The sequence below is a fragment of the Chrysemys picta genome, chromosome 4 (genome assembly GCF_011386835.1).
Source record: "Chrysemys picta bellii isolate R12L10 chromosome 4, ASM1138683v2, whole genome shotgun sequence".
Taxonomy (NCBI): Eukaryota; Metazoa; Chordata; order Testudines; family Emydidae; genus Chrysemys; species Chrysemys picta.
In genome coordinates, this window is record NC_088794.1 from 14833384 (window position 1) to 14905472 (window position 72089).

Below are 72089 nucleotides of genomic sequence, written 5' to 3' on the forward strand. Positions count from 1 at the left end.
GAGAATTTTGAGTCCTGACCAAGCCGGCTTTCGCCGAGGCCGTGGCACATGCGAGCAAGTACTTGTGCTGACCACATTTGTTGAAAATAGCTTCCAGAGAAACTTGAAAACAGGCACTGTTTTCATTGACCTAACAGCGGCGTACGACATGGCATGACACACTGGCCTGCTCGTGAAGGTATCACTGATCCTGCTACCTTGGGTCACAGGTGTCGTTGAACTTTCCTCTGTGATAGGCAGTTCAGAGTCCATATGGGGGAGAAGACGACTGCTTGGAGATGACAGAGCCATGGGTTACCCCAGGGCTCTGTGCTGTCTCCAACTCTGTTCAACCTTTACATCAATGACCTGCCAACAGCGGAGTCAAAGAAGTGGTAGAGGCCTGTGTTCTTGGTGATGAAAATCCTGGGTTTACTCATTGACCAACATGGTGGCATGAGGTTGCTACACAAGGATTGTGTCTCCGTGCCAACCTGACAGAAGATGGAGTTAGAGGGCAACAATCTGGGATTATGATGCCTTAACACCTCACAAACGTAGCATGGAGGGGTCAAACCCTATATTCCAGTTCACACTTGCTCCCCAGCAGCAGGCTGGAAGGGGGTGGGTTTTGCTTCCCAAACTCTCCATGTTTCATCCAAACAAAGCCTGGTCACTAACCCAACTTTAGGCAGGTGAAGTGAATTTCAGCTCCAACGTAACAATCCATTCTCAGTTCATACAAAGTTTCCCTTTTTATAAGACAACCCAAGGCTCAGTTGTTTATTTATAGGGAACATTGTTTTTAAAAACAGTTTTGTATGGTTGTACCTCTTGTCAGAGAGCAGAAGAGCTATGCTGCTCAAGCCAGGAAGTCTATCAGCAGAGGACTATGGACCTGATTTTTTTCCCTACTTATTGCACAAGAGAACTGAGAAACAGCCCATCCTCACTTTGGAGAAGAGGGATTTTTTCCCCCCAGCATGATTGCAAACCCCTCTTTCCTATCCCCTTCCAAAACAGGAACATTGTCAAAGTGTATAAAGCCCTTTTACCCAATTCCAAATACCAACAATCACTGAAGACCCTTTAAATGGAAAGTTAGCTTCCTAGCCTCACTCCTCTTCAGCCCATTACTGTACTTCGTCAACTGAAACATTTGATTCTCCAGCTATTGTGTAGTTATTAAAATCTAGATGTTCACATTTTCTTTGCAGGTACATCATAGTGATGGATTTGATTAACGCAGACAGGGTGGGATGAGTCATCTTTCCTCACATTCTATACGCAGTAGAATGGGGTCATTCTCCTGTCTGCACTTATGGACCCGGGGCACAAGATCTGAAAAGATGCAACGCTTACAAATTTGTGTTTTACCAACCTCAGCAAATGCATTCTCTGACAGGCATCTGGCTTCCATCCCTCCTCCCTGCACTGGGTTGGGAACCTATTGGATCTCACAGCCTAAGCAGTTTTAGGTTGTATTGCTATTTGGAGGGGACACCGCCAAGGAACAGCGAGCTGATGTGACAAGTGATGTTGGGGATCCCATGTTAATAGCAATGCCATAGGGGCCACCTTGTATGAGACCTAAAACTGAGGTGCTTAAGCATTAAAGTCTATAAGGACAGAAGTGTTTCTTTCAGTGCCACAGTGAAAGTCCAATTCCCAAACAGGACTATCTGAGTAAGCAAGGGCTGCAGGATCATGGTTTTAGAGTAAATGCTAAGGATTTGTAATGTCTGGCACCAGTCTAATCCACACCAAGATCGGTACAAACCCAACCAACTTTTGCCTGTGTGCGCACATTAATATACTGCATAAATGAGCTCTTTTGCAGAGTCTCACTCCATTTTAAACATCCAGATATTACAATTCCCCATTCCATGCCATCCTCCTTACCAGAATGGGAAATACATGAATTGACAGGATCTAGATTATTTATATGGATAAGCTCCCACAGGGCTCCCAGTGATGTACTACAAACACTTCTTGTTATGGCATCCCATCCAGAGCAAAGCCATTCATAGCTGACACAATAATCAGTTGCTCAGGGAACAGTGTTCCTTAAAAAAAAACAACAACCCACTATGTAGACTTCAAGCATGCAAAGGATGGAGTTGTGGTTTGTTCTCGTTCTCTTTGTATCGTTTCTCATTCATGTCTCAAATAAGCAGTGAAATAATAAGCCGTGCATATAAAAACATCATAAAGCCTCATGCTTTTGTTTTCTAGCTCAAGCCATCAATCGTTTCAAGGATAGAATCTCCAGAGTACATGGATACACAGTGGACACACTTTAAAATATTACTCGCTCTAGCAATATTCCCCCATTTTGACTACAGGGAATAATCACTGGAACGCCTCTGAAACCAGAATGGACTTGAGTGCAGATTTCTTCTCAAAGGTGGAGCTGACATATAGAGTGTCATGGCCAAAGGGAGCCACGTGCTGTGTGAGAATATTTCTATAGCCTGAGTAGAGAATAACCTCCTTGTGAAGTTTGTTGAGCTCACACAGCCCAAGCGAGCCAGCAGGAGATTACCCAGGGAATAGATAGGTTGCTACAACATTTTCACGAGAGCCAGGGGTGTTAATCTCAGCTGGCTAAATGGCACATTTGGAGAGTAATCGCATTGGGTGAAATTCTCCCCGGTGCAGAGAGAGCGCGAGAGCGCGCGCATGCATGCACACAAGTCCTGTGCACCACTTATGTTCCACTTCAGTTCTCAAAATAGAGCTGGGACTTGTGCAGGGCACAGGCCTACACACAGCAGTGGGTTTCACTCATTCCGATTAAATCTAGTTCTGACTATTCACCCATCACAAGTCTTTTCTCTCATATACACTAGGGCTCTGAGCCCTACGGAATGTCAGATCAGGTCTTTCACGTGTGTATTCAGTGTGTCAAGTTACTGCTGAATGGAAAGAGAAAAGAAAAGTCTCCTCTCCTGGAAGGCAGCTACACTTGTGTCAGAGAGATGAAAAAGGAGAGAAATGAACATTATTTCTTTGCTTACTGCTCAGCTGGGCTCCCTGCTGTGGGGGAATGGTTTTACATCAAGCTTGGCCTCTACTAGCATTAGACAATACTAAGTCATGGGTTATGACCCTCTGTGCAGGTATATGCTTGGATGAAGAGAGAGACCACTCATACAAAAATGTATATGTTTTATATACATAAACACACATCTCCATCCATACACCTATGCAGGACTCCAACCCAATGCAGAGCTCCCATATTAATGATGAAAATAAGCATCCCCCCCAGTATGGAGACAAATACTTTAGCAACGCAAGTTGGAAGACTGGGAAGCCCAAGTCTGTGACCCTGTAGGGCTACACAATATCAAAGGTGCATTCATAAAGGGAACTGACCAGGCATCATTTAAAGATAATGGTCTGTGCCAAGCTCTAGTTAACTGCCAGGATTTCACCTGGAATTCTAGGTGCCTTTCTGTTCATTTTTAATTTCAGTGCGGATCTTTGGAAATGAAACAATGGCAGGAGGCCGAGAACCCCAGGTAGAGAGAAGGCAGATGCCGTGGGAGAACTGTCTCCCTCAGTAAGCAACTGAGCTTACCTCACTCCTGCAGGGTTGGGGGAATGGGATCCTGCAACTGCAAAGAGCCCAGAGTTTGGACAGTGCTTATAATGTGTTTCTCGACATTATCAGACAAAGTGCTGCCGATTCAAAGCGCATCACTTTTAGGGACTTTTTTTATTATTTATTTTTTTTAAGTTATACATCAATAGACTAGGCCAGTGTTTCTTACCCATGTGATTGTGATCTTGGGTGTTTTGGTTAAAGCCCCAGCTTCCGGACTCTCGTGATTATGTGAAAGTCTCAGCATTCATTAAAAAAAAAAAATTAAGTCTTTAGCCCATATGGCTATACAGAAAAGCTTGAAAATATGAAAAAGGGACTCAAGCGTAATCTAAATATTCAGAAACCTGAAAAAGAATGCATCTAAACTTATGATTTTATAGGGCCTGAATCATGATTTGAGCACTCCGCCTTGGCAATACCTCTAGCCACGAGACCCATTCCAATGGCGACAGGGCAATACCTCTAGCCACGAGACCCATTCCAATGGCGACAGTGAAACTGAACTAGCAAGTTTGGGAGCTGGTACAGTAATTCAGACATTCATATGGTGTGCACCAACACCCACTTTACCATGCACAAACACCTCCCCCTTCGTCTTGACTGTACACTGAGGCACTTGTAGAGTTTTAGTGAGCACTGAGCTTACTTTTTTTGGGCCAAGATGTAAAAGCAAGTTTCTGTATGGACAGGTGCAATCCCCTGGCACCTTCCATAAGAGCAGGCTTGAAATCTCTGATGTCCAGGGCAAGCAATAACACGGGTAATTAATTACATTCTCCTGAACCGAATTCCCCTGCACTTCTAATAGTCGATATTTCTGTGAGAGCTGTTGCGTGCATGGTTTATTGTGCCCTCTTAAACAGCTGCCACACGTTGCCTTAGAGGTGACTTGGAAAAGCATTCTATACATGCAAGATAGTTCTGCTTGTTTTTTGCAGTGCTGACATTCAGATCACACTGCTCCCCAGCTCTCTTCATTACAACAAAATCCCTCTCTCCTAGCAGTATCAATAAGAAGAATCAATGTCCGGGTTTCTCAGTCATTCGGGAGCTCTCTTTCAGCCACTGGTAGCATTTGTGAAGCCTGAAGGAGCTTTGCCTACAAAAACAGAAACATATTAACGCATTAACCCTGAGCAAATGAAAAAGCAGCGGAGTAAGAATGTTCTATTGCTGCTACGTATCAGAACATCTCAGTGAGAACGCCAGACATTAAGCAATGGCAACAGCCCTGCTATTCTCCTTGCATATTACAAACAGTTTGTACAATTGAAGTTAGAGGCAGAGAAGTCTCTGCCTGTCAGCCAGTGCAGGATTCTTCTCCACAGTAGATTTGTCTTTGGCACTTTGTTCAATCCATTTTTTAATGATCCAAGAGACGGGGCTTTCCCGTTTCCCTTGGGAGGCTAATTCCACGGTGGCCTTGCACTCTAGTGCTCATGTAGAATACCCATTACTCTGCTGCTCCTCAGATCTGCACTGCAAAGTCACAAGAGCACCAAAGCTTTCCCATCTGCCTCCAGTGCATTCCTGCCTTGCATTATCACAGAAGATGCCTTGCACCACTGTGTCCCCAGCTCAGACCTCTCCTTCAGCATCACAGGAGACCCTCGATCCACCATCCCCCTCCTATGTGCAGAGGGCTTTCCCATGGTCAGTGTGCCTGGTGCCACTGAATTCCCAGGTAAGCCCTATTTTGAGGGTGGCACACAGGTATTATGTAGACCTTCTGCACGGGGTGACTTCCACTTACTTGTATATCAGCCACGTAGAGGATGTTCATCTATTACTGAAAAGGTGCTGACCTGGAAGGAACAGAGACACCTTGTTTCCAATACTGAAACATGACAAGCTACAAAAGTGCTCCCTTAAGTATAAGCTGGGTAGGAATTATAAACAAGGGGAGCCCAGGCTCCCTTCATATAGCATAGGTGATCTGGGATGGAACTATAAAATAAGAGCAGAAGCTACCTAGAGGGAAGGGTGCACCCTCTCTTCACCCCAGCTTACTGTAGGGTGGAAAGGTGTCCCTTTTGGTTGTTACTAGGTGTTTTTTAAATCTTTTCTGTGTTAGTATAATCAGCTGTGAGGAAAAAGGACTTGAACTGAATTATAGAATAGGTAAAATTAAGCCCCAGACTGACAGGGGGTATCTACCTACCAGCCTAAACAGACCTTTGTTTTTCATTCTTTTTATATTGGAGAGAAGGTGGCTTTCTTAGGCTTCCAAAGAACATCTATGTCCTTATCAAGAGCAAGTGGTAGATGCAGTTATGATGAATTTTTAACATACAGTGATCTAATGATTTTAAAAGTGCTCTCTCCCCATAAGCCAAGTCTGGTGGGTTTTTTTTTTTTAAAAATAGAAAGAAATAAAACGACTTAGCTTTAAAGTACGTACTTAAAGCAGCAGTGAATGCCAAATACTGCCTGTACAACCTATTAGCATAACCTAGCTGTAAGTAAGGCCCCACTTGTAATAGATTTTAAAATTTATTCTTCATGCACTAGAACTATAAAAGGTTCTGTGCACTGCTAAATAAACAGTGCACGCTGTTCCCAGTAGGATAATCCTCCTCCATAAGAAAGGAATTAAACTAAAGAATGGATCTAAAGATATGGTAAGGCCCATTCATATATTGCTACCATTTATTATTATAAGGCAGCAAGGAGAATGATCCTTGCCTATAGACAGGGCCGGCTCCAGGCACCAGCAGACCAAGCACGTGCTTGGGGCTGCCCCTTGTAAGGGGCGGCCAACCTTGGGGTGGCGGGGCGGCGCTCCGGGGTTTTTTTGTTTGTTTTCAGTTCGGCGGGGCGGCACTTGAGGGGGGGGGGGAGAATGGGGTTTGCTTTTGTTTGGGCAGGGCGGCGCTCGGGGGGGGGGGGGTTGTTACGGCGGGGTGGCGCTTCCCCCCCCCCCCCCCCCCCCCCCGCTTGGGGCAGCAAAAAAGTTAGAGCCAGCCCTGCCTATATATCACCAGCCAAAGCAAGCCCCTTGTTTTGAATGTTTGGCTCAATTCTAAACTCAAAAACCAAGAGAAATTAATTTTCTAGTATATTGCCCAGTGGAATTCCTGGACAGAGTGATTCTTTTCCTTATTCACATTCAGAAATTCCACTTCATACTAGAAAACTGCACTCCATGGATTGTGTGTATAAGTGGACAGTGCACTTCTTAGGGGCTTCAAGTCACTTGGCTTTATGGATGGAAAAGCATCTCACATGCAGATCTGATGTTCAGCTTGCATAAGCATCCCAAAATACAAGTGCATCAACCAGAAACAATCTGAACTATCGAGGGCCAGCACGAACATTTTAAAATGCCCAACTAGTTGTATGCATGTACAGTTACTGTGATTGTGCATGCAAATGAACTAAATGCTTGCGCAAATTGTGGGGGATTTTAAGCGCAGCCCTGCACTTGGGAGGATGCAGAGATACAGGATGACATTTTGGTCCCCAGAAGACAGAGTGCATCCTAGATCTTCCAGGTTTGCAATCCCAGCCACCCCTCTATGGGGTGCAACTTGTTTCCTCTGGCTCAGCCAGCCATTTCTATCACTTCGTGCTAATAGTGGCAAGTAGAACCAGGGCTCCACTCTCAGGAGAACAGGACCACAACAGTCCTCTGTGCCCAGACCATGCAAGGGCTGTGATTCTGTCCGGCACTAACAGGGGCTGAACAATATGATGAGAAGGCTCCTTGCCCACCTCAGCCTTCTCTGCCACTGTGCAAATGGTCCAACACGTGGTATTTTCCTGCCTATACCTAGAGTATTGCCAATCACAAGCAGTCAAAAAAGTTATGTCCTCAGGCTCCCAAAATCTAGGAGATTGGATTTAAAATAATGAGATGTGTTTAAATAAAGTTTGGTTTAATTTGTATATCCGTTCAGGCTTTTGAGCCCTTAGGGTAAGGGTTTTCAAGCTTTTCCCCACAGCTATGTGGGCTAGAGACTTGTTTATATTTTTTGAATGAAAGTTGAGATTCTCATGCAGTAACAGGACTCTTGGAGCTGAGGCTGCAAAACCACCACCCAAAACTGCCAGAGCTGCTACATGAAATTGAGTCTCTCAAGCTAAAGATATTTGCAATGAGAATCAGTCTGGAAACCCAGCTGGAAATGTCTCACAATAGTACGATCTCTCAGAAGAGAGAGTCACCATTTTCTGCCTTCCCCCCCCCATTGGTGATACAGGAAGGGGCTTTCTGTTGGTGTTTCTGTATTTTTCTCCCCTTTCATTTACCAGATAAATCCCAGAAGTTCACAACTTCAAACATTAAAAACATAAGTAGATGACTACACTTTTCTCCAATCTCACAAAATGGGCTTGGGCTCAGTTCTAATTTAGAGCCAAGGTTTCAGCAAGTTTTCTTTTTATCCAGGCCACTTTTAAAGACTTCATTCCAGAAATGCCTTTGGAGTCATATTGAATTCATATACATTTATTACAGCTGATCAAAAATTCTTCTTTTGATCCAGTCCCGTATAACAATCTCATAAGCACACTCATTTCATCCAAACCACGTTTCTCTTTAGAGGGAAGGGTGCACAACTGGTTGAAAGGCTGTACTCAAAGATTAGCTATCAACGGTTGGCTGTCAAATTGGGAAGGCATATCTAGTGGGGCACTGCAAGGATTAGTCCTGGGTCTGGTACTATTCGATATTTTCATTAACGACATGGATAATGCAAGGCAGCGTATGCTTATACGTTTTACAGAAGACACCCAGCTTCAAATGCAAACTCTTTGGAGGACAGGATTAGATTTCAAAACAACCTTGACAAATGGGAGAATTGATCTGAAATGGACAAGATGAAATTCAGTACCGGTAAGTGCAAAGTACTACACTTAGGAAGGGAAAAAAAATCAAAGACAACTACACATGGGGAATAACTGGCTAGGTGGTAGTACTGCTGAAAAGGATCTGGGGGTTAGAGCAGATCAAACTGAATGAGTCAATAGGTTTCAAAATGTTTAGTTTCACGGAAGTTCAACATTCATCTGTGTGTTTGCCTGAGCTACTGTGCTACCTTATGGGAGTGGTAGCGCAGGTGCCTCATGTCTCCTCTATGGACCCGGCTCCTCAGATGGACAACGCCTTAGGCCAGCCAGAGGAGAGACTGTGCTGCATCATGGGAGCTGCTGTCCAGCCAGAGAGATATGGAGAAGAAAAGAGGCATTAAGCAGGTGAGCTACATAAGTAGCCCTATTGACATCACATGCTCAAAAGCCTTGCTGCATTAGATCCTAAGCTGGACAACCTGTAGCAACATGCCTAGAACTTGGATTTAGGAGTACCAGCTACAGGAGAGAAGCACTTGGAGAAGGCAGCAGGAAGTCAGTGTGCGCACACAGTTGGACGACCAGCTGCCATTGTAGCATCTCTGTAAACGTAGTTCTCAATAAAGAGCCAGTTTAGTTTTAGAAATATGGAGTCCAGTCCTGTTACTACCCGGCATGTGTTGCATGAAACACAACCCTTACTCTTGGTGGTAGATATTTACTTAAGTGTGTAATCCCAGTGGGACTAGTTGTCTGAGCAAGCACTCAAAAATTCCACAATCCAGCCCTAAAAAATTTAAAACAGCATACAAAAAATGCAAGTATTTTTTGTAGGTGTGGTTACAAGACTTCTAGCTTTTTATATCTACAATGCTATTTCTGAACTACAGGTGAAATGCTGCACAAAATGAAACACCCAGAAGACCTACAATCTTCTAAGTAGGAATGGAAAACCCAGCTTCATGTGAGCTCTCTGAGTTAATGCAGTCCTTTAAATAAGTGACTTACGTATGTGCAAAACAGAGAGCCGTCGATAAAAATCTCTAAACTTCGTCAAATGAAAGAGTAATTATGGTTCATGCTTGTCAGTAGTAAAATACATCAGCTGGGCATACACAAAACAAACATCATGATTTCATTGAAGCTGAATGCTAATGTGCCAAATTGCCAGACTAAACCTAATTGCTCTTTTTTATCTTCATTAAATGATAAGCAACCGCAACAGGAGTGGTTCTGGTGACCTTGGATTTGCATAGGAACTTAAACCACACAGAGACAGCTGCTGCGTTTATTTCTAACAGAGGCCACCTAACTGGGGCCTGTTTTGTTTTGTGTGCGCGCGTGCACGTGCACACACACACACCCTCTGCAAGCTCCACCTCTACTTTTATATCAGATTTTTGCTTGATGGGATAACATGGAGCTCTCAGACTCTAACAAATACTATTTTTGCTTCTATATAAAGGCCTCAGAGTCAACTCTTTGAAAGAGAAAAGCAGCTTTTACTCCTTTTTCTTTCCACATTTATCTTCTGCAGCTTTGGTAATCTTTGTTTTCAGAACAAAAATGCCATACAGCAACTTTCAATTTCCATGGCAACACCCTACACAGATTTCAGTTGATAAAACCCCTGCAAATCCATGTTCCTTTAGGTTAGTTGGTGCAGAAATTACACCCCACTACTCACAAATAACTCTATAATCTTTGTAATGCTTTCTGGGGAAAAGAGTAATGGCCTGCTTTTTAGCCCAGCTATACACGGGCTTCCTTCTTTGTGCCTGCCATTTCATGCACACAAATAATTGCAGACATCTAAATTGGCTAAATTGTGTCAAAGGAGCAGATTTGCAGGTGCGTTTAGGTACTTAGACATCTAAATGACTTCAAATGAATCTACAGATGATAGTGAGCACAAAATTGCACCTGCAGTCATTTGTGCCTTTGAGTTGAAGATAGTAAAAGGAGGCAGCTGTTTAAAAATCTGGTTCATATTTGTAGCCAGCGCTGGGGAAATGATACATAAAAGTAACATTAGTATATTAATTCAGGTCACTTATGATTTCCTCTCCCCCACGTTTGTGTGTTTTTCATGAGTATTGGGGAGGTAATGTGGTCTAATGGATAGGGCACTTGCACTGGGTGTCGGGAGACTTCGGCTCTATTTGGGGCTCTGACCCCGAGCTCTTGTGTGCTTTGGGCAAGCCTCTTCTTCTCTGTGCCCCATTGTCCCTGCCACCCTCGGTCGGCCTGGTCTATTACCGGAAACATTTTCACAATTGATTTAGGAGCACAAAATTCCCAATGGGACTTTTACTCCTTAGGCACTTCTGAAATTCCCAGCCTTGAGGTGTTTGAGATTATTTCTGAATACCAAAAAAAGGGTAAGTGCACTAGACTATACACATTACCGAACTCTTCCCTTCAAATGTATGTTTCCACTTGGTGAAAATAATGGGGTGAATATTCTGAAGCTACCAGTTCAAAGAGAATAAAGGCCTCACTATAAGCCACACTGGAGCTGTGATGAGAGGGTTAAGTCACAGAGCGATATATTCCATCAAGGGGGGGAAGTGAGTAAAGGAGATGACTGACTAGGTAAAACTATTAATATACGAGTTTCTCTTTATTATTCCTTTTAATTACTTCTACTGGTGGTAGTGCCTACTGCAGTTTTTCTCCACCTTTTCAGATTGGTTACCCCTTATTCTAAAAGGAATTTTTGGGGGACACCCTTATATTTGCTATAAAAAGAATAAATTATCTCAATGATAAGCTGGTAGAATTAATTCTATGTGTGGCTTGTTAGCAGCTGAGAAAAAATAGTTGGCCTTGAAGGGTAAGGATGTACTGGGAGAGGGAAAGTGAGATTCTTTGCTTTAGATTATAAACATTTTCACCACCTTATGACCCCTTTGATTGCCTTTCATGACCCCTCCTGGCGTTCTTGTTCCACCAACCTACTGGATAGCAATATTATACTATGGATTTTATGCCTGTTTGTTGAACAAGTTTCCACTCCTACCCCCAATCAAAGAAAGTTCGTATTTTTAACAACACGAGTAAAATTACAACATGATATATAGTGTTAAGATATGTTGAAAAGCTTATGAGATAACTGGGGTAAAACCAGTGTTTTCCAGTGATTAATAAGCAGCGCAATAGTGTGTTGTTAAATCGTTTTTGACATTACTGTGGCCAGTGTGAATTCATCACAGAGGGCTGAGCTGTAACTTGACAGTCTTCCCTGTGAATAGGGCAGAGCACAGTTGCACCAATCTGTGAGTAGAGCAGAGCAGACATGACCTATTGCAATCCTCTCCTGCTCCCCACTTTGCTCGAGAGTGGGGGAGGGGGTGGAAGTGGAAGTATTAGGTACTTCACCCCTTTTCATGAAACAGCTGACTCCCCACTGCATGCCCAGTGCACGAAGGGTCATGGTGGCAGGTCGAGAGTTTCCCTCACCCACCTGCTTGGAGTGAGGAATACTGGGAGAGTAACCCCTGCTTTTCCCACCTGGGGCCAGAGTTGCAATCCAGGAAGTTAGAGGACTTTATGCCACTTATCTCCATTGTGTAGGCAAGTATAGGTGTGACAAACTAGCCCTAGCATGAACTAGAAGTCTCACTCCAGGCTTTTCCTTGGGTTTGCTTCCTATTCTTATCAAAACGGACAAGTCTCTTTTAAAACTTTAGCCAAATTGAGTCAGCATGAGATTAAGGACCTTGCTGAAAGGACCCTTCAGGCAAAGTTCAAATGACCAATTAGTGGCAGCATCCACTTTGAAGATACTTTCCCAGCTTGCTAAGTAAGAGACAGTATTCTTTAAAAACGTAAAACCACACACCACTTATCAGAGGGCAGATATAACTCCATCTCCAAACCATCAACACCTGACAGTGGGAACTCTTTTCTAGGACTAGCTAGCCTTGTAATCCACACATGCTAGTGGTATTTCAAAAGTGTTTGGCAAACTCCCTGAACACACTTATTAGATTCCTACTTCAAAGGTGGACTGACCAGATATTAGGAATGTAACTGATCACAACCAAGATTTTTGCCTCACATTATCCTCTGCAGGTTTGGGCTCCATGCTGGGGAAACTGAGGGATAAGCCAAATAATCCAGCAACATCAAAGTTTCCCCTCAATTTAAAACCTAACAGGCACCAAACATCCAAATCCTTTTGCAACTAAGGGCCCAGTCAAGATCCAGGGCTGCTGTTAATGATTCCTTCCTCTGAGCCTTAATTATGTCTAATGTTTGATCAATAGCTGCATACAAAAAACAGCACAGCACAGGAACTACACATTTATTAACCAATTTGCCTGCTGATTAAGATAGATGATACTTAGTGACCACTCTCTGCCCAGTACCTTTTTGTTTCTTGTAACTGTTCTGAGAGACAAAATCAATATGCTTTATAACATATGAATGTCATCTCCTTCCCAGGAGAAAACTTGTTGCCAACCCAACGCCAATTTCTTCTTAGCACCTTTTAAGAGAATTCTTGCCTGTATTTTTATCACTTTGATTATGGTCTCGCCAAGAGGCCCCAACCATGACTCGAGTCCCATTACTGTATGTACATACAATGCCCGGTCTAAGAGACAGTCCTGACCCTGACGAGTTTGCACTCTAGATAGGCAGGACAAAGGGTAGGAGGAAAACAGATACACAGACATGAAATCATAGAATATCAGGGTTGGAAGGGACCTCGGGAAGTCATCTAGTCTAACCCCCTGCTCAAAGCAGGACCAATCCCCAACTAAATCATCCCAGCCAGGGCTTTGTCAAGCCTGACCTTAAAAACCTCTAAGGAAGGAGATTCCACCACCTTCCTAGGTAACCCCTTCCAGTGCTTCACCACCTTCCTAGTGAAAAAGTTTTCCCTAATATCCAACCTAAACCTCCCACACTGCAACTTGAGACCATTACTCCTTGTTCTGTCTTCTGGTACCACTGAGAACAGTCTAGATCCATCCTCTTTGGAACCCCATTTCAGGTAGTTGAAAGCAGCTATCAAATCCCCCCTTATTCTTCTCTTCTGCAGACTAAACAATCCCAGTTCCCTCAGACTCTCCTCATAAATCATGTGCTGCCAAATGACTTGCCAGAGGTCACATGGCAGCACCAGTAATAGAACTTTAGTCTTCTGAGTGCCAACCCAGTGTCTTATCCCCTGGGCCACGCTGCCTTTCAATATTAGCATATTAATCATACCCGGCTGCCGCCATAATAAACATACATTCAAAGTTTGAATAATTTAGTGAAATCGTCACACCCCGGAACAGATGTGCAGCTCAAAGCGTTCCCCTCTGCTACGCTGGATTTTCAGCAATGTAACTCCATTGGTGTCAGTAGCACTGCTCTGGATTCACACTGGTATGACTGAGAACAGGTGTGAGCCCTGTGCCTGCAAATAGGCTTGATGTGCAACAGTGACAATGAATGTTCTGGCTAGTGCAACCCATTACAATCCAGACACCAAGCAAAAGGTCTCAGGAAGAAGTTGTGGAATTCATAGATCTAGAGTTTAAGGCCAGAAGGTACCCTTAGAACATCTAGTCTTACCTCTTGTATAGCACGGGCCATTAAATTTCAAATCAGTTACGCCAGTATGGAATGAAATAACTTGTTTAACTAAAGCATCTCCCCCAGAAAGGCATCCAGTCTTGATCTGAAGGCACCAAGAGCTTGAGAATCTCACACTTCCCCTGGTAGTTTGTGCCAATCACTGCTCACCCTCACTGTGAAAAAATTGTGCCTTATTTCAGTTTTGAATTGGTCTGCTTCAACTTCCAGCCAGTTCTTCTTCTTATGCCTGTTTCGGATAGATTAAGGAGCCCTTTAGTACCTGGTATTTTCTCCCTGAGAAGGTACTTATACAGTGTAATCACACCACATCTCCTTCTTGATTGGCTAAACAGATTGAGCTCATTAAATAGGTTACTAAGGTATTTTCTCCAATTCTTCTATCAGTTTGATGGCCCTTTTCTGCACACCCTCCAGTTTTTCCAAAATAATTTTTAAAAAGACACACCAGAACTGGGCACAGTATCCAGTATCCATCTCACCAATTCCATACAAGTAAAAAAAAAAAAAAAAAAAAAAAAATCACGCCCCTGTTTCTCAGTCCATTTAATGCATGCTTTAAAAATTAGCACTGTACGATAGAAATAATCAAAATGCCATGAGGTTCCAAGTCTAATGCCTTATAAAAAGTCTTAGTATATTACATCTACAGTTACCTTTAGCAATCAAACTCGTAAGCTCAACGAATGAAATCAGGTTTGACAGGAGTTATTTTCCATAAAACCATGTTGATGGCATTAATTATATTCCTGTTCTTTATCAATTGAATCCAATATCAGCTTCTCCATTATTGTCCCCAGAACTGAGATCAGACTAACCAGCCTAGAGTTACCTGGGTCATTCCACTTGCCCTTTTTGAATATTGGTATACTATTAGCACTCTTCCAGAATTTCCTGGGTATTCCAAGACTTATTAAAAATTAACATCAGTGGCCCAGAGATCTCTTCAGCCTGCTCTTTTTGGACTCTTGGATGCAAGTTCCACAGGCCTGCTGACTGTAAAATAGGTATCCCTACATCATCGTATAATATGATTACATCACTCTGCTTCTTTCCAAGTACAAAACAGAAATATTAATTGAATGTCTGCCTTCTCTGCAATATTAACAATTTCCCATACCAATTTAGTAATAGGCCTATATCATTTTAGGGATTTCTTTTGTTCCTAATACATTTAAAATAACTGCCTCCTTATTGTCCTTAGCTTTGTCAGCCATGGATAGGCTCTTGGTGTCTTTAGCTTCCTTTATCAATTTTATACACTTCATAACTTCTAATTTTCTTTACCCCTATTTATTATATATTGCTTTCTTCTAATTACTGCTTATACTTCACCACTGAACCAAGGTAAGAGAATTTTGACTAAAAGCCTGTTTCTTGATTGTCGAATTGTGGAGATGCTCTCCCCATTATCACAGCTGTCCTGTCCTACCCTCCAACCTAAATTGAGAGCAATGAGACCCTCTGAACCAGGCTAAGCAAATCCTGTATCAAAAGGAAAAACATACCAATCAAATATACTGTCCATGAAAACCTAAATGTCAATGAATGACCCTCAAGTAAAGTGATGATTGAACCACAAGAAGAATAGAGAGGGGTCTAGCCCAACTCAGAGCTGACGCCAAGCCTAGTAGTACATGCATCAGAAGAATTTATCTACAGACAGCTCTGCCTGCCTTGTTTATAATGGGAAATCCTTAGAAGCTAAGGACAGTTAATCAGTGTGCAGAATAGCTGGTTGATCATCACTGAGATGGTCAGTTCAGGGACTGTAGTCTGTTCACATATGTATCTTGTTCTGCAGTGAATAATTTATTCTACACTCTCATATAAGTGAGTGCCACAAACAGGTAGCAGCAAGAGATTTAGGACAGAAGATTTTGCTCCCTATTTTTTAAAGAAATTGGAGATTTTCAATGGCGCAACATTGATTTTCACCAGCTGAAAATCTGTCCTAGAACAGTTACCAGGCTGGACTAGACCAAGGATCTATCTACTGTGATGCCCTTTCTTTGAGAGAGGGAAATGCCGCATACTCCAAAGGAATATGCAAGAGCCTTATAAAGTTCAAATTTGCAATACTGTACCATAGGGGTGGGGAGGAGTTTCCTGATGGGAGTGGGTTGAGGGGGATTTCCTGATACCGGCTAATGATAAGTGTATACATCAGGCATTCCTTGCTATGTGGCTGAGTATAATACCTAGGGTCAAAGAATGAAAGCCACATGGGCTGCTCTTAACTTCTTATCCAGATACTTACTGAATCACACCAGATGCAGAGGAGAAGGCAGAGCATGCTCTCTCAGTGCATGTGCAGTTGCATCAGGGATTACTTCAGAGATTAGTTTGTAATGAACATAAAACTAAGCTTAAATTATCCAGTGTGAGCCAGCCAGCTTGGAGTTCTGCTTGTACATTATGATTTATTCATGTACATGCATTATGCACGAATCTGGCGTGCTCCCAGGACGAACTGGCCACCTGGGGCTCCATTAGTGATTTCCAGTTCTCTGCTCTTCATCTGCAATTTACTACTCTTCAGGACTCCAATGAGTTGCCCAGGCATCCTGCTCAACAATCCAAACTGCACCAGTCTGCACCAAACTGGGCTTTCATTGGAACAGGCCGACTAAGCTCGCAGAGACAGGCAGTGAAATCCGAACTAGAGGTCCACCTCACACCTATCCCAATTTAGGGTATCAGAGTTTCTAATGATGTTTACTCACTCATAGGGACCATTTCTACTAAGCAGTCAGGACCTTGCTTGATCACTTAAGGCAGGTTGGTGTGTATTAAAATAATGCTACTTTGAATTTCTCCAGCCTTATCATTTTACCCACATTAACACCTGTGTGAGGTAGGCAAGTATAATTACAACCAACTTACAGATGGGCTGCCTGCAGCATGGAGAAGTGGAGGGATATGCCAGACCTAATGAGCGGGTATCACAGCCAGGAAGAGAACTCCCTTGCTCTACAACTGTAGATTCTGTTCTAGTCTATTCAGATTTATATGATGAACATCACGGTAGTATCTGGATAAAGGTGCTGTGGACAAGTATGTTTAAAGTGGGTGAATAGCCTGCCTGGAAAACAATGATCCCACCCAGACTCGGGATTAAAACATGTAATTGAACTAAATTTCTTACAGAGGAGGAAAGTATTTCCTTATTTACTTTATGGGAGAGGGGAGCAAAAGGAAACTGTTCAGACTTCTCAGGCCATGTGATGCACCATCATCATTCCACTCGCAAAGGCCCGATTTCCAACCATTGAAACATGGAGTAGAAGAGGACCTTGACTCAAAACAGACCCAGTCACAATTTTTGGAATCTTTAAAATTGGGAAGAAAAAAAAAAAAACACACCACCACATGCTTGTCTGAAAAATTGTCAGTTCTTTGACAGGCTCTAATAATAAAATGGTCACCACAGTGTCTACAACTGCAAGCTAGGGCCCCACTCCTGCAATGGAGAAGTCAGAGGGGCTCTGATTAGCTGCAGAGGTTTGACCACTTAGGGTATGTCTACACTGCATTTTAAAACCCCCAGCAGAGTCTCCCCTGCCTCTCCTCTCCAGGCTTCAGAGCCTGAGCGTCTGCACAGCTGTTTTTAGCATCATTGTGCAAATAACATGTGCCTCAGTCTGTAGACCCACGCTCCAAGATTTGATGCTTTGGGTTTTCAAGTGCAGTGGACATGTACCCATTGGGTAAATTGCAGAATCAGGGCCTACTTTTGTTCCTTCATTCAAGCTGGCCAGTGTTAATGGGAGTTCCCATCAGAGAAAACTGAGTTAGGTCAAATTCTCCTTTCACTTACACAAGACAATTTCCATTGACCTCAATATCATATTGCAGAACTACTACCAAGACAACTGCAAAATTTTGCTCCTTATTTTTATTGGTGTGGTTCTGATTTCAGAAAACGCTTCTTACATTGCCCTTTAAAAATCTTTGCTGGATGCCTTTCTTCAGAGCCAGGGTTCTCATCTGCTATTGTCACTCATTTTTTTTAAAACTGGTTTGCCTTCAAGTGACATACATCAAAGTCACTTTTCATATCTACGGGCCTTCCACTTTACTCAAACAAAATTTAATCAGTGGAGTCGGGTCAAAACCTCTGAAATCTAAGCCATTTGCATTAAAAAATAATAGATCTTATTCCCTTTATTTTGATCAATTGAGGCAGGTGTTACTCAATAATTTAATCACTGGCTATAGAAAGCTGCTATTTAATTAATAAAAACATACTGAATGGGAAGAAAGACTATGGAAAAATCCTTGATGAGAAATGATACAGAGCTAAGAGCTGCAAAATCCAGACATTACTATTTGCATTTTTAGCAGGATTTAAAAAATGGATTGGATATTTCCGTGGAAGAGATCCAGAGTTATAACAGGAAGGAGAGAGGAAAAAAGGTGTGTGTGTGTGTGTGTGTGTGTGTGTAGGGGGTGAGAAGGGTGCACACACAAAATCAATGGGAGTTTTAAAATTAATAGGCCAGGATTTCAGTCCAGTTGTCTTGGAAGAGGTCTAAACTCTGCTGCTTCAGGGCATAACCCCTAATAGTTAGAAGTGGGTTTAAGAAAGAAACATGCCTGGTAGGCAGATTGCGCCATCTCTGCCCTCTGCAGGGTTCCATGCAGCTTCCACTGACTCAGGTGGTAGTGGCCACAGAACAGCACCCTAGGTGGGAGGCAGCATCGCCTAGTGGATAGACCAATAGCCTGGGAGTCAGGAGAAAAAGGTTCTAATCCCAGCTCTGCCACCAACCTGCCATGTGAACTTGGGCAAGTCATTTGACCTCCCTGGGCCTCCGATCCCCCTCCCTCCTTTGTCTTGTCTATTTACAATGTACACACTTAGGGACACAGACCGGCTCTGACTGAAGTTGTGCAAGGCCCAGCACAACAGGGCCCTGATCTTAGCTGGAGCCTGAGACCCACAGTAATAAAATAAAAAAAATAATTCATTCATATTATTTATTTCTCCTGATATCAATGGAGTTACAATAGGGGTGAGTTCAGCCTACTATGACCCTCTTGAATTTAACTCCTCCCTGCAACACACCTGTGAAATGATGAACAAGAATTTGTTTACCATTGCAAATTCACTTGTCTCTCTCTCACACACACACGTAAAGTATCCACACTTTGCAGCATGTATCGTTATGGTCTGCTGAAGAACCAGTGTTTGTTTTGTTTTTTTAAATTGTTGATGCTTCATGGCTCATGAATTGGATAAATATATCTGACTGATTAACTGGATTTTTCTCCTGATTAGTATATTGTAATTAATTCTCTGATGAATCCTTGCCTAGGAGCTTTATTAAATCCCATTAAGACTAATGAATTGTTGTTGTTTGTTAATGATACAGTTGTTTCTAGCTTAATGAACTGTGAATAAATAAACTTATAGGACAGACATTTTATTCTTGGGGGTGGGGTGGGGTGGGGGACAAAGATACACAGTCCTTCCCTTTGGCTCCGTTTTCTTTCAATGTATCTAGAAGACATTTTCCCTTTAAATATAGATTCTGTACAGAATTAAGTTTCTTATTTATAAACTAATGATGCTCACAGCAGTCAAGAACTAAAGCTTTCCTAGCACTTGAAGTAGCATTTTTTAAATCCATGAATTTTTTCCTCGCAAGTTAAAATTTTAGCACCTCTGCATATAGTTTAATGTTTCTTCTAACAACTTATTGTGTTTTTGTAAGGATGTGAGCAGACAAATAGTGTGAGATAGTGCTCCTATGACATATTTGACTTAGCTGAGAGAGAAATCCACAAGAAGTTATGCCTGATTTATAGAAAAGTGGGTCTTAGAGAGGACAGTATTATTCTACCCAGACCTGGCTCCTTGTGCCATTGAAATTGGGAATACTCACCTGTGTAGAGTTAAACACATGCCCACCTCTTTCCCCAACAAAAGCTTGAGATACTCAAGTAATGGACACTATGAACAGAAGAGACATGTGGACAGATGGACAGTTTCCAGGTGTTTGTTTTAGTTTTTAAATAGTCAACGGGGCAGGGTTGGTGAATCACAAAAAGCATTTTTATTTATTTATTTCATTATATATTACACACACACACACACACACACACACACACACACACACAGAGAGCGAGAGATAAAAAAAACGCGAGAGATTTTTCAACATATTTATGGGTGTCAAATATTAACACATGGGCCAGATTCACTCCAGCTATTTTGTACCCATCCCAAGATGCAATGCAGCCAGAACTCACCAGTGACTCAGACCCACGCATGCTTATTTTATCATCTTCAATAGAAATGCATTTCACAGCAACTCAAAAGTTATATTGCATTTTCCCCTCCAGGAAAGGACTCGTTTTAAAGTTAGCAGCTAATCAAAACACCAACCAGGTGTTTTAGTGACAGTTTGCCCCCAAAGTTTCTCTACCCACTTTAATTATAGTATAGGAGTAGTGTTTGCTTGATTAATTCCCGTTAGCCCACTGGACAAAATGTTCTTCCATGACCAACACAATGATTGCCTCAGTTACCTTAACAAGCTGAAGCCCTCTTTGGGGGCAAAGAACCACCACACCCCTCGTTAGTGGACAGCTCTGAATGGTCTAGCACAGAGTATACACTTGTCTCCAGGGCTGGAATAAATGACTATGTAGTCTGCGTACCTGTCATTGTCCCACCGCTGCTTGTCTCCTGAACTCTTCTTTCCCCCAGTCACTATCCAGGCCTCACAGAGAGGAGCCTGTTACTACCTTCATTAACTGTTTCCACTGGCCTGTCAAAAGACCACAACAGCTCGACCTGAGCTGACTGCCAGTTGCTGCTCACTTGGGAACATAGCCACATTGTTTAAGAGCACTAATGGTAACCTTTCATTTCCTCTTCACCTCTCTCAAAGGTGCATTATAGGCCTCCCTGTCAGAAGCAGCATGCCGTAGTCTACTGACAATCCACTAGAGTGCCAGGAACTTTTGGATTCTCACCCAGTCCCTCCTACCAACTCACTGCGTGGCCCTGAATAAGTCACTGAGCCCTTTTGTCCCACTTCCCCTGTCTGTGAAGTGAGGACAACACTTTCCGTGCCCCACTTGAGGGAGTTAGTTATTCTCTATACTGTAGTAGTGCTCCAGAGACCGAAGGCAGAAGTGGGGCCCCACTGTGCTGGATACCCTACCCACAGAAGACAACAAGGACTCCACCCTGCTGAGCTCACAAATGCAAACTTGTCAAAAGCACCTAAGGGCTTGACTCCACAAACACTTTGTTCATGGCAAGATAGGGTGTGAATCTGCCCTGCTGCACACTAACTGCTACAGATGAACAGTTTGTTAACGCAAAAAGAAGAACAGGAGTACTTGTGGCACCTTAGTTTGTTAACGTGTTTTGATCTATTCCCCTTTCAAAGAGGGCTAGATCAAAGCATGCCAGCAAACTTAATGTGCATCAGCAGGGTCCACATGACAGTCCACAGCAGGCTAGATTCATACCCCAGCTTGCCACGGACTAATGTTCATGTGGACAAGCCCCAAGTGATTTAGGCTCAACAGGACTAGAGTGCTTTGGGATTATGGGTAAAGTTTTCAAGTGCTAGGTCTAATTCTGGAAGCCCCAAATTTAAAGGATTTGTTGGTGGTGACGGAACACCTTTAGCCACCTGATTCCAGCTCAGTCACTCTCCCCGGCAGAAAAAGGACGGAGAAGAGAGCGGTGACTCAGTGTGGCTGTGGGAAGAGGAGCTGTGACTCAGGGTTTTTTTTTTTATGTTGTTATGGAGGAGGGACATTTCCATAAATATTCTCTGTGAGGTTGCCATAGGAATCCCACAGGAACTGAGAATCTGCCCACTGTCTCAACAGCTGCTTTATCCAACTAGGCAAGACACTCTTACCAGGTACGCACAGCTATATCTGTGCAAATGTGCTCATCAAAGTACAGTATACACCACCTCCTATACCCATTTATTTTCACATAGAATTTGTTGGGAAGGGGGGAGAGCGTGTCCCATAACACAATTTTGGGTGCATCTGCACTGAAAAAGAAAAACAAAACAACCAAACCCTTGGCAGTGAGTCTCTACGCCCAGTTCCACTGACTCAGGCTCACACTATGTAGTGGGAACGCCCACACTGCTATTTTCAGCCCCGTAGCACGAGCCCCAGTCAGTTGAGTGGGGCTCTGAGACCCACTGTTGCGGGGGTGCAGACATACCCTATGACACACTGAGCCAGATTTACAATAACTCACAGGACCTTCGATGGGTATTTGGCACTGACCTGTTTGGATAACCTGCCTATTTACTCTAGTGCCTAAAGGGGACGTGATCCCCTTCGAAAGCCAAGTCCCAGTTGTGGGTGCGGAGACCTTAAAACCTGGCTTTGCGCTCCTATGAAAAGCTGGTCCACTGTGTGATCTGGACACAGCGCTCAACAATGGCCCACATACGCACCAGGCACAGCTTTGCACACATGCTGCTTCAGCATGTTTATCAGTGACTGCTTACAGAATGCGAGTTGGAGGTGGCATCATATTCCCACTGGACTCCTAATTCAAAGCTCTGAGGTTTCCAAGAACAAAGATGTTTCATTCTCCTTCCCATTCCAAGGTGCTGATTCAGATCTCACCACCATACTTCCACAGAAAGTTAGCTTGATTCTTCAATGCAGTTACTCCTGGTTTATATGTTGCCCAAGCTCAGTCAGTAGAGACACCGCTGGGTTGCTTTTTCCCTTCCCGTTATCTTCTCTACATTCCTGTTGGGAAGGTGTATGTGTGTGGCAGGGTGGTGGTGGTAATTTCTTGTTCTTGGTGGATCTGTCCAGGCTCTGAATGCTGCAGAAACATTGCTTGTTCTAGCCCCAGGCAGACATTTTTGAGGAACTGCTTTTTTAGGTACCAGATGTACTGGGGATAGGGATCAGTGGGAGATCAATAGCTAGGAGGAGCAGATTACCAGTTTCATAACAGGCATTTGGGAAGCGGCAAAGCTATGGATGATTAAAAACAAGAGAAACACTTGGGGGAAGGAGGGGAAATGAGGGGATTCTCTCTTGCTCCCTCAATTTTTACTTTTATTCCTCCTTTGAGAGGATTTCTGTCTGATACCCATCATGACTTCTCCTGGGCTGGCCAGAGAAGCCAGCCAAGGGAGGTTCTCCCTTCACAGCCATATTGGCCAAGGGATGGACTAGAATGTCCTAATAGGTCCACTCTGTCTCTCCCCAGGGACTAAGTGCACCACCGCTATGCAACTATTGTACACCAATATTTTTTTTAAAAGAAAAAACTGTTTACAGAATAGCTGGAAAGAGCATGATCTTGTGGGTAGCACTCTCAGGAGACCAGTTTTCAATTCTCAACCCTCCTAACTTGCAGTATGATTGCAGGCAAGTGACTTGGCCTCAGTACCATCTCCCATCTTGGTGTTCTCTAGTTAGACTAAGTTCTTTGAGAAAGGGCCTCTCTCTCTCTAGGTGTTAGTACAGCACCTAGCACAAACGGGTGCCTTTCAGCACTAGTATTGCAACTAATAAAAATAAAATAAAATAAAACTCCTCATGGCCAACTATTTTCCCCCTTGTCTCCAATTTTTCCCCCCCCACACAGAAGGTCTTTGTAATATGTTGGAATATTTGCCAATATTGTTTCATTGTGCTCCCATCCGTCTGTTTCTGTTAGTCATCTCGTGTTACACTTGGATTTTAAGCTCTGTGGGGCAGGGAACTGTCTTTTTGTTCTGCATTTGTATAGGGCCTAGCACAATGGGGTCCTGGTGTGGTCTACAGCAATACAATTAAATTGCAATCACTCAGGCATGGTCCTAAGGAAAGTAAATAAAACAGAAGCTTTTTTTAAACTTCTGCAGAATGCCCAAACCCTTCCTTCATACGTCTACATTATGCTGTACAAAGATATGGCTCCCATTAAAGAGTAATAACATTGTTCACCGCCAGGAAGCAAATGGATTTCTGCTGTGCTTTAATTTATAATGAATGATGGTGCCTAAGCCATCCATCAGCAAAACTATTTTGCCGCATTAACAATCTTGTTTAATGGCTACTGCCTTGCTTATTGTGCCACAGCTTTGATTAAATTGCTATACAAGAGAAATGTTTAAGGAACGTAACTGTTGGGAATTTCAACCAGAGCAAAGTCAGGGTCTCTTGCATCTCAGGAAGGGTGGTCATTCCAATACACAGTGGATACATTGGGGGGGGGGGGGAAGCAGGAGCAAAAAAAGAGTTAAAGAAAGTAATTAGAAATATTGGGCTGGCATGAAAGCTTAAAACATAAGGGAAGAATTGCAATTCTGGGACAGGCCAAAGATCCATTCTAGTCAGGTGTGTCCTTTCTTTGATATTGGTGTGTGTGTATTTCAGAGGAAGGATAAAAGCCTCTAGAATATATCTCGACGTACAGTACGCATCTTGGAGGGAAGGGGATAAAGAGTAACAAAGCATCCTCTGACCTTGGCCAAGCATTGGTTACTGGGATCTGTTATTAAGGAAGGAGAACCTTTTCAAAAAGGCAGCAGTTTTTAATCCAGAAATAGTGGATGTTTACTTCTAACCTATGGAGAAAACTGGGTATTTATTTCACAGCCTGCATAATACAAACTAGTGTAATCTACTTGAATATAGATTCAGGCTATTGCTTTTCATTCCAGTTCACACCACATTGGAATTTAATACCCACTGAGATAAAAGTTGGCAGCGTGCACGCGGAGGGGAAAGGGAGAGAGGTTTGTACATGTGCAGTCTTTGGAAACAAAAGCTTTGATCATTCTTCTGATAGCTCTAACCGGTGTTTTTGGAAGCTTTAAGCAATTAAGGGCCATTGGGTATTTTCAAAGAGATAAAATAATCTACAGCAAACTGAAGCATGTTCATAACCTGAACCAATTTAAAATGTAAAACAAAGCTGGCAAGTTCTGTTATGAAAATTGTTCCATATGCCCAAATACCTAGTGTCTCCCTGTGTCAATATCTGCTTCAGGGAATTTAAGCAGGCATACACTAGTGGAATTTACATGCTGTGCAGTTTTGGACTTGCGCATAATAGAATCACCACCACTTCTGAGCAATCACATCATGCATCTCATCTGTAAGTTATTAGCCACTGAATTCGGTCTCTTTTTGTATAGCCTTTGTTTTCCCGATGCCTTTTAAAGTTGTTCCTTCAATGCAGGTAGTAGCAATGCCCTGCTCAGACATACAGCCACCGCCAGTCTGTAGCTTCGTCTCTTGTTTTACCCTGTATCTGCCCAGTAACCCAGACATTCTCTCTAATCAGCATGATCAGACCTTTTCTAATGTCAATGGCTCTCAGTGCAACGTTTACATGGGGGTGTCTGTCCTGTGTGCGTTAGTGCTTGGAAGAGGGGGGGTGATTTCTGATATCTATCTTACCAACCTCCCAACAGGGAGCCCAACAAAATAAGACAAAAGGGGCACACTTTGTAGGGTACTCTCCGTAAGAGATGGATGCATTTAACTTTGACACATTACAGATGGATGCATTAAGATTTATAAGTACATTATAGATGAATGAATTAAATGTGATAGTCTGCTAGTGGGTAGCTTCAAGTCAGGTACAGTTATCACCTCTCCTCATCTTCTGCATCCTTACTGGGGCAGCAGTCTTATGACCAAAGGATCGAGACGCTTGAGTGACAGGATAATGCTGCTCCGCTTGGACCTATAGGCCCTGCTAGTGAGCACAGTTTCCGGTTCATACCACACCTCCCAAAAGGCTGATGCGAATGGCTAGGACAGCAGCTTCCACCATTCCAGAAGCATTTGTAGGTGTCCCGTCAACAGGGGTGAGACAGTTGGCTTCCAGCACAAACGTTTTCAGGCTGTTTAGGAGGAGTTCAACACCACCACCACCACCACCTTTGTGGTGGGTTTTTACTGGAAAAAAAATCATCAAGGATCCCCTACCCATTTTAAAGAGACAAACACATACAAGACTGCCTCCCTCTGCCAAAGCCTAGGTCTGAAAGCCCAGCTCACGCCACTCATGATCAAGTCAAAGAAGCCCACCTACCCACATGCCACTGCCCAGATGAGCTAGAGCACCCTTAGTAGAGATCCTGACCCACCCACAAACAGGTCCTCCCCCTCACATTCCCCATAGCACATCCCTCTTGTAGGGTGTGGTTGGTGAGGTAAGGGAATCAGGGATAATTAATGCATTACCCAAAGCTGGTGCAGCCTGGATACTCTGCAAAGGGTCTGCTTGGCAAGGCAGAGGGAATGGATTAACCCCTTCACAGCCAAATTCTGAATAAAGTCTTTACACTTAGCCAGAAGGCCCACAGGTTTCCTAAGGCAAAATGCTAGCCCAACAGGGAATTGGATGGCTTAGGTGATTCCTGATAGAAAAATTGTTATTTGTACATGGAGATTTAGTGGTGTGCTTGGCGCTGTGCAGAATGTAGATTTGTTCCGCCTCTCTACAAATACAGGTTTCAGAGTAGCAGCCGTGTTAGTCTGTATCCGCAAAAATAACAGGAGTACTCGTGGCACCTTAGAGACGAACAACTTTATTTGAGCATAAGCTTTTGTGGGCTACAGCCTTAACTGATCACTCTCCTTATAGTGTGTATGGTAACACCCATTGTTTCATGGTGTGTGTGTGTGTCTGTCTCCCCTCCTACTGTATTTTCCACTACATGCATCCGAAGAAGTGGGCTGTAGCCCACAAAAGCTTATGCTCAAATAAATTTGTTAGTCTCTAAGGTGCCACAAGTACTCCTGTTCTCTCTACAAAGGAATCCACTACAATTTGTGAGAGAGACAAAGGTCTATATTGCACGTCAAACCATTCATATTGTGTGTGCCTTAATCTCCCTCTCCACTCTTCCCTATTTCAATGCTGGCATTCTCCCAATACCCCAAGCCATAAGCTTTCAATCAGACATGCTTACAATACAGAACAGAAACATTTCAACCAATGAAGTATTCCTACAGATTAGAGAACAGTCATTTAGCTCTTGACAACACTGTTTAAATGTTTACCTCAGACTCAGGTTAATTAAACTGGAGCCACTCAGCCAAGGTACAACTTTACCCTGAACAAAGTTTTGCCAACATTAACATTGCTCCAATCAAGAGCAAAGCAAATTGATGACTTTTCACCAGTAACACCACCACCATTGTTGTTTCTGTGGAAGCCGCAGGGATTTGTGATGCAGCCTTAGCACACATACCTGTGACCTTGCCCATCTGTACCATGCTAAGTGGAATCAAGGAAGTCCAGCACTTGGATGGGAAGATTTGGAGGAAAATGCAGAAGGCCTGAATCTGTCACCTTTCACCTAGTGCAGTCACTTACACCGGTGTAAACGGCAGCCAGTTTGATTTGCTCGCACTTTGCACCCACTTTGAAATTGGGACAGTTCTTTTCTTGTTCTGAACTTGATGGCCCATTAGAGACACACCAAGCCAAACCTTTGCCAAATTGCAATGTGTTTGCCAAGACTAGCTAGGATAGACTTAAAAAAAAAAAAAAAAAAACACCACACATTGTATAGCATTTAATAGGATTTAATTTAATGCATTTTCCCTTTAGTAATGTACGAAGGTTTTTTTTTTAAATTTCTCTTTTCATAAGAATCTAAGAGGATTGGTCTTGCAATTTGTAAGTGTGTCGCTTTGTAATGCTAAGAAGTGTTATTTTAATTAACAGGTTTTCTGTCTGACTTAGAAATTATGGTTAAATTAGTAGATTTTTTTCCTATTTAAATATTTTTAAGACTAATTTTTCAAGGATCTTGTCAGTCAGTATCAATGAGAGCCTGATTCAACAGAAACTCCCAATGGATGTTGGGTCAAGCATTAAATGAATATTATCTTTACTGGCTTATGTTGTATTTTGATAGTAGAGTAATATTTTAAGTAGTACTCTGCGTGTGTATAATAAATAAAATCAAGGGAGGGAGGGAGGAACTAGATAAAAGGGTGCCCATTAACCTGGGCTAGGCTAGGGCCTTAAGGAACAGTTTTTTACTGAAAAAGAACAGGAGTACTTGTGGCACCTTAGAGACTAACAAATTTATTAGAGCATAAGCTTTCGTGGGCTACAACCCACTTCTTCGGATGCTGAAGTTGCTGTAGTCTCTTCCAGAAGAAAACATAGGCAGGAGTAGTTTCTATTATTCACGTTAATTGGGCTGCCTGCTGAAAGCTCAGGGTTGCATTCACACTTCCCACTTCCACTCCCACAAGGGGAAAAAAAACCAAAAACAAAACAAAAACAAAAAACCACACCACTAATTTATTTTTAAATGGAAACAGATTCTCAAAGAGATTCTCTCTGCTAGATTGAAGAGCCCAGGATCAAATATTTGTCCCCCCTTACACTCTCATCAAGTCATCCCTTAACCTTCTCTTTGTTAAGCTAAATAGACCAAGTTCTTTGAGGCAGGTTTTCTAATCCTTCAACTGTTCTTGTGGCTCTTCTCTGAACCATGTCCAATTTAATCAACATACTTCCTGACTTGTGGGCACCAGAACTGGACACAGGATTCCAAATACAGAGCTAAAATAACCTCTCCACTCCTACTCAAGATTCCTCCATTTATGAAGCTCAGGATTGCACTCTCTTTTGGTCACAGCACCACACTGGGAGCTCATGTTCAGTCCACCAGAACACCCAGATATTTTATACATAGAAAACACCCCTACACACCTTCCCTTGAACCTTTATGGTTTAAAAGTTTTAGGCTAAATTTGGCTCTCATTTATGGCAGCCCAATTCAAACTGAAATCATTGGGAGCTGCAAGATCGCACCTGAGACGAGAATTTTGCCCTAGAATCTTAGATGACATGGGATATCTCATAGTCCCCATGCCTCCATTTTATTGTACATGATCAACCCTGAAAAGTTCTTGCCACTTCAAATCCAAATTGGAACAAATCCTAAACTTGAGATTTCTAACTTCTTTGGTCACTCAGGCCTCTAGCCTCCACATTCACCAAAGAAATTTTCTTAACAGAAGGTGAAGTAACATTGAGGAAATTGAAGGAGCATGAAAGTCATAAATAGATGTACTTGTAACATTAAGAAAAGTTACAAGACCCTGGTCTAAAAAACCATTGCTTCTCTAAGCACGGCTGTGTAAGTCGAGCATTTCTATTTATTTCAACAGGACTCAACCCGAGTTAGGATGTCATGTTTAAGGGTCGCCGGGATCAGGCTTTGGACTTGTGGTTATTTTTTGGTGTCATTTAGTTTCAGAATGCAGGATTTTGTTGACAATTTAAGACATTTTCTCTCTCGATCTCTACTTTGCTTTTAAGTTTCAAAACCAACAAGCCAGATTGTGATGTTCAAAATGCCAAGCCTGCCTGGGATCCAGAGCATGTGCATGGTTGAGTGCAGATTGATGTCTGTTTATTAGACATCACACCTCCAAACTGCAGACAAAACTTGAATGCTCCTTTTTCTTGTGGTTCTAACAGCATAACCCAACACACACACAATTCCGTAGTAACCATGACAACTGCCTATCATTTATTCTACAGCATACAGGGGTTTTCACAGTGTTATTTACAAAGCACAACCCTGAAAATCCACTTAAAAGATAAGCGGTACTGATATAATCAAATTATTTCTGAAAAAACAGCAGTCTCTAGCGATGCACATACACAGGAATAGGAAGGAACCTAGGATTTACTATTGGTTCCTCTTGTCAAGCATCCTGCCTTGAGCAATGATTAATGCTTGATGCTTCAAAGGAAAGAACTAAAAGCAGTACCATAATGCACCTGCCTAATTGTACAGTGTGGTATCATAAGGGGAAAATATTACATCAATTAGCTTCTGGTCTAAAATGCCAGCACAATTCACTTATGTTCACCATCACTATGGCTTTAATAGCCGCAAATATTAATCAGTACTTGTTTTAAAAAGCCAAATCGTATTTCCCTTTTTGTTCTTGCTGCATTGAGTTCTGCAGGTTGATGATGGGCTATATGAAGTAGTTGTATATCTCTTTATACTATAAAATACACTGGCCATTATGTAGTTTCAAATAGGTCTTCAATTCTTCTAATTATGCTGTCCTACAGGTCAATGGAATGTTCTTTTTTCTTCTTTTACTGTGCGTGTGCGCGCACGCATGCTTTGGAAGAATTTTCATCAAGATAAATGGATTAAAACCTTGACCTGTCCATTCTGGCTCATTAAACTGGTACAGATAGAAAAAAACAAGATTTTTAGGTTGCTTTAATTAAACCTGTTAGGCACCCAGACAACTCAAACAACAACATAAAAATATGACTTCTAGGATATTCCAAGTATGGAGGAGACAGACACACAGAGAAGTTCTCTAATAATACACCCCAGAAGCCCATCTGCGTTGTTGTATATTAAACTACACTGCAAGCCCAGGGTACTTGTTTAACAAAAAGAAAATTGAATAATAACTATTGAATCACAGAAATGTAAGGGTGGAAGAGACCTTGAGATGCCATCTTCTAGTCCACCACCTCTGCTGAAGCAGGAACAAGTAAACCTAGATCATCCCTGACAGGTTTGTGTTAATCTGTCCCTAAAAATCGCCAATCAACAGGGATTCCACAGTCTCACTTGGAAGCCTGTTCCACAGCTTAACTACCCTTGGTTACAATGCCCCCCCCCCCCCCCAAAATATCTAACCTAAAGCTTCTTTGTTGCAGATCAGGCCAATTACTTCTTGTCCTACCTTTAGTAGATATAGAGAGCAATTGATCTCCTGATTTATAATAGCCTGTAGCATATTTGAAGACTGTTAGGTCCCCCCCCTTCAGATTATGTCTAGCTGGCCAAAAAAATAATAATAATAATAAAAAAAAGCTCATGGCAGGTTGTCTCAGATCCCTCAGAGCACATGCTCTGGTGCTAAAAAGTGCGGTGTAGACATTTGGGCTCAGGCTCTGAAACCCAACGCGCTAAATTTTACGTACATGCTAAAGCTAGGCATGCGCTCGTGTCTATCGTTGACCAGAGGTGGACGGCTGAATCAGGGCCTGCACATTGCATGCAACACGCCACAGCTGCTCTTAGCCAGCAGGAAAAGGAGAATTGTGTGCCAGAAGACGATTGGGGTTCATTATTAATATTTCGGGAGAGATTAGCAGCTTGGTCTAGTCTAAAGAGCAGACTCCACATGGGAAGCATCAGGTAAACAGTGATGGGCTCAGGCACTAGGCAGACTACCTTAAAATCTCGGGGGCGGGGAGGGGGTGAAGGGACTAGAGAAGAGACGAGACGAGACAGACATTTGGTACCATTTACCACGAGCGTTTGTTAGTAAAGGATGTGAGCCTCTGAGTGATTAAAAGGCAAAATCATTTACATTAATAATCTCTGATTTAGACAACTTTCTATTGCTCATACACTAAGATAAATTAGTGACTAAATTATTAATTGGAGCCTGGGCTGAACCACCAAAGTACGAAAAACAGGAACAGCGAGAAACTAACAAACTCATCCTCCAAATCCTGGAACAAAGGCAAAGGGATCTGCAGTTAAAGTGCAAAAGGAGCCAAGAATTTGGGCCTGACTCTAGGGTGACCAGACAGCAAATGTGAAAAATCAGGACGGGGGGTGGAGGGCAATAGGAACCTATATAAGAAAAAGACCCAAAAATCGGGACTGTCCCTATAAAATCGGGACATCTGGTCACCCTACCTGACTCTGCCCAGAGAAATCAGAAGCAACTCAGAGGTCATTGTCCCCTCGCCCCCATTTCAGATTCAGGGGGACCAATCAGGTACCCTCTATTTCAGATCTACTTTGTTAAAACAGGAATTTCATGCCCTGCAAAGGACGTTCTGCCAATGGAACCTGAGTCACTGCCAAAGGCTATTCTCTGGGGACAGAAAGTGCACAAAGGTGATCTTCCCGTCGGGTAAGCAAGCTTTTTACACCTCAACAGAAATATAGTGCAACGTAACAGCAAAGAGACTGTCCACACAATTAAATGGCACTTTCCCAGCCTTCCATAATAATAGACTTACCAACTTATTTTGAATTAGAATAAGTTTACTTACATCAGTGGCTGTCGACCTTTTATCCAGACTATTGTATCCATTTCAGGAATCTGATTTGTCCTGTGTACAGGACAAAGTTTCACCTCATTTAAAAACTATTTGCTTATAAAAATCTAACATAAAATACAAGTGTCTGAGCACACTATTACTCAAAAATTGCTTACTTTCTCTTGTAAAAATAAATAAATCGGAATATAAATATTGTATTTACATTTCCGGGTATAAACAAGTCATTGTCTGTATGAAATTTTAGTTTGAACTAACTTCACTAGTGCTTTTTTGTAGCTGGTTCTAAAACTAGGCAAACATCCCCTGGAAGACCTCTCTGTACCCACTGGGGTATGCATACCCCTGGTTGAAACGCACTGATTTACATCACTCGGTCATGGTCCAGTTCTGTGCGGTGTGGAGCATCCTCAACTGCCTTTGAAACAAATGGGTAGGGAAGGTGTTCCTTGCTTGATTAGACTCTTAGGCTATGGCTACACTGGCGCTTTAAAGCGCTGCAACTTTCTCACTCCGGGGTGTAAATAAAACACACCCCCGAATGCAGCAAGTTACAGCGCTGTAAAGCGCCAGTGTAAACACACTCCCAGCACTGTAAGCTAATCCCCTCGTGGAGGTGGAGTACCTGCAGCGCTGGGAGAGCTCTCCCCCTGCGCTGGCGCGCGACCACACTCGCACTTCAAAGCGCTACCGAGCACTGCCGCAGGAGGGTCACACAGGAAGAAAGGCAGTCTCATATCAAACAAGCAGTTACCACAACAGGGACTTGATCCTGACTGAGGGCTCTAAGCAGACTGTTTTCTGACAAACATCTTAAATAATGTAGATCCCTAACTTCCACAGAACCACTATGTCTAAAACTAACCCAAAGGGCAAACTGAAAAAAAAGCAGATGTATTCAAATTATTTATAACAACTTGAGCAAAGAACACTTGTACAGAGAACAATCAAGTGACAGCCTCAGCATACATTGAAATACAAGTTTACAGCTGTAGCAATATGCCTCTTATTCTAGTAAGAGAGCTGTGTGCTTGGCTCTCTTCTCACTTAAACAGATATAAAAACAGGTTCTCTCCTTAAACATCAGAAGATTTACTCCTGATATACACTTGGGTAAAAAGGGAGAATCAGACACTGCAACCTTTTAAAAATTAATTCCTCTCTTGCTTACTGTGGACAGAAGGTGGCTAGAAAAATGTAGTTCAGTCTGAACATTTTCAATTTTGATTTTCAACATGTATCTTAACATTCAGCACCCTAATTCCATGTGCCTAGCTTGCATGCTGAAGCAGCAAATTAGGTTTCCGATCCTGCAAACAGATGCATATGTTTAAGAGAAGTCACAGTTAAAGCATTGTATCATGATGCTGCACGCTAGACTGTGATCCCTTGTAAGTGCACAGCAATAGCAGGGACAGAACTCCAATCCCCCTGCACTACATTAGCCATCTCCACCAGGTAACTGCTCCTGGGAGGATTTACTGTATTTTATCAGTACAGAGACTAGGACACAGAATTGAGCAGTTTTGATTCTATCCAATAGATGGCAGTGGTGTATACATGTGCGCACCCCTCCACACACACTTTTACCCCACAATAGCAAAATCCTGCTATGTTAAGGTTGTCTTGGATTACTATATTATAGCACCCTGTTGCTCTGTTAACCCAGCCTTAAAAGGGACTATCATACCAATCGCTAGGGAACAGCATAGCGTTCTAACACTATGCCGTGAGCCAACTGAATATAAAAAGATACAATAATATGGTCAACTATTTGGTCAGTCTTCTCCAATGCTTTTTACTTTGGTGAGTTCATGTTAAAGTAGAAGTGGTTACCCTCAGAGAGGTGAGGAGAGGGTTAGACGAATTTGAAACCCTTTGAAGCAAAGTCCTACACCTAAGCACAAAGTGTTCTCTTTATGCAATGCACAGGCAGAGGGCCAGATGCTCAGCTGGTGTAAACCAGTAAAGCTCCGCTGATTTTACCAACTGAGGATCTAGTCGGATATATGCAAAAGAGATGAATTGGGCCCAGTTGTGCGCATGTAAGGTTTTTCATGCCCCCATCACTGCAGCATGGGATGTGGCATTTGAGACTCCAGGACATAGGTATTCGGCCCATAGATGGGCTCATGATATGCTCACAAATAAGGCCTGGAGGCTGTCAGGGCTGAACTGCTTCCAAGCAAGGCTCTCCATAGTAAAGGGGTTCCTTGAGCAGCTGATGGGAGGAGATGTGCTTTTTTGCCTTCTGTGTTTTCTCTTCTTTCTCCTCATGTGGTTGCAAGCCAACCTTTTGAAATCAGCCACCTAGCAAGTCAGCCTGACATCTGAATGCTTGGATCCTGTCACAACGCAAGTCCTGAGTACTGCACAGCCAGAGGAAAACAATGCCATTAATATACAGCAAACAAATCCAGATGCATTAGTTACACCCAGGAGAGTTCGCACTGTAAGAATGAGACACTCAAAGGCACCAGATGGAAGCACAGTACTGGAGAGGGTCTGACAAGCATGTCTCTGTTCCAATTTAGCAAAGCTCTGAATCACCTAGACACAATTATAAAGGACACACCTTAACAATGACAAGCACTTAGGGAACCCAGGGTGCTGGAAGCAGAGCTGTTTTTCTGCTCTGGACGGATAAGTACAAGTTAAAGAGATCGCTCCCTGGCACCACTGCCTCATTCATGCAGCCCACTCTCTTTTCATGATGGGTGAGGTCAGCTACTGTTAGCACGGCCTCCATTGTTACTTGCACAGAATGCTAATTGCTCAGAGATGACGGTCCCAGAAGTTGTCTGGTCTGAGAGAGTGGCCTTGTCAATCTGGGATATCTATTCAGTACAGACTCTGCAAAGCAGCGAACAGGAAGGATTTTACCTGGCCATACAAAGCATAATAATGGAAGTTGTAGAGAGACCTAGGAATTGCCATGCCAAATCAGACAAATGATCCTCTAGTCCAGTATCCTGCCTCAGAGTATCCAGTACTAGATGCTTCCCAGGAAGATGCAAGCACCCTGTAATGGACAATCCTGCAACAGCCTTACCATGCCGGATATCCTAACCCTAGCCAGGTAGTGGTTGAATTACGTCCCTCAGCAGGAAGCCTGGAAGGCCTGGCTCCCAAGTTTGGAGGTTTCCAGCTCACCTGTGGTTCCCAGGGCTCACAGGCTCCCAGCCAGCACTCTGGGAAATTTACCCACAGAATAGAAATTCCTGCTAGCTCTACTCACGAGTCATGATGCCCAGTTCTTGGCTCAGACAGAACATAAGAACAGCGGCCCTACTGGGTCAGACCAAAGCTAGACCAGTATCCTGTGCCAGATGCTCCAGAGGGAATGAACAGACCAGGCAATGCTCCATCCCCTGCTTTCCATATAAACACTGTATTATATTATAAAGACCCAGCTGTTGTACAGATAGATGGAACTCAAGAGATTTAGTCCTTCAATTTATGTGCACGTACTACTGTTTGATATTTCAGGGGTCTATAAATATTACCAGGAAAACTCAAGACACTCTGCTGTCCTCGGGACACATCCAGAATGTCCTGTTTCTGAATAGGCCAAAGACATCACAGCATGTTAATGGGTCTATTTCTAGTCCTGAGTGAAATGCCGAGTCACATGAAAACATGGAGGTGGGGAGAGGTGGAATAAAACAGTTGCTCAGGATTTCCAAATTTCAATATCAATGCAGGTTTGATTTGCATTCCAGACAAAGCTCCAGATTATAGAAAAAACAATCACACGGAACCTGGTTCACATTTCCGTCTGCAGCTGAACACAAGCATACCAAAAAAAAATTACCCTTCATTCAGATGTGTTCAATATTATATTCATATATTTCATTATTGTTGGTAGAATACCAGAGCCATTTAGGTAATATGAACACCATACATCAATGTCATGTACACATTATGTGGCTTGCTTCTTATTTTGCTTGACTTTAAACATGAAATGAGAAGGGAACCAGTGTTCTAGTTACTTCAGGAGCGAGAGAGGTATAAAAGGCATATTACTAACAGTTTTCTCATTAGCAGTCGAGTGCTAGAGACTGTATGATTCATCATCCCCTCTTTGAAAAGCTCGCGAAGTATCCAAACAGTGCAAATGGAGTTCCAGTTGCAACAAAACAGCATGTCCTTAAACATTAGCTTTGCTGTGCAGTAATAATCATCTCCATTTATTTCATTTAATCCTTTAAGTGCACAAATGTAAAATGGTTCTGTAAGTACCCAAAGGATAAATGAGGTTAAAACATTCAGAGGCAGTAGAAGGCGGCAAGCTGGCATTTCATATACAGCCCTATCACTTTTGCCAGAGTCATTACTTAGCAATCAGCTTTTTACATTTCAGGCCTTGGTGGCAGGGGCTCTGCATAGACATGCATCTCCTTTCACTAAATGCTAACTCTCTTCATTAGAGAGCAGCCGGATGGAAACCACACTACTGCTTTAACACACACGCGTACCAGCGTGATGCGCACATCACATTGTTGCATATCAGCAGTGAAGCCAGGGGCACATGGAGATTGCTCTGTGTACACATTGTTCCTCTACTTTCCAGGAAAGACAGCTCTTCTATGTAGGATAGTAATCTCTCTGGGTCAGGTCCTCCGCTGGCGTAAATCACTGTAGAGTCAGAGACCCACTGTAACAAGGGGTGTAATAGATACAATACATATCTAGGTAATTCCAGAGAGCCAGAATCTAATAGAGGTATGCTAATTTACTCCAGCTGAAAATCTGACCCACTCTGTCTCCATCTATATATCAAGTGCCAGTTACTGTGACATTTATACCAATTTCTAACACAGCTGCATTCCGAAGAACTTTTCCAAACTCAAAAGGATATAAAAATCGATGTGCACAGGTCGCATCACCCACCACTGCTACACAGCCACCTTTGGGTAGAGTGTGGTAGCCAGGGCCGGCTCCAGGCACCAGCCCACCAAGCTTGTGCTTGGGGCGGCACCTGGAGGGGGGGGGGCGCAGTGCTCCGGCTCTGGCCGCCGGGGAGAGCGGAGCCCCGGCCGGGGCTCGCTGCCCTCCCCCAGATGCTCCGGCCGCCCTCCCCTGCCGCGCTGGGAGGGGGGGGGGGCGGCAGGAGGCTTTTTTGCCTGGGGCGGCAAAAAAGCCAGAGCTGGCCCTGGTGGTAGCTGTTTAACAGTGCACAGTGACTGGAGTGGCTGTAGCAGTTTCACTGGCCAAGGCAGAAAATATTTTTGCTCCCCCCTCCCAGTGGCCAAACGGCATAACAGCACCACACCCGCTGGACATTGGCATTCAGGGCAACCACCCTGCTTGCCTGCCCTCGAACCAGCCCTGCACAGTGACACAGTGCAGCAGTTTAATTCATTTTTCAGCTGAATATAGAATACAGTTGGCAGAATTCGACCAGGCTACTGATGTTAAGACGCCACTCATACGACAAGTACTACGGGGTCGATCTTTGGGACCTTGGCATCATGTCTCATGTAACAAGCGATGGCTGCCTGTACTGACTCAGAGTGAAAAACACCACCACTTTCCGTGGCTCCACACTTCAGTGGTCTCCTAACCAGACATGACATCAGAAGCAGCAGAAGTGGGCTCACCCCTGAGCAGACTCTTCACCCCCTCCTGCCACCTTGGCTCTGCAAAATCCCAAGAAAACTGAACACTTCTGCCCTGCTTGAGCTGGCACAAGCCTGGCCCTGTGATGGGTTTGCTCTACTCACCGCTGGATGACACCACCTCCTGGAGGTTCTGGGAATTCGCTTGGTCAGCCAATGCCCCTTTCAGTGGTTACCCCCTTTCGGTTTCTCCTTTGCAGCCAGTCTCTTGCTCTCATGAGCCGAAGCTGTCCTCTTTGCGATTCAACCCTCCAGCCACTACTGCGATTTCCTCTCCCAGGGATGGGAGGGGGACTGGGGGGGGGGGGAAGGGAAGTGTATCAAGATTCCTGCTCTTCAGCAGTTTCAGGCAGTCTTCTACTTCACTGTCTCCCAGTGCCTTTCCCACAGTGGCTGGCAGGGGAACCCAGGCCCACCCTCTACTCCAGGTGCCAGCTTAGGGACCCTCTACACAGCAGCCAAGGTCCATTCCCTTCCTGAACCTTGCTGCCTTTCCCTCAGCCACTTCCATACCTCCTGGCCTTCCCCACTCCTCTGGGGTTGCCAGTCCCTTCCAGGGATGGACTGGAGACAACTCATCTCTGCAGCCTCCAGACTCTCCTCCCTCTTCCCAGGGAGTGACTACAGCCTTTCCCAGCAGGCCCTCCTTCTGTTTCCATTTTCCTGTCCTTTACACAGGTCCTACCTGTTCCTGCACAGGTGAGCCTCTAATTAGCTGCCACCAGCCTAAATATCCCCCATTTGCTACCTAATTAGCTGATTGGGCTCTCCTGGCCTCATTCAGCTCAGGGCCAGAGTGGAGTGCACACCCCACCACGAGCTCAACGAGGCAAATATCCCATACCAGGCCTGCCTGCCTTCCCCTTCAGTGGGTTACTCTGATAAGTCCTCAGCCGCCTTTCCCCCAGCTCAAGCTGAAGGTCCGGTCTCCCCTCCAGCCCAGCAACACCTGACACAGGCTCTCCCTCTTCCTCTCCTCCCGCAAAGCCCCACACTTGCTTAAGGTGGTCCCAGGGAGGGGCAGATAGGAGTCCATTAACCCTTTCCTGACTTGTGGAGTTTGGACACCCTGTCATGCCATCACTTATATAACCAGAAGAAGGGGTCAGGAGAGGAATAGCATTGGTGACTGGAGAGCAATTGGCCCAGTGAGCAGATAAAGCATGAATTATAAAGAAGATTTTGAAACCAAATGAGAGCTCAGTTCCACAGGCCCGACTCTCACGCTTTGCGCATTGTTGCGGATACACCAATCTGGCCTCCAAGGGAGAGTGGCACAAATAAGCAGAGTGTCGGAATGAAAGTTTTACGAGTTGTTTCTCTATATAGGACATGAGGATACCACAGTGTACATAAATCCATTCCCGGGGTAGAGGACCATTATATTAAAAACTCATGAGGGCCATTTGGTCTGTAGCCAGAGTCTGGAGAACTGCCCGTGTTATTCAGTCCAATAATTTCACCCATGCTTCACTATCTAATTACTTTATTGCATCACTTCAGTTGATGTAAGGAGGAGAATGCTTAACAGGGGGCCCATACAATAAAATACAGGACAATGACCCATACAATACCTTCCCAGACAAGCAAAGCAGCAAATGAGCATGCCCCCAAGCCAAGCAATAGAACTGCAGGCAGGGGGTGAAATTCACCGCTGGGCAAATACTTAAACATTTGTGAGGTGTACTAGTTGTACACAGGGTGTACTAGAAGTTGTATTGAGGGAGAGCAAAAAGATGACAACTAGAAGTTGTCGTTCTAATTGAAGTAGCTCCGCCCCTTAGCGGCCTACATGGATGTGTTTCTCCTCCCACACCCTTCCCCTTCAAGGTCAACCTTTCTCCGTCAATCTCTTGAAGCACGGATATTTTATACTCCTACTTTCATAGTAAATGTAAAAGGGGGATGGGGGAGAAGAGAGATTGTGAAAGTTTTTGACTTTGAATAAGGGGGTCGCCAACCTGAAAAGGTTGAGAAATACTTGTCTAGACAATAGTAGGGGAGAGAGAAATTACCATGCATATGTAAGGGGGAAGCCCATTATTTTCAGTTGACAATTATACCTTCTCGCCACTTGCTCCAGCATTGATGGGGGCTGGACTAGTGCCTCTGTTATGGGTTCAGGGGGAAATATTGGAAGCATAGGTAAACCCTTAAATACACATAGGTACTTCACTTCAGGCTCACTCACTTTCTAGACACAGCTGTGCTGTATGAAAGCCTCAAACAATCCACAGAGAAGAAGGGGGGGAAAGGAACAAATGAATCAAAATAAAAAGCTTAAAATCTTGGCAGCCCCTCCGCAAGTCAAAGGAAAATGTCACAACTCTTTTTAGCCACGGCCCTATTTTTGTGGGCAAATTACTAATCCAGGACATGTGTTTTTGTTCTGCCATTCTGCTGGGACCATGCATGCCGGCAGCCTTTAATTCATTCAAGAAAATCGGCAATAGACTCAAAGAACAAAGATAATCCCCAATGCAGGGCAGCTTCCACCTTCTACTTGCAAAGCAATGTGTTTCCTGTGGGAGCTATTTTAGAGTTGTCTGAGCCCTTCTCCCCCGCCCCCAAAACTCTTGGGCTGGACAGGGCAGTGGCAACACGTTGAAAGACAAAGCTATTTTAAAAGTGAAACTCCATTGAAGCGCAAACGCATTTTGCCCCCTTGATTTCAAAAGGGAGGTTGCTTAAAACAAATGGCACATTATGGCCACGTGTAATTAGGCACAAATTGGAACCAAGCAGCCTTCAGCAGTTTAATAAGGGTGCTAAATATATCTAGCTGGCTGCTGTCACGGGCATGCTGGGTGTTCTTTGTCAGTGACCTTTATTCCACCCTGGAAGCAACCAGCTGTGGGACCTGTGGGGCCATAGGAGCAACCTGTTTGTCCTCATTTGATGTTAGAAAAGAACATAGCTTCCCCAAAGTGACTGACATTGCTTCAGAGACTAGGCTGACACTAGCAGTCATTTGCATTCAAAAAAATATATGGAGGGACTTATTTGCGTAGTGTAGATCTAATCAACGATGCCATTGGGTTAATTTTTACATCAAATGACACATTCATCAGATGTGAACTGGGGATGATTTATGCCAGGGGTCAGAACGGCAGCTGAGCAATGCAGACTCAGAGGATGACAAAGGTTCCATCCTGCTACAGAGCCTCGCTCAATGCTCCGGGCTTGCAGCGGAGAGTCCCTCTGAGCTATCCTCAGTGCATGTCTGGGCTGCTGTTCCAAGACACGTATTCAAATCAGCAGCGTCGACATGAATGGGGTAAAATCTAGAGAGAACTGTGGTGGTGGCGGTGCTGTGATGTGAGGCTAGATGTCCGGAGGGATGGGGATAAGAGATTCAAAGCAGAAGGGAAAGTGTCCCAAACCTATTTCCAATCCTTTGATTTAAGTCTAAGCCCCTAGAGGATGGGCATGTTAACCAGCTGCCCCCCCCGAAAATAGATAAATAGTCTTTAGGCTGATCATTAACAGTGTCTTCCTCACACTACAGTGCTTAGCAGAAGGCACAGGGTGACAGAGAAAGAGGATTGCGGGGCTGTTGGGGTAGCAGCAGCATCCCTCGGACTTGAAGTGGTTTCCATCATATACAGGGTTTACAGTTTTGTTCAATGTCTCTCTCTCTCTCTCTCTCAACAACCCCCCGCCCCCATACACATTGTTCCAACGCCACCGGATGAGCAAGCGATTAGGGCACTAATGGAGGATTTGAGACCCGGGTCTAGCTCCCTGCACCATCACAGACTTCCTGTGTGACCTTGGGCAAGCCAATTTACATCTTGGTCCATGGGGAGATTAGCACTGCCCTACAGGACAGAGGTGATGGGAAGAGAAACACTAGAGATTGCAAGGTTCTCAGATATTATAGTAATGGGGGGGAGGGGAGGGCTGTGTAATTACCACAGCTAGATGGGATGGGAATTGCCAGAGCACTAGAGGAGTTAGGTGCCCAAACCCCATTGACTGTCAATGAGGACTAGGTGCTTAATTCCCTTAGACACTGGAGAAAATCCCACCCACAGCCCCTACCCCAAGCAGTTTACAATGCAAAGACCTAACCCTATGGGTCGAAGTCAACTTCCAAAATCCCTCAGTGCTACAACATGCCCTTAAAAAGCTTCCATGGTTATGGGCCTGATCCTGAACTATTGAAGCTAATGGGAGTTTTGACATTTATTTAAAGGGGATCAGGCCTTAAAGTAGGTTGTAAGAAAGACCGAAGCAGCGAATAGCCCTTGTACAGGAGGCGAATTTCATGCAAAATGGGCAAGGCTTTAATGAATTATGCTATGGTTCTCTCCAGATGAGCCCTTTCTGAATCGCTATGGATTTCACTGCTTTGTCCAATAGGCCTCTGGGGTTGATTAGTCCAGATGCAAGCGCTAAACAAAACCAACCTGGGAAGATTGGAGTAGTTACTCTGTAGCCAAAACACCATGAATTTGGAAGCCTTCAGAGACACAGATTGTAAAAGCCGAGGGTGACCAGACAACAAGTGTGAAAAATTGGGACGGGGGTGGGGTAATAGGAGCCTATGCAAGAAAAAGACCCAAAAATCGGGATGTCTGGTCACCCTATAAAAGGGTTATATGCAGTTATTCTTAACTAGGAAAACAGATTTACAACCGGTTCGAGGGGAGGAGGAATTAATTTTTTAATTTTATAAATGCACTAATCACTGAGAACTTTTATATAATTCTTATTTATCTGAGCTTCTGCTCATCCATAGTCTTGTGGCACCCTTAATTCCCCAGACACCTCTGGGCAGGAGAACTGAACTTCCTCGTAGCAACACCTTTCATCCTTAAATTCCAAAGTGCAAATTCTTCCAGGGATTCACCCTTTAACCATAGAAAAGAAACAAATCATTGTAGAGAACTGGGGCGTGTCAGGGGGAAGGGGGGAGAGGAGGAGGAAATGCCATGCTGCATTCATCAAGGATTCCCAGAAGAAACAGTTGAAATCCTACACAGTTCATCTCACTTGAAGTGTGTGTACACACACACACACACACACACACACACACACACACAGACTACTCAAAACGCAGCTATTCGAAAGCATCAGAGAGAACAGCTGTTGAAAAATAAATACAAGACTAATTATATAGGATTAGGGGTTTTTTGTTTTTTTAAAAACAGCTATTTTTAGTCAGGAAATAAAGGTTTGGTGAAACCATAATTTCTGTGCTCAACATTCTAAGCCAAACATGGAGATTAAAAAATATATATATATCTACAGCTAACAGAGATTTTGCTTTGGGGACTATGGAACTGAAACAGAAGGTCCCTGGAGCACCATGAAACCACCACAGTCTGGGGTGGCTTTAATTTAACCAGTGATTCACTTGATTAAAAAAAGTGCCTCTCTTTTCAGGTTCAGCTACAATAGGCGAGTATCAAGGTTCCCTTCATTATCACCTGTGTCTCAGGTCACTTTGCTAGAAGAGCTCTCCTCTCTGAAAGATAGCATGTTGCAGCGACATCTTCTGAAGATGGGGGAAATAATCAGTGCAGGAGGCAACCAAAGGGTAGAGTGACGCCCCCCCAAGAAAGATTCTTCGCTTTTGCTAGGCTCTTATCTCGCATCAGCATAATTGTCAGAGAATCGTAAGAAAGCCTTGACAATGTTTTCTCATCTCCTGCATTAGAAAGCAAATGGACTCAGCAGAAATATTTTAAAAAGAGAGGCAATAAATAGAACAAAGGCAAGGCTGAAGTGAGTGATCAAAGTCATCTGCCTAGTTAGATACAGTGCTACTACTGTAGTGGCAGTCTAGATATTTAATCCAGGAAGAAATGCATTTTAAAGACCAAGGGGAAGAAAGACGGATGCAGTGCATTTACCTGCCAAATGAGCCATGACCCCCCAGTAAACTACAGAGAGGCTTTGACACCACCACCACCAAGCTCTTATCGCTCACTTCTCACCCACAGATCTCGAAACACTTCACAAACTTGGTCAGTGTCATTACTGCTATATTACATATGGGGAAACCAGACACAGGGAGGTTAGGTGACTTGCCCTAGGTCACCCAGCAGGCCAGTAGCAGAGCTAGAAGTTGAACCAAATCTCCCAATTTCAAGTCCAGGGCTGTAGCCACAAATTACTTGGCTTGGAAAGGGAGTGACTTTTTGTTATGTGTGGGTACAGCATTAGTAAGGTGACCAGATGTCCCGATTTTATAGGGACAGTCCCAATTTTTGGGGCTCTTATATAGGCTCCTATTACCCCCCCCACTCCCTGTCCCGATTTTTCACACTTGCTGTCTGGTCACCCTAATTAGACCAGAGCCCCACTGTGCTCTATAACTAGGGTTGCTAAGCACTATACAGATAATGGAACTGTTGCCAGGAGAGGCTGTGGACACCCCATCAATATAGCACTGAGAAAATGCAAAATTCAGCCCGTGCAGAAAGACCGCACAAGTCCCTATTCTGAGGATTTCAGTGGATATAAATGCTACCTCAGCCCTTTGCTGCACCTCTGCCCAGGGGTATATTTCACCAAAAGGTCAGTAACCTTTGTGCTATTGGACAGGACTTGGTGAGCTTGTTTCCTGCCTAACTTATATTATTTCTTGCAACACCACAGGCTCCTTATCTTGAATTCCTGGGAGAAAAGATCGTCCCGTTGTTATGGTGCTAGCCTGGGATTTGAGTTCTTCGAGTGAACAGAAGACTTAGGGGCTCAGATACTATGGTGATTGGAGCCTTAAAAGTACCTAAGTTAATTCCATCTCTGTAGTAAGCGTGGAGTCTCTCCCTCACCCGAGAGACAGGTGATACTGGGGTTTAGGGAAGAACAGAAATTATGTTTGACAGCATGTATCCAGCTATAGAAAGACTAAGACATCATTAGCAGAGCTACCTAGCTGCTGCATTGTCCCTCTAAATCAGAGAATTGCTCCATAATTAAGGAAAGAATGACTAACATGAAGTCAGGAGAAAAAGACCATTATTCATACTTATTGCCCTTGAATTAGCCAAGTAAAACATCATGTTTTATTATAACTTCATAATAATTACAGTGATTACTGAATTCATGCATCTTGAAGAGGCTGCAGTTCCTTGAGAAATCTCATTATTAATTCATGTGCCATTTCATTGAAATTACGTAATAAGCCAATTTCAACATTTGGATATTAAACAATGTCTTTCCAAAAATATATGTATTCATTAGGGTCGTGTGATCAATGGGAGTATGTCAGTAACAGATTTGACACAGAAGTAATTACCTTTAAAAACGCTTAACTGTGACACCAACTACTAGTAAGAGAGAATAGTAACAATGATAATATAGTCTTATCTTAAATACCAAAGGATCCTAATGTGCATTTCAAAGTCTGCATAGAGGAATTACATCATCTCACTAAAATGCAGCCCTCTCTGGGATGAAATACAGCAGCTGTTTAACAGCTCACAGCAACACTACTAGACAGCAGAACTCGGAATTTTAATTTTTAGCTTTACTTCCTGACTCCCATTTATACCTCTCTCATACATCCCCAAATAATTCCTTTTCTTTGTGTATACCTTTCTGTTAACTGTAGAGGTCACTCCTGTTTGGATTGGAAGGCAACTTTTTCCAGCAGGTAGGAAAAGAGTGTGTGCGCCAAGCAGCTGCTCTTGTTGCTTAAGGATGTGGAGTGCGGCTGCAGAAGTTAAAAGAGGTCAAGCTTCACATCGGAAAGTGGGGGTTTGGACTGGAAGGCAGGGCAAGCAACTGTAGGCTCTGTCTGAGATGTTGGAGTTATGTAGTGTATGAAAGAATGCAATGGTTAAATACAAGCTCTCCTTCCTTATCAAAAAGAATAGTAGAGTCTGAATGGTTCAGAACTATTTATGCTGCCAAAGCAAGGTGATCATTTTAGCTATTGGGAAGCAATGATCTCTTTGCATTACCAGAGCCATCATGTTAAAGCAGACTTTTCCCAGCAGCAGATGCAGTGTTCACTTATCGTTGGGGGAGAAGTGACAACAGCAATTTCAGCTGTAGGCCAGTTTGAAGGCAAAAGGTGACTAGGATGCATTGACCAAGTGCTAAAGCCTCTCACAAATTACTTGTGGCAACCATTCCCCATTGCTTTATGCTCTTGTACAATGGTGCAGTGACCGCTGAGGTCTCTTGAAACTCCACCTGCTCCCCTGCAACAAAGCGCAGTTCTGCCATCTACTGCAGTGGTAGCAATTCAGAATACATAACTGCAAAACTGGCTTAAAACCAGCCCAGCCCCTCCCACAGTCATCCCCACCTCAAGTTTAGGAAAGTAGTAAGTAAGGGTATGTCTACACTATGAGAGTAGTCCGATTTTACTTAAATCGAATTTGTGGAACTGATATTACAAAGTCGAACGTGTGTATCCACACTAAGGACAGTAATTCAACTTTGTGAGTCCACACTAACGGGGCAAGCGTCGACATTGGAAGCGGTGCACTGTGGGCAGCTATCCCACAGTTCCCGCAGTTCCTGCTGCCCATTGGAATTCTGGGTTGAGCCCCCAAAGCCTGATGGGGCAAAAAAATGTGTCAAGGGTGTTTTTGGGTAACTGTCATCATTCAACCGTCACTCCCGCCCTCCCTCCCTGAAAGCGCTGGCGGGCAAACACTTCGCACACTTTTCTGGTGAGTGACAGCGCGGACGCCACAGCACTGCGAGCATGGAGCCTGCTGTGACCATCGCTGCAGTTATGGCCGTTGTCAACACCTCGCACCTTATCATCCACCTTTTTCAGAGTCAGATGCTGAGAAATCAGGCGAGGAGGACATTAAGTCTGAGAGGGGCACTGACCTCTCACAAAGCACGGGACCCCGCGCCGTGAACATCATGGTGGCAATGGGTCATGTTGATGCTGTGGCGCGATTCTGGGCCCGGGAAACAAGCACGGACTGGTGGGACCGCATAGTGCTGCAGGTCTGGGATGAATCACAGTGGCTGCAAAACTTTCGCATGTGTAAGGGGACTTTACTGGAACTTTGTGAGTTGCTGTCCCCTGCCCTGAAGCGCAAGGACACCCGGATGCGAGCAGCCCTAACTGTCCAGAAGCGAGTGGCCATAGCCCTCTGGAAGCTTGCAATGCCAGACAGCTACCGGTCAGTCGCGAACCACTTTGGCGTGGGCAAATCTACCGTGGGGGTTGCTGTGATGCAAGTAGCCAACGCAATCGTTGAGCTACTGCTGTCAAAGGTAGTGACCCTAGGAAACGTGCAGGTCATCATAGATGGCTTCGCCGTGATGGGATTCCCAAACTGAGGTGGGGCTATAGATGGAACTCACATCCCTATCCTGGGACCGGACCACCAGGCCAGCCAGTACTATAACTGAAAGGGCTACTTTTCAATGGTGCTGCAAGCACTGGTGGACCATAGGGGATGTTTTACCAACATCAACGTCGGATGGCCGGGCAAGGTTCATGACGCTTGTGTTTTGAGGAACTCTGGTCTGTTTAGATGCCTGCAGGAAGGTATTTACTTCCCGGACCACAAAATAACTGTTGGGGATGTGGAGATGCCTATAGCGATCCTCGGGGACCCAGCCTACCCACTAATGCCCTGGCTCATGAAGCCCTATACAGGCGCCCTGGACAGTGAAAAAGAACTCTTCAACTACCGGCTGAGCAAGTGCAGAATGGTGGTGGAGTGTGCTTTTGGCCGTCTCAAGGGGAGATGGAGAAGCTTACTGACTCGCTCTGATCTCAGCGAAACCAATATCCCCATTGTTATTGCAGCTTGCTGTGTGCTCCACAATATCTGTGAGAGCAAGGGGGAGACCTTTATGGCGGGGTGGGAGGTTGAGGCAAATAGCCTGGCTGCTGATTACGCCCAGCCAGACAGCCGGGAGATTAGAAGAGCCCAGCGGGACGCGCTGTGCTTCCGGGAGGCTTTGAAAGCTAGGTTCCACGGTGAGCAGGGTAACCTGTGACTATTCAGCTTCTCTTTAAACAAACTTAACCTGCCCCTGATTCTTTACCCACTTAATGTTGACTATCCTCTGCAGTTACATACCCCCTTCACCCCGTTGCCCCCCTTCCAACACATGTTTAAAAATAAAATAAACGGAACTGTTAATTAACACCGTTTTCTTTATTAAGGGTTTCGCGGTAAAGTGTTGAAACTGGGACGCAGACTGTGGTGGGGAGCGGGCGTAGGGATGGAAAGAACGCTTCTAAACTCGAGGAATGACAGGATCCTGCTCCTAGAGCAGTCCGCAGTGGTGGACTGGTTGTTTCAACGGAGCCTGCCACCCCTCCTTTTCGGGACTCTGTGTAGGGGGGCTATGTGACTTTGTGGCGGGGGAGGGGGGTTACAGATCCCCTGCTGCGTGGCTCTGTGATCCAGGCTAAGGACCGCTGCATAAGATCTCTAACCGCCCTCCCCCGCCACAAAGTCACATAGCCGCCCCCCCCCCCCCCCTCCACACACACACACAGAACATGAAAACCACCTCCCAGACTGACCAGGGTGCCTAGTGACTGCAATGTGTGTGTGATCTTCTGCTAAACCTGCCCCCGTGTCTGTACCCTGGTAAAGGTGACTGTCCTCTCCAATTACCAACCCCCCTCCAAACACACTCTCCTCTAAAAGAACATGACGGAAACAGTAATTAACAGAAACGTATTTTTTATTAGCAACTACACAGTTAGGGGATGAAACTGGGACGGGGGCTTGGGTGAGGCGGGAAGGAAAGGACTTATCAAATCTTTGGGAATGAGAGCCTTCCATCAGTTAGAAGTAACGGAAGAGGAGAAGGACCTCGGAGTCCTGGTTGATCGCAGGATGACTATGAGTCATCAATGTGACGTGGCCGTGAAAAAAGCTAATGCGGTCTTGGGATGCATTAGGCGAGGTATTTCTAGTAGGGATAAGGAGGTGCTGGTTCCGTTATACAAGGCACTGGTGAGACCTCATTTGGAGTACTGTGTGCAGTTCTGGTCTCCCATGTCTAAAAAGGATGAAATCAAACTGGAACGGGTACAAAGAAGGGCCACTAGGATGATCCGAGGAATGGAAAATCTGTCGTATGAAAGGAGACTCGAGGAGCTCAGTTTGCTTACCTTAACCAAAAGAAGGCTGAGGGGGGATATGATTGCTCTCTTTAAATATATCAGAGGGATAAATACCAGGGAGGGAGAGGAATTATTTCAGCTCAGTACTAATGTGGACACAAGAACAAATGGATATAAACTGGCCGTCGGGAAGTTTAGGCTTGAAATTAGACGAAGGTTTCTAACCATCAGAGGGGTGAAGTTTTGGAACAGCCTTCCGAGGGAAACAGTGGGGGCGAAAGACCTCTCTGGCTTTAAGATTAAGCTTGATAAGTTTATGGAGGGGATGGTTTGATGGGATAAAGTGATTTTAGTCAATAGGGCAATAACATGCCATCGATGGTAATTAGTAACAATGGTCAATGATGGGATATTAAAAGTTACTACAGAGAACTTTTTCCAGAGGGTCTGGCTAGAGAATCTTGCCCGCATGCTCGGGGTTCAGCTGATCGCCATATTTGGGGTCGGGAAGGAATTTTCCTCCAGGGTAGATTGGCAGAGGCCCTGGAGGTTTTTCGACTTCCTCCGCAGCATGGGGCAGGGGTCGCTTGCTGGAGGATTCTTAGCGATTTGAAGTCTTTAAATCATGATTTGGGGACTTCAACAGCTGAGTCAAGGGAGAGAATTATTCCAGGAGTGGGTGGGTCAGCTTTTGTGGCCCACATCATGTGGGAGGTCAGACTAGATGATCATAATGGTCCCTTCTGACCTTAGAGTCTATGGTACTTGAGCAGTCTGCAGGGGTGGAGTGACAGTTTTCACAGCCCCTGCCGCCCCTCCTACTTGGGACTTTGGGTAGGGGGGATGGGACTTTGTGGCGGGGGAGGCCGGTTAGAGATAGACTGCAGTGGGGCTCTGTCCTCCTGCCTCCGGTCCTGCAGAACATCCACAAGACGCCGGAGCTTGTCCGTTTGCTCCCTCATTAGTGCAAGCAGCGTTTGAGTCGCCTGCTGGTTTTTCTGCCGCCACCTCTCCTCCCGTTCACTGTGTGATCGCTGGTATTGCGACATGTTCTCCCTCCACTGGATCTGCTGGGCCGCCTTGGCTCGGGAGCGGCCCATAAGTTCTGAGAACATGTCGTCCTGTGTCCCTTTCTTTCTCTGCCTAATCTGCACCAGCCTCTGGGAGGGGGATGCTGGGGTAGGTCGGGAGACATTTGCAGCTGTGGGATGGGGAAATGGGAGTGAATTCCTCACAAAGATACATTTTTGTGAACAATGAACATAGTCTCTCTCTGTGAAGAAGACCATGCACAGCACCTATCACATGCGCACTCAGGACAAGGTCAAATTTTCGGCCTTCGCATTCAGTGCCTGGGGTCTTGCAGTGGAGATCAGACAAGCGGGGCAGGACAGTGGAATTCGGGTAGCAGGCTGACATGGTAAGCTGTAGACTTTTGGCTGCTTAAAACTTAATTTATAGCAGTGCCCTCCTTTCACATTCAAAGCAATGCTCCTAGCGTTGGCCAGTTCTTGCTGCTGGCAATCCGGCAAGCATGAACTCTGCCCCTGTCCCACCCCCTCATAGCTGTCCCCGGGAAAGATCCCTGTATGCTGCCCCTCTTCCGCCTCCACCGCGTGGCTGTAAACCGACGGTTACAGTTATGTAAAGGAACAGGCAAGCAGTCCCAATACTAACATTCCCCTAATTTAAAGCAGGTCACCATGAGTGACATCACTCTGATGAGTATTTCTGACACAGAGAAAGACTGCATGCTGCGTGAAAGCCAGCAAAAACACAGGGCCGTATGCCGCCATGCTCTGCGAGGCAATGATCCCAGAGTACTTGATGATAGCCTGGCACGGAAAAGTTTCCTACCACGGAGGATGCAATAAGGCCACTCTCCCCAGGAACCTCATGCAAAGGCTTTCAAATTACCTCCAGGAGAGCTTCGTGGAGATGTCCCATGAGGATTTCACCTCTATCCCCGGACATATAGACCTTATTTTCCAGTAGCTGCACTAGCAAGGACTAAAAAGTAGAGCGCCTAGGGCAAACTAATCATGAAAAACCCATTGTTAATATTCCTGTTCTGATCAAAATAAATGTTTACATGTTTAAAACACTTACCAACTGATCCTTCCTCTGATTCAGGGTCCGGGTTAACGCCTGGGGAGGGTTGGTAGGGGATCTCCGTGAGGGTGATGAAGAGATCCTGGCTATCGGGGAAATCAGCGTTGTAAGCGCTGTCGACTGCCTTGTCCTCATCTCCTTCCTCATCTTCCCCGTCCGTCGACAATATCCCATCCTCAGAGTCCACGGTCAGTGGTGGGGTAGTGGTGGCGGCCACACCTAGAATGGAATGCAGTGCCTCGTAGAAACGGCATGTCTGGGGCTGGGATCCAGAGCGTCCATTTGACTCTTTGGTCTTCTGGTACGCTTGTCTCAGCTCCTTGATTTTCACGCGGCACTGCGTTGCATCCCAGCTGTATCCTCTCTCCGTCATGGCTTTGGAGATCTTCTCGTAGATCTTCGCATTCCGTTTTTTCAATCGCAGCTCCGAAAGCACGGACTCATCGCCCCACACAGCGATCAGCTCCAAGACTTTCTGATCAGTCCATGCCAGGGCACTCTTTCTATTCTGTGATTGCATGGTCACCTCTGCTGGAGAACTCTGCATCGTTGCCAGTGCTGCTGAGCTCGCCACAATGTCCAAACAGGAAATGAGATTCAAACTGGCCAGACAGGAAAAGGAATTCAAATTTTCCCAGGACTTTTCCTGTGCGGCTGGTCAGAGCATCCGAGCTCAGACTGCTGTCCAGAGCGTCAGAGTGGTGCACTGTGGGATAGCTCCCGGAGCTATTAGCGTCGAATTCCATCCACACCTACCCTAATTCGACATGGCCATGTAGAATTTAGTGCTACTCCCCTCGTTGGGGAGGAGTACAGAAATCGAATTAAAGAGACCTCTATGTCGAACTAAATAGCTTCGCTGTGTGGATGGGTGCAGGGTTAATTCGATTTAACGCTGCTAAATTCGACATAACCTCCTAGTGTAGACCAGGCCTAAGACTCAGGCCCAAGATAGCCAAACCCTAAAATATTTGATTTTCCATCACTCTCCAATGAGAGATCCTGCCCTTTTTAGCCCTATGATAAAACCAGGTTAAAACACACCTTTCAGATAGTGCACTTGTGACGGGTTGGATCACAGAAACCCCCTTGGGAGCTGCCACCCGACGTGCAAAGACTACCCCTGCTCCTGTTTTCCCTGCCAGCTCAGGATTCCAGCACCCTGTCTTGCTGAGCCAGCCACTCCTGTCTGGCTTTAACACAGATCCAGGGTCTGAATCACTTGTCCCAAAGCTGCAGGTTTACCTGAACACAGCTCACAGAAGTCTGTCTGTCTTTAGCACTCAGATGCCCAACTCCCAATGGGGTCTAAACCCAGATCAATCCGTTTTGCCCTGCATAAAGCTTATGCAGGGCAAACTCATAAATTGTTCGCCCTCTATAACACTGATAGAGAGATATGCACAGTTGTTTGCTCCCCCAGGTATTAATACATACTCTGAGTAAATTACTAAATAAAAAGTGATTTTATTAAATACAGACAGTAGGATTTAAGTGGTTCAAAGTAGTAACAGACAGAACAAAGTAAGTCACCAAGAAAAATAAAATAAAATGCGTGAATCTATGTCTAATCAAACCGAATACAGATAATCTCACCCTCAGAGATGTTTCAATAAGTTTTTCTCAGACTGGACACCTTCCAGGCCTGGGCACAATTCTTTCCCCTGGTACAGCTCTTGTTGCAGCTCAGGTGGTAGCTAGGGGATTCTTCATGATGGCTCCTCTCCCCTTTGTTCTCTTCCACCCCTTTATATATCTTTTGCATAAGGCGGGAACCCTTTGTCCCTCTGGGTTTCCACCCCCCCTCACTGGAAAAGCACCAGGTTAAAGATGGATTCCAGTTCAGGTGACATGATCACATGTCACTGCAAGACTTCATTACTCACTTGCCAGCACACACATATACAGGAAGACTCACAGGTAAATACAGCCATCTACAGACAATGGGAGTCATCAAGATTCCAAACCATCCTTAATGGCCCACACTTTACATAATTACAATAGGCCCTCAGAGTTATATTTTATATTTCTAGTTTTAGATACAAGAGTGGTACATTTCTACAAATAGGATGATCACACTCGGTAGATTATGAGCTTTGTAATGATACCTTACAAGAGACCTTTTGCATGAAGCATATCCCAGTTACGTTATATTCACTTATATTTTTATAAAACCATATAGACTGCACAACGTCACAGCACTGAATGGGGATGAGACTGCTTATAGATAGAGACAGTCCAGACAATCAGTCACATTCACCCCAGTCATTAAATTGACATGTGCACGGGTAATTGGCAGGTTATGGAAGTAGAAATTCAGTCTCGTGTGTACAGCGTCCAAACTACATACCTTCAGAATGTCCGTAGAACCTAATATCAGTTTTTACTATGCAATTAAACTTTAGTCTTCCATCAAATGAATTGAAGCTCATTAAAAACCAACCAGGCATATTATGGGAGTAAAATTAGACAGCAAAACTGTTGCAATTCTTAGGCAATTTCCTCCATGGTGCCAACCTACACTTATACATTAATATTTCAAAAAAATTCAATTGCTATTCAACTTTCTGACCAATTTTGTAAAATTAACCTATTTTTCATTCAGGCAAGAGTTAGCTTGTGAGTTAGCAAGAAAAAATTCACTTAAACACTTTCCAGACTACCTCCATTAGGAGAGTTAGCTGTGATCAATAAGCTGTTTGAATTAATTATCTATTTGAAATCTGAGCATGTTTATGTGCAAGCCAGCCAGCATTCTGCATTGGAAACAGACAGAGAGGCTCCCTATCCCATCCCGGCGACATGAAGTTCACCCTTGTGTGGCAGGCCAGAATTAGGTCTACATTAGGGTTACCATATTTAACAAATAAAAAAAAAAAAAAAAAAAAAAAGAGGACCCTCCAAAGGGCCCTGGCCCCACCCATTTTCCACCCCGGCCCGCCCCAACTCCACCCCTTCCCCGCCCCCTCCTCCCTCCCACTCCCAGCCACGCGAAAAGGGCTGCCCGAGCACTACCGGCTTCACCGTTTGCCGGGCAGCCCCCAGACCCCGCACCCCCGCCCGGCGCTTCCCCAGCGCAGCGGGAGCCCGGGAGGGGAAGCGCTCAGCCGGGGGCGCAGGGTCTGGAGGCTGCCCAGCAAACCGTGAAGCCGGTAGCATTCGGGCTTCGGGCAACCCCCATACCTCCGGACCCTGTGCCCCCGGCCAGGCACTTCCCCTCCCGGGCTCCGGCGGCGCAGGGTCCGGAGGCATGGGGGCTGCCCGAAGCCTGTAGCGCTCGGCTCTTAAACAGAGCCGAAGAGTCAGGGGAGGAGCAGAGCAGCCGCGGGAGGTGAAGTGCCCGGCCGGCATTTTCCTGGACATGTTCGGCTTTTTGGCAAATTCCCCCCGGACGGGGGTTTAATTACCAAAAAGCCGGACATGTCTGGGAAAAACCGGACGTATGGTAACCCGAGTCTACATACATTTAAGCTTCCTTGCTTTTGAAGCACAGGGAGGGTGTCCTTTGCATTTGCTGCTTTTGGTATACCGGATGTGTCCCAGAAGAAGTACCGACTGCATCAATTTTATGACGCCATGATTGTGTCATAATTTACAGTTCAGTCATGTTTCAAGTTTGCTTGCATAGAGACTAAACATAGCTAAGTTAGAATTATGCACGTCGTCAGCCCTGGACATGGCGTTATGGCCATGAACGCACAGTATGTGCTGTGCTCATGCAGAACATCAATCTTCCTTGTGAAAATTAATGCAATATGCAGCTTCCCTCATGGGGGTTCCTTCCCCCCTCCCCCCCATGTGTACTGAACACTTTGCTCAATTTTGCACATCTATGGCGGAATTTGTTCTTGTGTAGAGGACCAGCAAAAGGTCTACGCACCACTTACATGCCATTTATGTTCTTAAAAACAGAACTTAAGTGATGCATAAACCAATTGTTGGCTTTCTATACAGGTGTCAGTTTCACCAAGTGTTCAACCTCTTTTCATAAAGCAACAGATTCCATGACAAAAAGTACTAACGCAAAAGATTAAAAGGGTAATCCTATCCCACCAGACTTAAAATAATCAATTCTTATTACAAGGGAAAGGTTTCCTAAGTTTAATTAGATGAGCATGCAGCTGACTGTTTGCGAACACATGAAGATGCTTGGTGTGTCATTAGCAGACTGTTTGATTACAATTTGATTGTGTTTCAGTTACTGCAGCATATTATAAAACATGACCCAGAGTCACATGTCACAGTCCTGAGTGTCTAAAGTTAGATGATTCCTAATTCTATATTTCAACTAATCAACAACTGTATTTTCAGAGGTGCAGGAGACATGGGAACTCACTGGTTTTACTAACAGCTACTTGTGTGTGGCACTTTTGAGGGAAAAGAAAAAAATCAGACCACGTGCACTAGAAACCTCAATATGCACTTAGGAGCTTAATATTTGAGTATTTCAGCCCCAGGTCTAAGCAATCAGAAGCGAACCTTCTTTTCTGAGCTGAGGAGGTAACAGGTAGGCTGTTCTGTAGTTAGAGCAGGGGAGTCAGGGCTGCTGGGTTCTATCGCCAGTCTTGTCACTGACTCATTAGGAGTCAGATTCTCCAATGAGCTCAGCACATTGGGTTCTGATTTTTCTGAAGTGCTCAAGGTTGGGTCCTGAGCTCTTTTGAAGATCTGGACCATGTGACCTCAGGTAATGTGAAACTCAAAAAGCCTACGTGATTTAACCTTCTGCAAAGTAGGAATAAGACCACCTAATCACCTGTTAAAAGCTCTTTCAGAACCTGGGATGAAAAGCACTACCCACCATTAATGCTGCTTGGAACACTGCAGTTATCCAAGTGTTAGTTAGGGGTTTTTGTTTCAGGTGAGGTTAGACAGTCTCAGAGTTAGGATTGGATTTTTTTAGAATTATTATGATTATGGTGGGTTTTGTTGCAAATCCTGTTTGAGATAAGTTCCCAACCTTAAATTTTGGTTGGGTTCCAGGAGTTAACCCCCCCCAAAAATCAACCCTAATCTTAAAATCCGGTTTAGCTGTAGAATTTGGGATTAGGCTTGAGTTTTGAGATCAGGACTGGGTTTAATAAAAATGAAACTTTCAGCAGGATTCTATGTATTATCTCAATTTTAGGTTTTAAACTGTAGTAGCTGAGTGTCTTCCATATAAAAATTAATAGCCAAGTCCCTAAGTGGTCTGTATGGATTCTCTGTCTCTTCTCCCTTTTGGTGGTCAAAATTCTGCCTGGGTTAGGTGGTGGTGGGTGTGTAATAAAAGGCGCATTCACATTGTGAGAATCACATGTTGGAAAGGCTCTCTCAAAGAAGATAGATAATTATACAAAATATTATCCATGTACTTATTTACATTACTTTATTGCCAACAACCCCACGGTGCTAGGTACTGTACAAATACAGAACAAAAAGATGGTCCTTCGATGTCAAAGTGATTTGTTCTTTTTTAAGCTTGTGTTTAAGAAGCCCCAAATCTTGGAACAGCCAGGCATGAATCAAAACCAGGTGAAACCTTGCTTTTCCAATATTAGCCCTGCTCTAAGTGAGAGATCAGTTGGTAATCTGCCTTTTCATGCATGGTTTGGATAGCTGACAAAGCCACCTGTAGGGGCTGGAAAATAAGTTCTGCCTCATTACAAAAGAAATTGCATCTAAATGAAGAAACATCAGATAATAACTTTAACACACTTGAAAAATGCTGCCAGGTAAACCAGTGATGTATAGTGTACACCATGCCTTTGACAAGGGTCACCCTTAATTATTCTGCAACGAAAGGAACTGTATACATTTCCGAATAGGCCTAAGTGTTTTTATTATATTATGATGTGTAAATGCTGAGGCAGAGAATTAGCCAGGCAGCGCCTAAAACGCTGCATTGCTTTTCATAGGTTGAAACCTAAATAATATGTACTGCAAATAAGAGGCATATTGGCCTGGCTTTTCTACATTATTTTGAATGGATTTTCAAGTCATAACATCTGTCAAATGCCTCCACTCCACCCCACTTTGGTTGGAGCTGTCATTATAAACTGACAAAGAATTACTAGAGCTGTTAAATACTCCGAACACTTCAATGAAATTGATTGAGTGCTCTTAAAAACCCGGTGATCAGTCCACACTTAGGGAGATCTCGTTTGCCATTGACCTCAACAATGGGGCAGGGGGGAGGGAGGGGAAGAGAATGCATTTTCCAGTTCTATACAGCAGCACCTTGCAGGATCAGGTCCTAGATGTGGACAACCTTCCTGTTATGAACAGTATGGTACTACTCTGGTTTTGTATTTATACAGAACTATTTATCCGAGTTCATCATAGCACACAAACAATACCAATACCTCAAGGCACCTGTGGGAAGTAGGTACATGTTTATAGACTCATATGCACAGAGTGGGAAAACAAAAGTAGTGACAGTGGTGTTCGCTCAGCAAGTCATTTCAAATCTATTATTTTTCTATGTATAACAAATATTTTAATTTTTCTTTGAAAAAATAGAGCAACTATCAATTCTCTGGCTCTGGGACCAGATCCAGCTGTGAATTACACTGGTGTAAATCTGGAGTAACTCCATTGACTTCAGCAGTACTCCTCTACATTACACCAGTGATATTGAAAGAGAAGATTAAGGGCAAGGGCAAGATTCCTGCGAGAGGGAGGCAAGCATCTGAAGGAATACAGCCAGCCCTATGCCAGTCTGTGGGCTGCACACGGAGATCAGGATAAGGAGACATTCTGGAAACAGGCAATAGTGATAAAATGGATGTTTTGACAGGGAGGCTGTACTTAGCTGATGGGGGGAAAATGAACAAAGTAGATGACAGAGTTGGAAAAACAGAATCTAACAGCTGATTAAGCTCCTATTCAGGAGATCTCAGACAACTATGATAGATTTCACAGACTAAATTCTGAGCTACTTAGCTCTATTACCAACCATCTGCACTCTCTCTTTTCCTTATGGTAGTAGAAGGTCACAATCTCCTCTATTTTCCTCTGGGTATTTCCATTGTAGCCTGTTTGGGGAGTTATGGTTGATGCAATATTTTGTTTCATGATACTCAAAATCTAGCAGGCAAAGATGCAGTAGGAGGCCATGGGCTATTTGGAATCAGGAACGATTGAAGCAGCATAGGAGGAGTCCTATCGGATCAGATCACAGGGCTGCCTAGTCATGCAGCCAGCTTCTGACACTGGTCAATACCAGAAGAACTTTCCATCCTTAATGCACCTGAACGATTGTGCAATGCTGCATGTGTCTGGGGAAGGTTCCTCTCTGACCCCACCCCCACCCAAGGGGATCATCTTCACACAAAAAACCTCAACTCTGCATATCAGCCCAGCACCCCCTACTCAAGCTGTGCACGGGGGTCCCTGGAGGGGAATATAATGCACTCACAAAGGCTACAGAGCTCAGCCACAACCATTACTGTCGTGACTAGGCGGTCAAAGCCTCCTTGCTGCTCCACAGCCTGGAGCAGCATAATGGAAACTATCCTTACCCCCACTCCTTCCTAAATCCCTCTGCCCCTTAGTGCACAGAAACCCATTTGGGTCCGGGCCCAGCACCATGGGTCCCTGTATACTCCCCCTAAAGCTTATCCCTCCCTAGTTTACTCCGCAGAACTGCAATAGTGTGGGACAATCCTCAGCCATGGATTAGAGGCAGGATTTGCCCCCACTGCAATGGGTTATGGAGCTGTGTCATTGCCTTAGCCCGAATCACTACAAGTGTTAGTGATGTTCCTGGAACCCTCCAACCCTTTCATAGGCCTCCTCCCAAGGTAGCTAATTTCACAGATCAACTGCAGTAGGAATTTTTTCCTTCTGTTAGTTCCCCAAGTATCTGTGCAATAATCTGCTGGTTAGAGGAAGATACTGAGATCAGCTCAGGCTGACTATAAATATGACACTATGCAAGATTAAGGAACAAAGGGGCACGTCTGAAGTTATTGAAAATGAAACAAACACACAATTAGTAATGCTACAGTTCCGTAAGTTGCATCAAGATCCTTATTACCTGGCACTTTATAATTGTAGAGTGTTATTTAAACCCAGTTTCTGACCTCAGCTATACCAGAGTAAAACTAGGGTAGCTATATGTTAGTCCATTAAGACTTATTGTTATATTTAGCTACATCTCTCTCTATGGTACCAGTTTTTGAGACAGGAACTACGTTGCCCTCCTGAGATGTCCCCTCCCAACTGCTGATTAATGCAGTGGAACAAACAAGAGGAACTGTATCTCACCACTCATGAGCCCAGTGCATGTGGAGACAAAATTTTGAGGACTTAAATCAGTCTTGTGTACATGTAAAAGAGCGGACTCACCAGTGGCTTGCCCTCTCATGGCTGGGCATAACGTAGCAGGGCCTCTTTCTCCTGTACCCCTCCAGGCTGTTGCTCTGATCCTGCCACAGTCTGACTCTTCTTGTGACTCAGACCCCCAGCCTAGTCACATTTTAATCCCACCTGTTCCAGGGTAACAAAAAGTCCAGCAAACAATCACCCAATCCTTGTATCTCATCTTCAGCCCTCAGCTCCAGGCTCTGTAAGCGTCACCTTCCCTCAGAGTGTTATTTGTCCTTATCAGGGGCTTCCCACCAAGGAGCTGGCAGAACATCCCAGATCTGCTACCTACACTGGGATCCACTCCAGGGACCCTAGAAATGAACAGTTGAAGTCCGCTCAAGCAGACATTTGCCACCGCCTACCATTAACTGTTCTTCAGGCCTTTTCCCCAAACCCTTCCCTGTCTCTGTGCGCTGAGCAACAGTTCCCAGGGTTTCTTCCCACAGAACCAGTACCTGCCATTAGGTTAGGAGCTTGTTCTAAGACTGTGTTTTCCCCTCTGTCTCTGAGCCCAACTCTCTCCCCAGCTGCCTTTGATCACCAATTATGCCTAAACACTCCTCAAGGTGCCACCCACTGGCTTAATTGGGCTCAGGCTTCTCTTATTCCATGGTTAGCCAGTGTGGAGTGTATACAACCCCACCACAGTGTGAGATGGAGCAGTACATAGGCTATGTGCTAGCTCTCCACCCAGGGTGGGAATTTCATCCCATGTGAATATTCAGGCAGTGCAGCCAAGACCAACAAAACTCATGTTTTGCAGACTTTGCTATCATATTTCAGGGCTTTGCCTTGGGAAGCCGCTAGTGACCTGAAACACTCCTGTGGCATAGGAAATTCCTCTACTGCGTCTTTAGATCCTTTGGAGCTAAGCTTTGGAACTGCTGCATATGGGAAGAGAGGCTAACAAGGGGCCCGGCTGGGATATCCCTCCCCCAACAACCCTCTGATCCTGAACTGTGCAGGGGAGACCACACACTAGGGTGACCAGATGTCCCATTTTCGCTGGGACAGTCCCCTTTTTAAGCCCTGTCCCAGCTGTCCTGACTTTTTTGGCAAAAATGGGCATTTGTCCCGTTTGGTCTTGCCGACTTGATCAGTTGTCAAGAGCAAATGGGACAAATGTCTGCTTTTGTCAAAAAAGTGGGGTGCTGAGGAATGCATCATGGGGGGGGCCTTGGGCATCCCTGCATGGGAAGGGGGGCTCGGGCAAGCGGTTCAGGCCAGCCCTACATGTGTGTGTGTGGGGGGCGGCCCTCTGGCTAGCCCCACATGGTGTCCCATTTTCTCTTTGGGAAATATGGTCACCCTAGTGAGTGAGTGGCTGTTTTCTCCAATACACCCCTTTCTAGAGTGACTATAAGTCACGTTTTGCCCGGGACAGTCCCCTTTTTAAGCTCTGTCCCAGACATCCCAACTTTTTTTTTGACAGAAATGGGCTTTTGTCCCATTTGCTCTTGCCAACTGACCAGGAGGAACATTGGGGGGGGGGAATGCAAGGAGCCAGGCAGTGGGGTTTGGAGGGCTCAGCCCCAGGCACAGAGCTTGGAGGGGTGCGGGGGGGATTAGCCCCAGAGATGCTCAGCCCAAGACCCAGGCACAGAGCTGGGGGGGGGGGGGACAGCCCCAGCACGGAGCTCATGGGGGTCAACCCCAGCCCTGGGTGGCAGGGAGGGAGGTGGCTCTGGTGAGCCCTGTGGGCGAGGAGGGGCGATTTAAGTGAGCCCCAGGCCATCCCATATTTACTTTAGGAAATATGGTCACCCTACCCCTCCCTCACAGTCTCTTCACCTCTGCTTCACCCCACACCTGCTTCTCTTACTCTCTTCTTGTCTAGCCTGTCTCCACCTCATTGTTCACTCTGCTGGTGAGATTATCCATTCCCTCACCCTGGTGCTGTCTGATCTATTTAGATTGTGAGCTCTCTGGGGACTATCTACTACTGAGTTTGTACAGTTCCTAGCACAGTGGGGCTCTGGTCCATGCGTGGGGCCCCACAGTGCTACAATAATAAAAATGGATTGGCCTTTGTCTTTTAAATCTCATTTTCACCCAGGCTTTAATCGTGAGCTTACAATGTAGGAGCTAGAATTCAACCTTGACCCCTCTGAATGCCTAAGTTTAAACACCAAAAGCTACATCATCCCCTTGACTCTGACTCTGTTTGTAAGAAATCGACATCAGAAGCCCTTTTTTCCATTATCACTGAGCCAAATCCAAAATAATGGAGCTCCGGTCTGCTTATTTATCTGCACAGAAAATCAAAGCAGGTTATCCAGGGACGTGATGTCTGCTTCAAGAAATGATGCAATTTTCATTCGGGGAAGCGAAAGCAGGAGTTGAGGCTGACCTGCATGCCCAAGGGACACCCTGTGGAGCTGTTCAACAATGAGCTATTTGAGACAGACGTCGATCGAGAAAAGACGTGGCTTTCCCCTGCACGTTGCAAGACTGGTCTACAAAATTAGCAATGAAAAAATATTTTCAGTGAAGGCATAAGTAACAACAAAATAGGTGTGAGACATTAGCTACTTATCACGACTCACTTTGGCACTTGTGACTTTTGTGTTTGACTTGCTAAGGATTAGGATGAATAGTTAAAATGCCATCTTCCTACTGAGAGCTTTATGTAAAGCTTCATCTGATACATCCGTAAAAGAACCATGCGAGCCTTTCCGCCTCAGTTTCCCTTTAGGGGCTATTGATAAGTTCAATGGGGCTTTGTGATGGCATTCTGGGGTGCAACCCTGAATAGTGTGTCACTGCTTGCCCAGCAACCCTGGGTGCCTTACAGTGCTTTGCTGCTGTAGCTCCCAGCCTGGGACGCTCCCAGCCTGCCTGCCAGCCCCAGGCCCCACCCTGAAATGTCAGGGTGCTAGACAGTCCTGGTTCAGCAGCTCTGACCCCAGCAGCCTGTCGACAGCCCCACAGTCCCAATGTGTCATAGGCTTTCATAAATCACCTCACTTGATAAACTTGTGGAATACAGTACTATTGTACACAACCAGTTGAGTCACTTGCTTATCACTTGAGGTTCAGACCCCCTGTCTTGATAGCAGAGATAAAGTTTCTCTTCCCTGCTGGAAGCTGTCTCCTTCTCTACTTGTTAGCTCGTTTACCTAATATGTCTCTGCTGGACAACCGGGCAGGTCAGAGAAGCAAATACTCATTCTTTTGTCTAGGGCAGACCCATCTACCTACTCCCCAGGACCTGCCTGGCCTAAGCACATTTTAGTCATCAGTCCAACATACATCCATAACTCTTAATACACACCACGTATATACATCACACAAGAATGTGAATGGTCAGTTAGTTATTAGTTTTCCAACGCCATGTTACATAACACCTTTTCGATACCGATTATAACCCTAGTGAGCTGGGGTCCACTGAACTGGTCACACCAGCTGAAACTCATCATTTGATACTAGTGAGCCCCTTGCTTTCTGGCCCTGGGATGCTCTTAGGGTCACACCTCTCCCCTTACAAAGCTGCAGGAGGGTTTGTCATTGTCTGACTCAGAGGCTGCAGATCAGAGCCCTCTTCCCTGGACAGGGCATCTGCCACCATATTTTATTTCTCCTTGATACAGGAGAAACCTGGTTTTCACCTTTGTTCACAGTCTCCAGGGCATAATATCGTAGAGTATCCATAACTTCACCTGCAGAGTTGTTACAAACATGTCACTGTCACATTAATGACCAGTGTGTTGTTAGCTTTCAAACGATATATTACATGTCCCCTTTTAAATAAATCTCATGACGCCAGAGTGTGAGGTAGAGTGAGTACGTCAGGCCTGATAAGAGTTGCTGACACAGAATAGGAAACCACCAATGGGCTTTGTGTCATAGGCTTGAGTATAGTGAACAGTAGCCCTTTGGGGGTCTAGTTGATTAAAAGAACAGCCAAACATGATATGCAATCATGCCTTCACCCCAGCCTCCAGAACAACACCGATGAATCACTGAAGGCCCATTTAAGTCCTATTTTGAGGGCTTAAATGATGCAAAGGCTTTGTGTTGTCCCATTGCACTGGAATGAGTTTCATTTTCAATCTATTTCCCCAGCTGCCTGGGACGCATCTGTGAACTAATAGAGCACTCATCTATTAGAAAACATGTGCTGACGTATTGTTATGATAACAGTTGCTAATGGCTAGTATCAGGTCAGTCTTTGATCCAAAGTCAATCACAGACCTCCTTAAAGCCCATGGCTGTGCCAAGCACTGTTTCAGCCTGACCAGAAGGGTTTGGTGTTCCCCACATGTGGGGTTGAAGAAGTTGCAGCTTGCATTTGTTTCTTTTGGATCTCGACAAAAGCTTTAATCAAATTGCTTCAGTTTAAAATAGCACCTTGGTCAGGGAATGTCATGTTAAGATTAGTCAGCACACCTCCTTGTGAACTTCAGGAAATTCTCAAAGGGTGGTTTGGGCTTTCATATGGCTTGTATTGGTTTAGCTTCTGAGAGTCAGATCATTATTCAAACAAACAAAACACCCCAAACAAACCAACCAGTGTGTCGCAGCCCTGCCAACCCTCAGTGCCAGACACCAGCAGGAAAGATGATCCCTATCGATTGAGATGTCTGTTTGGAACACTGACGATGCATGTTCTTGAAGCCCCTATTACTCAGTCAGAAGCAAGGCTACCAGGGATAAGGCCCGGGCCGGTTATGCCCCTCTGCTCAGATGGGGTCAGGCCTAAACTAGAGCAGGTCACTTTCCCTGCACTGCAATTTATTATTTACAGCACTGGGAAGCCAACATCTTTGTCTTTCAGAACAGCATTGGCACAATTTATTTTTGTCTTCTCTATCAGAACAACAAGGCTGGTTAATGGGGGGACCAGTTGCTGTGGTTACTTGACACGACAAACTCTTCCAGTTGCTCTTTGTGCTGTGTTGCACAGCATAGGATACATTGGGATTTGTTGCTTTCAGGGAGGAGGGGGGAAGAGAGGGTGGAGCAGAACTATCAATAGATGCACATGCCATGCTGACTATATAGCTGGAAAGGGCTTTCAAAGAGCTGGTATTTAATTTGCTTTCATTAGACTGTGTTTGCCCACCTCAAAGAAACTTTGAACTTAACTTTGAACTCCACCACACAAGCTGTAATCCTGTTTTCCCCTTGCGAAAATTAAAGGCATCTATTATTTATTCTTAGAAAATGATGGATAATTGCAAACCCGCTGGTCTGCAGTTGCTGCTATGGGAGGTAGGATGATTGACAGAATGATCAGGGAAAATTATCGTAAATCATCTTCCCCCTTTAAAAGATAACAGAAAGTAGTGAAGTGTGTCCTTGGACGTGAAATTCATTTTTATACAGAGGGTCAGCACAAGGCCTGTATTCCATTGACAGCCCATTTAGAGCTTCAAAATTGGTATTAAACATGATTCCAGTGGTGCAAAAACCACATGCTGCTCATCTGTATGCCACGAGTGTGAATTTCATCTTAATGATGACCTGTTCTGTTCATTCCCTCTCAAGCACTTGGCACTGGCCACTGTCAGAGGACAGGATACTGGGCTAGATGGACCGTTGGTCTGACCCAGTATGGCCGTTCTTATGTTCTTAAGTGACACTGAGCAGCACAGATTGCTGGCTAGTGTAATAGCTAAACTATGCAGTTCCTACACAGTTACTGATCTTTCAGCCCATTGCTTTGTAAAGATCTTCAGGTTACAGAGGTCTGGGTCTACCATTAAATTAGATTGACACAGCTACATCGCCCAAGGCTGTGAAAAATGTCTCCCCATGAGTGCTGCAGTTAGGTCAACCACCACCCTGCGGTAGACATGGTTAGGTTGAAGAAAGAATTCTTCTGTTCACCCACCTACTGCCTCTTGGAGAGGCAGCTTAGCCTCGCTGATGGAAAAAACCCTTCTGTCAATGCAGGAAGCACCTACAGTGCAACGCTACAATGGTGTAGCTACAGCTCCACTGCTGTAGTGCTTGTAGTGTAGACATAGCCTAAGTGTGCAACACCAATAGAAAACCAAATCATACTGTGCTTGTTTGTTCACAAGACTCTGGCATCCTGGCAACCCCCTGACCTGCCTCTTTTCTCTAAAAGAATTCTGGGTTTAAACTGTTTTTGCTGAAAAAGGTCAAGTTCAGGAATAAGCTTCTTTTCAACAACCTCTCAAACGGTGTGTCATACCAACATTTCACCTAATCAATAGTGTACTGATCACCTGTCATAACATACCATTCTCATTTGGCTCCAACATCATGTAGTGAATGGCCCTATTAGCCTTTCAGTTGCAGGGGTCTCTGTGCGGACGTGTATTGGATCAAACATGAAATGAGTTTGAGCAGCTCCAGCCTACTCATACAGGCTGGAAATGGAAAGGACCTATTAGGGTTCCTAGTCTGTTTCTGCCTGGCCATTACATGATTGTTCCCTATGGCATATTTCCTAGCCAATCATGCTGTCTAACCTTAAAAGTCTCCACTTTCTTGGGAGACTAATAATGAAGCTCACTAAAGAAGATTTTCTTAAGATAAGCGTAATTTTCTATTCCTTAATTTCACCCCATGCTACTAGTTATACCCTATAGTCTCACCCTAAACAACTGCAGTAGATTTTTACATGAAGTACAAAGTCACTTCATAGTTTGGTGAAATGTTGAGGAGATGCTTGTCATGCAAACAGGTGAAGGAATGGAATTGCCCAGGTTATTAATGGTATGTGGAACATTTGTACCTATTATGACCCCAGTCAGCAGTGACTGGAAGTTTGTTCCTGACCTGTGAAAAATTAGTAGATGTGTGTCATTAATACAATCCCACGTGTGCATTGCACAGAACCATGGCCACAACTGGCACCATGTAAACTTTCTTCTGACAGCCTCCGCAGATGGGCCAAGGAATGAATGGGACTTTGAAGACTGAGCCAATCTTTCTTACCCTTAGCAATCATCCCTCTACATCATAGTAGAGGCACACTGTCAGGGTGACACCTTTCATTGGCAATCAGTAAAATATATGAAAACAAAACAGCAGTTTTCATATTAATTTCTTGACTAGTTGCTCCAGATCATTTCTATCCCCATTAGATGCTAATAACCCTATAAGACTATGTTGGGAACAATAATAAGATCTGGCTATCTCTGGCATTTACAGGATGCTCTAAAAATACTTGCATCTGCCCACTTCTGTTGCTGATTACATGCCTTTAAACTACTTTCCTTCCCTTATCACAGCTGTAGTCATCTACCACAAAGCTGGTATTTACATTTCAAATAAAAGTTAAGATTACACCCGTGATGATCTTAACCCATATTGTTATCCCCTCATTTATTTGTCCATAAGCAAAAGGTGATTTTAGCAGAGCTGTGGGGAGATGGTAGACAGCACCTGCATTCAAATGCTCAGCAATGCTTCCGACACAACATTTTAAACTGGAAGTGAAAATACAATAATCTGATTGTGGCCTTATTGCAGAAAGGGAACAGGAGCGCTTTAAAGTGATGCAACACTATTAAAGAAAACTGGGAATAGGTTAGTATGTTGGCAACAGTATGGAAATGTGCCTGGGTAATTAGCCCTTAAAATTAGGGAGGGAGCCTTTGGAGTGAAATAATTGGGGGCTCACTTAGAAGCATGTTCTGTTCGGCACATAGGGACTAACCAGGATGTAATACGTGGATACTGTCATCTTTAATGCATTAATAGGGTAAAGGTAACACATTTACATGTAGCTAAGTATTTACCCACAAGAGAAGGCTGAACATTCATTTTAGAGCTGATGGTTTCTCGTTTATTTGTGTAGAGCTGAACATAATCTACTTTGTTTCCTTTTAAAAACAAAATCTTGAGCTTACTTTTATATCTGCAGTGGATTGGATAAGTGTTTGGGATTCAAACATAGTTGAATGCTGCCTGACTAATTATAATCCACTCATTTGTAGTGAGTACTGCACTTTGCCCACTTTCACTGCTTTATTTTAGTACTGAGAATTAATGACTCTACCAAAAATCCTTAGCTAGTCATAACATGCCATTGATTTCTAATCTGAACTCCCCAAGGATTCTGTGGAGGAAATCATTTCGGAATTTGCTTAAGTAAGGATGGATTGAGAATTCAGAATTTGCCCCTGAATTCAAGAAAACCTTTAGGTCAACACCATGGAAGGCAATAACATTTCCCTCTCCACTTATTTTTTTCTAGTATGTTGTCAGTTTGGGTTAAAGAATGACTGGGAAAATATAACCTTGGTTATTCCAGTCATCTGATTAACCTCTGCTCTATAGGAAAATTAGAATTTAAGGGACCATTTCAGGAAAAATTGAACTGCACTACATAGAGCTAGGTTTCAGGGTAGCAGCCGTGTTAGTCTGTATCCTCAAAAAGAACAGGAGTACTTGTGGCACCTTAGAGACTAACAAATTTATTAGAGCATAAGCTTTCGTGGACTACAGCCCACTTCTAATAAATTAAATTATGCTCTAATAAATTTGTTAGTCTCTAAGGTGCCACAAGTACTCCTGTTCTTTTTGTAGAGCTAGGGTGAGCATGATGCACACAAACAAGGATTGAGGCAGTTCTTACAGCAGCACAGTTTGGTTTTATGGTGACAAGTCTTTAATTCCCAGTATTGTATAAATTCATTGCAAAGAAGTGTTCTCATAAGGAATAGTCCTATCCCTTTTCTTTCCTTGAGAGGTGCTGATTCCAACAGTGACTAACCAAATGACTCATGTTATCGGTCTCTCATGCATTGAACAATAGTAAAAATACGTCACCTATTTTAAGTTGGCTTTTAAATACTATCCCCATAAGGAAACATTTACAATATATGCAACAAGTAAGGGGGGGGGGGAAACAAGCCCTTAGAATCATAGAATATCAGGGTTGGAAGGGACCTCAGGAGGTCATCTAGTCCAACCCCCTGCTCAAAGCAGGACCAATCCCCTTAGTTTGAGTCTCTCTCTAAAATTCTAAGCATTTAAGTCTTTTTTATTTTAGATCAGGCACAATTTGATTTAGGCCAAGGACTTTTCTCTCTGACCTTCAGAACATATTAAGCAATGGTGTATTTCCACCCACCTCCCTTTTGTTCTGTTTCCGTGTTCCTGCTCAAACTGAAGGCGCAGGCAGCAGTCGACCTACAAGAAGGATTCAATGTGAGCTGTAGTCTCAGCAGAGGGAACCATTTCCTTGCCCCTGAGCTTGACACAATCCTGCGCCAGAGAAGTAGGTTAGCAATCACACCCCCGGGAATGGTCATGGCAGATCACTCTGCTATTTTCTGAACGACGCAGGGCCGAGGTGCACTTCAATATTCAATAGATGGAAACCAGCAAATAGTTCCTTCCAGCACACAGTTAAATCGGAATCATGGCACAAAGATTTCTGTTGTGCAATTAGAATTTGTTAGCACCCTTGGTGGCTGCGTCAGCACGGAACTCAAGGACCGAATCGGCTATGGATGCTAATGCCCCCCATTTCTTCCATCCATCTCAGCTGCCTTCTGGGAAAGAGTGAGGGGCATTGGCAGGGGGTACTGCAGAGACATTGCACCCCTACTGCCTGTGCGGCAGGTGTTTTCTTCTGTGCAGAGACACAGCATGAGAAGAAAGCCTGTTCTGAGACGTCCAAGCCAATTGTGCAGACTCAGAAGGTTCAATTAGATTCATCTGAACTGTTTGGTGCTTTTCTGTACTTGCTCTCATTTCCCAGCCATCTGAAGTTCATTCATTTCTAATGTCTATGGATGTCAAGCCAATGGCTCCAATCCCCAGTTAGTGTGAAGTGGTGTAACCCCAGTGAAGTCAACAACGGCTTATGCCATCTGAGCATCTGGCTCAACAACTTTAACCATCCCCTAAATGAACATAAGAAAAATAAGAAAGCCTGAAGGGGGGAAAAAGCACATTTTAATTCCCTGCAGAATCTAAAGAGTTAGGTTGTATGCGGAAGCAACCGTCAGTGATTTTAAGTTCAGCAGCTTGAAAAAAAGCTGTGTGCACACTGAAAGTATATTTCTCCAATATGCTAACAAGGGTCTTCGGATGGGGAAGGAATAAGTCAAGGGGCATGCATATAAGAAACAACTTCACACCCCGCTCTGCGTTAGACTCCCAATGTTATTACCCCTTTTCAGAAACCGGACATTTTTAGAAGCAGGAGACAGCTGACAGAGGTGTCAATAAGCTAATTTGTGGCTTGTTAGAATGTTACACTTGTTTATTGGCATTTAACTAGACAAGACATTGATGTTAAGGCAGTGCGAGGAGGGAAGATGTCTGAGCCGGTAGTGTGTCTTGCTGGAAAATTAATTTGAATTTTCTTTATGCCCCAGACTGTGGAGATAATCCGTTACTAAAGCACTGACGTTCTGCTGAAAATGAAATCAGGAGCATGGAGCAGTCAGCAGGTCCTTGAGCAGAGACCCAGTTTCGTTTTAATTTAAGACTCACTCTGGACCGCTAACAAGTGCATTTTGTCCTAGAAAGTTTTAAAAGGAAGAACAATGTTTTCTGACATGAATGGCTTTGTTAACAGCCAAGAACAGGAGTAGCTTGTGGCCAAAGAATAAATGTTGTTTGAAAGCTTAGCAACAACTCATTCAGCACTTCATGTCATCATCTGCCTCCGAAGGATAGCACTATATTGTCAGGGTTATGTGAAGTCATCCTGCATACTGTTTACAATACCCCCTCTCCGCCCCCTTCGTATATTATCTTCCTGTCTGAAGGGCAATTCATCCCTATTTCGGTTTGCTGCTACAGGGTATGATTAAAAGTCTGTAAATGCCAGTTATTTATTACTATAACTACTTTTGAAAAGTAACAGTGTATATTGAGATTTTATATGGTGCAGAATTTGGCAGGGAGAGTAATATCAGTATAGACTGGCCAATACGCCACATTCTGTTCTCATTTATACTAGTATTAATCAGGAGTAGCTCCACTGATGTTAGTGGGATTAATCTGGATTTCCACTGGTGTAAATTAGACCACAAGTCAGCGCAACAAGTAATTGATTTACATTAGCCATGTTGGTCATTTCTCCCATTAAAATCATGAGATTAGACCTATTATGTTTGCAACCAAATGTTTTACCTACAGAAAAGATCAAATTAAGGCAATCCAGGACCCTAAACACAATCAACATGGGGCCCCTGTTAACCCCATGGCCATCCTGTAGCCATGCATCTCCTTGGGATGGTAGCAGGATTCAGAGTTAAGGTGAATGGTGCACCTCTGGGAGCTCAGGTTTCAGACTGTCAGCAGACTCTGGCAGGCACGAGGTTGCACTCAGTTCTCATTTTCAAACTATTCTTCACATCCATATGGGCAAGAAATAATATTCCTTAAAAATTGAAAACCAAGAGTCTGATTTCATGGGACTTCAATCACTGGGGCCCCAGACACAAACCTAGGGAATATATGCCTTAATCCAGCCCTGCTTGAAATGATAGGGTTTTTAAATGGCTATATCTATCAACTTTTAAATATAATAGGAAAACAATGAGGGTCACACTGACCTGCTATTCTGGAGGTCTTTGCCGGTCCTTTCACTGGTGAATGGGCAGCTTCGGTTTGAACTGCCCCCTAAAAGTTACAGCTCGTTAGATAAGGAAAAACAAATCAAAAGCTCTTCCAAACAACTCCGCCTTGGCAAGCATGATGGACCTGACCCCAGCAGTGAGGAATAAACAAGGTACAAAGAAATGTCAGGAACCATTCAAGTTAAAGATGGAAAAGATGGCCTGGATGCTCCAAAGCAGCAGTTCTCAAACGGTGGGTTGCCATCCCAAAGTGGGCGGTGACCCTGTTGTAATGGGGTCGCCAGAGCTGGCTTACACTGGCCGGGGCCCAGGGCCGAAGCCCAAACCCCAATGCCTGAACGGCGGGGTTCAGGTTACAGGTCCCCTGCCTCGGGCTGAAGCCCTTGAGCTCTGGCTTTGCCCCCCTCCACTCGGGGTGGTGGGGCTCGGGCTTTGCCCCCCCCCCCCATGCAGGCCAGCAGGGCTCGGGCAGGCGCTAAGGCTTCTGACCCCCCTCCTGGGCTCGTGTAGTGATTTTTGTTGTCAGAAGGGCGTCACGGTGCAATGACGTTTGAGAACTCCTGCTCCAAAACATCTTCTCCTTGGCGGTGCCGGATTTCGCTAGTAGAGGGAGTGACGCACAAGGCAACTAACTTGCTGCAGCCCGGGCATTTGTCAGACCTGTAAAAAAGCCTGTGCCGGAGACAACTGCAGTTTATCAGATCTGCTATTCCTCCCTTTTTAAGAACAGGACTTAATGCAAGTAGGTATAGGCGTCTGGTCCTATGACAGAAATATGCCCCAGATCTGATCTCATTGTAATACATTTCCACAGTATTTTCAGATGTGCAACTACCGCATGTCTAGCGTAGCATTGTTTTCTCTTGTTTTATAGAATTTAGCAGTGATGCCAGGTATACACCGGTCGTTTTTCCAGATTTATTGTGACGCTCAAATGTTTGCATTTGCCATTTCATCCCATGCCAAGTAATATGCTATGTAGCCAACATTCCATCCCTTGCTCACTGCTTGTCAAAAGATAGCGGTATGTATGCATGCTGATTCTCATGACTTTGAGATAAGCTTCTCAGAGCTATTATTACCGGGCCTTCATGAGTTAGAAAATTGTTCTGCAAGAAGAAAAAAACTAACCCAGGACTCATTCCTGCAGCCCTTACTCCCATGAGTGGTTCTTCCCCTTGAAGCCTGAGAATAATCCGACGAGAGTCAGCCGAACTATTCAGGATCCGGACCATGTTTGCAACAAAATGTCCCAATACGTCAATAGTAACTTAAAAAAACCCATAATCAATGGTTTCCTGTAAATGAATTTGAGTAGCGTGTGAACGGAAACATTCACCACCCTTTGCTGCTATTAGTGGGATTAAAATGGTTATACTGCTTTCCAAAATCAGAATTTCTATTACCAAAGCCCCTGGAAGACCCAGTTATGGACCAGAACCCA

At 44.4% G+C, this 72089-nt stretch overlaps 1 long non-coding RNA gene across 2 annotated transcripts; it reads right to left on the bottom strand.

The window, feature by feature from the left end:
• Nucleotides 1-3177: 3177 nt before the first annotated feature.
• LOC135982897 (uncharacterized) lies at nucleotides 3178-59676 on the bottom strand. Of its 2 annotated transcripts, none has more exons than XR_010600375.1 (3): nucleotides 59103-59676; nucleotides 5343-5394; nucleotides 3178-4688 (listed from the first exon to the last, which is right to left on the bottom strand). It is a non-coding gene; the product is annotated as an uncharacterized LOC135982897 (long non-coding RNA). The 2 variants fall into 2 exon arrangements; XR_010600374.1 differs by lacking the exon at nucleotides 59103-59676 and adding an exon at nucleotides 8629-8756.
• Nucleotides 59677-72089: the final 12413 nt, after the last annotated feature.